General features: G+C 45.6%; 2 protein-coding genes across 2 annotated transcripts; both read left to right on the top strand.

Annotated features, from left to right (window-relative positions):
* The first annotated feature begins 3171 nt into the window (after positions 1-3171).
* On the top strand, positions 3172-23783 carry POLR1B (RNA polymerase I subunit B). The gene is made up of 15 exons (XM_028514685.2): positions 3172-3813; positions 4777-4944; positions 5176-5322; positions 6546-6678; positions 7577-7713; positions 8414-8637; positions 9385-9556; positions 10997-11168; positions 12071-12352; positions 13857-13990; positions 17333-17503; positions 18071-18227; positions 20924-21120; positions 21567-21820; positions 22415-23783. Exons 1-15 carry the CDS (start codon positions 3637-3639, stop codon positions 23295-23297), a joined length of 3408 nt encoding a protein of 1135 aa, XP_028370486.1. The 5' UTR covers positions 3172-3636; the 3' UTR covers positions 23298-23783.
* A 2431-nt stretch (positions 23784-26214) lies between these two features.
* On the top strand, positions 26215-29727 carry CHCHD5 (coiled-coil-helix-coiled-coil-helix domain containing 5). The gene is made up of 4 exons (XM_028514727.2): positions 26215-26378; positions 27207-27347; positions 27629-27794; positions 29554-29727. Coding segments are annotated over exons 1-4 (333 nt in total). The 5' UTR covers positions 26215-26376; the 3' UTR covers positions 29578-29727.
* The last annotated feature ends 33726 nt before the right edge of the window (positions 29728-63453 follow it).

The raw sequence follows: 63453 nt of genomic DNA, 5'->3' as shown, positions 1-63453 counted from the left end.
ATTTGCTTGTGGGTAGCAGGGGAAGTGACTGAAAGCCAGCCAAGAGCTGAGCAAGTGGCACTGTTCCCTCTCAGACCCCTCCCCCACATACAGCCACAAGGCAGTGATAGGGGTTGCCCCACCCAGATGAATACCTAAGGCTCTGTTCCTTGCTATGTAACATGTGTGCCAAGACAAAAAAAAAATGCCCAAATGAAAGAACAGATCAAAGCTCCAGAAAAAATGCAACTAAGCAATGAAGAGATAACCAACCTATCAGATGCACAGTTCGAAACACTGACGATCAGGATGTTCAGAGAATTGGTGGAGTATGGTCACAAAATAGAGGAAAAAGTGAAGGATATGAAAAGTGAATTAAAGGAAAATGCACAGGGAACCAACAGCAAAGGGAAGGAAACCAGGACTCAAATTAATGGTTTGGAGCAGAAGGAAGAAAGAAACATTGAACCAGAAAATAATGGAGAAACAAGAATTCACAAAAATGAGGAGAGGCTTAGAAACCTCTGGAACAACTTTAAATGATCCAACATCCAAATCATAGGGGTGCCAGAAGGAGAAGAACAACAGCAAGAAATTGAAAACTTAATTGAAAAAATAATGAAGGAGAACTTCCCCAATCTGGCACAGGAAATAAACTTCCAGGAAGTCCAGGAAGCTCAGAGAGTCCCAAAGAAGTTGGACCTAAGGAAGCACACACCAAGGCACATATAGTTACATTACCCAAGATTAATGATAAGGAGAAAATCTTAAAAGCAGTAAGAGAAAAGGAAACAGTTACCTACAAAGGAGTTCCCATTAGATTATCAGTTGATTTATCAAAAGAAACCTTACAGGAGAGAAGGGGCTGGAAAGAAGTATTCAAAGTCATGAAAGGCAAGGACCTCCAACCAAGATTGCTCTATCCAGCAAAGCTTTCATTTAGAATGGAAGGGCAGATAAAGTGCTTCCCAGATAAGGTCAAGTTAAAGGAGTTCATCAACACCAAACCCTTATTATATGAAATGTCAAAGGGACTTACCTAAGAAAAAGAAGATGATCAAAAATATGAACTGTAAAATGACAACAAACTCACAATTATCAACAACTGAACCTAAAAAAAAAAGCAAAACTAAGCAAACAACTAGAACAGGAACAGAATCACAAAAATAGAGATCAGATGGAGGATTATCAGCGAGGAAGGGAAGAGAAAAGAATAGGGGGAAAGGTATGGGGAATAAGAAGCATAAATTAGGCACAAAATAGACAGGGGGAGGTTAAGAATAATATAGGAAATGTAGAAGCCAAAGAACTTGTATGTATGACCCATGGAGATGAAGTAAGGGGTCAGATTGCTTGTGAGGCAGCAGGTGGGGTGTTCAGGGTGGAGGGGAATAAAGGGGGGGATGGGACAACTGTAATAGCATAATCAATAAAATATATTTTTAAAAAAACCTCAAATTGCCCTGGCCAGGTGGCTCAGTTAGTTGGAACATCATCCTGTACACCAAAAGTTTTTGGATACAATCCCTGGTCAGGGCACATATCTAGGTTGCGGATTCGATCCCTGATTGGGGCGCAAACAGGGGGTAAGTGATGGATATTTCTCTCTCATATTAATGTTTCTCTCTCCCTCCCTCCTTCTCATCAGGAAACATCACCTCAGGTGAGGATTTAAAAAAAATCTCAAATCAATAATCATTAGGTTTTTGTTTCCACCTTAAGAAACTAGAAAAGAGTAGGTAAATCCACCAAAGGTAGAAAAAGTAATAAATATTACAATGCAAATGAAGTAAATGGAGAATAGAAAAACAATAGAGCAAATTAATGAGATCAAAAGTTGGTGCTTTGAAAAGATCCTCAAAATAGATAAAACTTTAGCTATTTTAGACTGATGAAAAAAATATATAGAGAGAGGGAGAAGTCAAATTACTAAAATTAGGAAAGAAAGAGGGGCATTAAAACACAAATAAAGAGGATTATAGAGGAACCCTGTGACAACTGTATGCCAAAGAATTTGATAATCTATACGAAATGGGACATTTTCTAGAAAGACAAACCTAATGACACTGACTCAAGAAGATAGAAAATCTGAATAGACCTAACAAGTAGAGACACTGAATATTAAAAAATCTTCTCAAATGGAATAGCCCCAGATAGCTTTACTGGTGAAATCTATCAAGTGTTCGAAAAGGAATTAACACCAATCCTTCGCAAACTTTTACAAAATATGGAAGCGGAGGGAACACTTCCCAAGTCATTGTATATTAATAGTCTTGATATCAAAGCCAGACAAAGATACCACAAGAAAGCAAACGACAGGCCAGTACCTCAGGAAATAGATGAAATGGACTAGAGGGAGGGGTTCCAAAGGGGCAGGACACTTGGGAGTGGTGTTTTAATTCTTTATCTTAATTGTGGCAATAGTGTTACCAGTGTATATACAGGTCAGAACCTACCAACGGGTACAGTTTATGTGTGGTGTATTGTCTGTTGATTTTACCCAGTACCACCCCCCCGACACGAAATTGAGACACCTGATAAGTTCCCTGATAAGTCCCTATTCTGAGACAGTGATTACTAGGACTCAGACCTAAGCAGGGGTCCCCACCCCAGGCGACTGACCGGGTGCAGGGAGCCGCACAGCAGGAGGCGAGGGTCAGTCGATCGAGCGAAGCTTCATATGTATTTAGAGCTGCTCCCCTTCGCTAGCTTTACCGCCTGAGCGCCGCCTCCTGCCAGATCAGCAGAGCCTACAAGATTTTCAGAGGAGCCGGAATCCTACTATGAACTGCAGATGGGAGAGATCTGGGTGGCCAGCTCCTCTTGAGAATCTAATTCTGGATGACCCAAGGTGGAGCTGAGGCGGTGATTCTAGTGCTGGGAAGCTGCTGCAAATACAGATTATCCCTCGCCCCGCCCCCATGGGGCCGTCTAAAGGGAAGTTAAAGGGAAACAAGCTCAGGGCTCCCACTGATTCTGCATTATGGTGAGTTGTATAATTATTTCACTATATATTACAATGTAATAATAGTAGAAATAAAGTGCACAGTAAATGTAATGCGCTTGAATCATCCTGAAACCATCCTCCACCCCCACCCCATGTGGAAAAATTGTCTTCCATGAAACCAGTCCCTGCTGCCAGAAAGGTTGGGGACCGCTGGGAGGCCCCTCGGAGGCTGTCGTGTGCCGTCCCCCAGGACTCCGCCTACAAGATGAGGGGGGCTCAACTGGCAGCGAAGGCAGACCATTTCTTGGGCCCTCCGGTGAGGAGCCTTTGCAACTGTCGTTGGGAAGAGAGAGCAGTCAACCAACTTTTCCCTCGAAGCCAGGATGCCGTGGTCTGTACAGGGTCTCCACCAGCAACGGTCGGAAAGTGGTCTAGGGGAATAAGCGAGACCTTTGCAGACTGGTCTCCCGGGCCCTGACGGAGCGAATAAGAGCCACAGGGGAATACTGAGTTGGGAGTCACGCACTCTGTCAAGGTACAGTTTCAAACCGGCCCCATCACTCCACGGTTTCGGTTCCAAGTCGACCCTATAAAACGAACGGGCTAAGGTCCGGCGGAAGTAGCGGGGTTGCATTTTTCTAGCAGGCTGTGGGAACAGTTTCTCTTTCCGGCGCTGGGCAGGCTCGCTGGCGCCCGGCGTGCACTGATCTATGGATCCTGGCGGCCGGTGGCGAGGCTTGCCCAGTGGGCCCAGCCTCAAGCACTTGACGGATCCTTCTTACGGGGTCCCGCGGGAGCAGCAGAAGCCGGCGCTGCAGGAGCTGACGCAGGCGCACGTCGAATCCTTCAACTACGCGGTGCGCGAGGGGCTCAGCCACGCGGTACAGGTGAGTGCGGCGCCTCCAGGCTCCCCGCAGCTCGGCGCTCTCTGGAGCCTCTAGGTCGAGCAGAGGAGAGGGCCCGGAGGAGCTGGAGGCGGGCGGCGGGCGGCGGGCGGCGGGCGGCGGGCGGCGGGTGGGAGACGCGGGAAGGGGAAACCCAGGAGGCGGAGTGGGGCACAGGCGGGACAGGGTTCCAGAGAGATGAGATGGCTGAGAGGTCACGGTATAGCGTAGTCCCAAATAGCTGTGCTTATTGATGGTGCCAGGCTCAGCGCCGGCCTTGAGCTCAATTCGACCAGGAGATGTATTTGTGATTTCTGGATTTATATGGGATTGGAAACCATAGTGTTTTGTAGGACAGTGGGTACTGTGAGAGCAAGTGGCCTGTATGGGTTGAGATCCCCAACCATAAATAAGTGTTCATAGTTAATATGTAGGAGAGCTCAGTGGGACAGCAAAGCTTTCCCCAGGGGGTAGAAAAGCAGATACTGTGAAAGGGATAAACCCACCATGGTAGCGCCTTTCTCTTTGAATGGCTCCAGCGTAAGTAAGAGAGCACGCAGAATGAAATGTACAAATAGCCTAAAGAATGGCATTAAAATGTGGGGTCCTGAGTCACATGATACCTCAATATCCTTGCTCTGTTAGCAGCCGTCCCACCAGTCTTGCTATGCATGTAGAGGGTACAAGGTAAGAAGAGAGAAGGCACTTGATTCCAGAGGACAGCTTTGTTCTGTACACAGTGATGTCCCTAGCGTCTACTCAAGAATTTGACACATGGTAATCTGAGTTAATGCCTTATGGTTTTTGGTGCATAGTGAGGGTATGAGTAGACTGGATGTAGCTTTAACTGCCTTTTTAGATGTGTCACAGTAGCATTTTAGGCAACAATATGTGTAGAAAATTCACGGTATTAGTGAAAAGGTACCTTGGATATGCAAGCAATTAATAGTGCAAATTGTATTTCAGGCTATACCTCCATTTGAATTTGCTTTCAAAGATGAGCGTATCTCACTTACTATTGTGGATGCTGTCATCAGTCCCCCCACAGTCCCCAAAGGGAGCATCTGCAAAGAGCTCAACATTTATCCTGCAGAATGCCGGGGCCGGAGGAGTACCTACCGGGGAAAGTTGACGGTGAGTGCAAGTGACAGTGTGTGACTCATACACTGTACATGTCTGAGAATATTGGTGTCCCATAAGATGTAACCAGAATTCTGCTTTCTTAGTACTGTCCAAGAGATCCCAGCTTTTAAATCTGAAACATAAGGTCATCTAATATATAATCTTCCTCTTTTAAAAATATTCATTTGTTCTTGTAGATCGAGATACTTTTCTTTTTTTGTAAGTATTTTTTTTTCCATTTAGGCCGATATCAGCTGGGCAGTGAATGGAATCTCAAAAGGAACCATTAAGCAGTTTCTTGGTTATGTACCCATCATGGTGAAGTCCAAGCTTTGCAACTTATACACCCTATCTCCAAAAGCCCTCATTGAGCACCATGAGGAACCAGAGGTAATTTCAGGGGTCCAAGGCATTGAATGGCCCGGTGACAATAGAAGGGGTCTGAGCTGGGAGTGAGATGTGAAGCTTGCCAGTGGGAGTTAGTTTTCTTTCTCTGCCTCCAGTTGTGGGTAGGAAAAATGGGGCGTATATATCTTGTCTGCCTACTGTGCACAGCTCATAATGAGTTTCAAATGAGGCAATGTATGAAAAACTGGCTCTGCAGTTAGTGGATATATTGTTATGGGGGGAAGAATTGGTAGGTTTTATCCCCTAATTTTCTGAATGGTATATATTTAGAGACATATTTCTGTTTTTAAAGCCATCTTAAACCACAGAACATCCAAAATGTCTGCTTTGCAGATGGTAAGATTCTGTGAGCATATTAAATGCCTCATATGCCTTTCCTTTGCATTTCTTTTTAGTTGTGTTAGGTGGCTTTGCAGTATTGTGTTGAAGTAATCCAATATATGTGGACTGCCTACAATGAGACTGTTATCTGGTGGGAAGAAGGTTTTGGTGCCACATCTGGGGTTGACACTCAGCTGCTACACTTATCAGTTGTATGGCTTTAGGGAGTTAGTCTCCCCAAGCCTGTTTCCTCTCCTGAAAGTGGGCACACTAGCTATCTTACTCATTGTTATGAGGTTAAGCATTATGATGACATAGAGCACCTAGTGTGATCTGCCTGCTTCATAGTAGCTTTTTGTTTATTACAGAAATGTGATATATACTGGAGGTATTAAAAATATTTTTCTGTTAATTTGAATTTCTGGTTTTCAGGGCTTTCGTATGGTTATCAGTTTTTAAACTTACTTAGGAAACCATACTTGTCTGGAATGAAAATGGTTACTATTTTCATTTTTAGACATTTCTTTGGAATAATTTGTTTATTTGTTTGTTTAATGTCATTTGAAGACTGAAGTCATTTTAGGGAACAGAAAGGCAAGTTAGAGTGAACCTGTCTGGTAGAGAAAAGTTCTCTACCTTTCTCTGACTTCCCCTGACTTCCTTCCATACTTTCTCCCTGGCTCTGAGACCTTTTCGTGTACTGGAGAAGATTTAATTTGCACACCGCCAGTTCCCCAGGGGGTCCATTGCCTCTTCCCCCTGCACATGCCCCCACTTCCACACATTGCCCCGGGTCTGCTGGGGGTGGGGTTGGTGTTTGCAGTGGTCAGTTTCATATTTACAGTTATATTTGTTTACCAAATTATAATTCATCTCTTTGGTAGGAGATGGGAGGCTATTTCATAGTCAATGGCATTGAAAAGGTCATCCGAATGTTGATTATGCCTCGGAGAAATTTCCCCATTGCAATGATCAGACCAAAATGGAAAGCCAGGGGACCTGGCTATACTCAGTATGGTAAGTTGTAGTGATTTTTGGAATGTTCCTTTAGAAAACTTTTATCCCCCCCCCCCCCCCCCCTTTTTTAAAAGACATGTGCCCTGACTGGTGTGGCTCAGTGGGTTAGGGCATCATCCCACAAAGCAAAAAGTCTCTGGTTTGATTCCTAGTCAGGGCACAGGCCTGGGTTGCAGTCCAGGTCTCTGGTTGGGGGCCTATGAGAGACAACCAACTGATGTTTCTCTCAAACATTGATATTTATCCTCCTTTCTTTTCCCTTCCCTTCCCTTCTCTCTCTAAAAATAATAAAATCTTTTACAAAAATAAAAATTTAAAAAAGGAGATGTATCTAAATAGTGTTTGATATTTTTCTCTCATATACAGGGGTGGACCAAAGTAGGTTTACGGTTGTATGTATGGAAAATAATACAATAATTAATAAATAATCATATAAGAATAAACTCTATCGTGTATACTCACAACTATAAACCTACTTTTACCCACCCCTACATCTAAATTTTTGTTTTGTTAAGCATTTCTGTGTTGAGATTTCATAGTAACAAACCTATTTTCTGTTACCTTTCAAACTGAAATAATGTGTATTTATGTTCCTGCGTCTGGAGCTGAAAGCTGCCTGACTTGGCCAGAAGTGAGTGTGGGCCCCCAGAGGCCTCTGGTTCAGGCACCGTGGCACTCCCCTGGGGGTCTCTGGTCGGCAGCCTCCTGGCCTCTGAGGGAGATTTTGCACCCCAGGGGAAATTTGGCAAGGTCTAGAGATACTATTTTTGTTTGCCAGTCTTGGCTAAACTTAATGATTTGGCTCTAATTATTTCTAAGAGGGTAAAGATAACTCAGAATAAATAATTGAAGCAGTTATAGTGTTACTGATTTCTGACTTTCCTTTCCGTTCCTACAGGAGTATCAATGCACTGTGTGAGGGAAGAACATTCTGCTGTCAATATGAACCTTCACTACTTGGAAAATGGCACGGTTATGTTGAACTTTATTTACCGGAAAGAATTGTTCTTTCTTCCTTTGGGATTTGCACTTAAGGTGTGACTTGGTGAATATATATTTTTTGTCAGGAAGAGAGTTGTTGGAAGTCATGTTCTGTGCAGAGGGAACAGCTTTTCCTTATTAGAGCTCTTGCGGTACTAGTTACCTACTGTTCCGTGACACATTGCTTTGCAGTTCAGTGGTTGAAAACACATCCATGAATATTCCTCTCTCCCAGTTTCTTTGGTCAGGAATATGGCAGCTCTGACTGGGGTCTCCAGGTGGCAGTGCAGTGTCATGATGGGCTGCAGTTGTGTAGCAGGCTTGACCAGGGCTAAGAGTGTACTTCCAAGGTGGTTCCTTCCTGGCTGGAGGTCTCAGTTACTCTCTGCTGGGCCTTCCTATATAGGCTGCTTGAGGCAGCCGCCTTCCCCAGAGAGTTAGCCAGGAAAACGATGGGGAAGCCACACTGGCCTTGTTACCTGGCCTTGAGAGTCGCGTGTTGGCGTTTTCGCCATGTTCTCTTCAGTCACATAGGCAGTGATTTGGTGCAAGCTTGTGAATTCCAGGAGGTTAGGATCATTGGACAAAGATGGACACCAGGATGCCCCTCTTCCCAGCAGTGCCCTTCAGGTTAACCATAGTGAAGTACTCATTTTTCTTGGGTGTTGAAAAAAAAGGAGACACTTGTTACTGAGTGAATTGGATGGTTTAGTTATTATTAGCGATTCAAAAGAAAATCTCTTTTCTGTTCTAGGCACTTGTCAGCTTTTCCGATTACCAGATCTTCCAGGAGCTCATCAAAGGAAAAGAAGACAACTCTTTCTTTAGGAACTCAGTTTCTCAAATGTTAAGGATTGTAATGGATGAGGGCTGTTCCACACAAAAACAGGTCCTTGACTATCTGGGTGAACGCTTCAGGGTAAAACTCAGTCTTCCTGACTGGTATTCAAATGAACAAGCTGCGGAGTATTTGTTTAAGTATGTGTGCTTTTACCTAAACTGTCTTTGGTGGCAGGGGAAGGAGAGGTTACTGGTCTTTCATGTTGATGTAGTTGGGGCTGAGGAGTCATCTGGGAATCCAAGTGGACCGGCGGGTAGAATTCTGGTCCAGCGAAGCAGCGGCTAACTTTGTTTCTGTGGCTAGCTCCACCTTCTCTGGTTTTGTGGTGGTATCATTTTAGTCTAATACACTTTTTAACTTTTGTTTTGAAATAACTTCGAACTTCCAGAATTGCTGCAAAAATAGTTGGAAAAAAACACTGGACACTTATGCTGACTATTAACACTTACTACATTTGCTTTACCTCTCTACACATAAATGTTTTTCTTTCTGACCATTTAAAAGTTGTAGGCATCATGTCCCTTTATTATCCAAGGCAAGGACTCTGTCTTTGGTGACCTGCTCTGGATCCACACAGTCCAGCCCACAGCCACGGGCCGTGTCAAGCACTTGAATGGCCAGTGCAACTGAGAGGCTGATTTCTTAATTTAATTCATTGAGACTTGAATTGCCTGTGTGGCTTATCAGTACCATGTTGGCCCACACAGCTCTAGACCTTGTTTGTGACTGTGTCCTGTTTTGCTCATATTGCCTAAAAGATAAAAAGGGATTTTCTGAATATGAGTAAGAACTTTTAAGTAAACATGAATTGGGGGCCTTGGGTAGTAGAATGCGAGTAGTAGTAGCCTCTGAATCACTTCAGTGTTTTCTTTCTATTTTGACAGCCAGTGTATTTGTATCCACTTGAAATCTAATACTGAAAAGTTTTATGTACTTTGTCTCATGACCCGGAAGCTGTTTGCTTTGGCCAAAGGAGAGTGCATGGAGGACAATCCTGACAGTTTAGTGAATCAGGAGGTGCTCACACCCGGGCAGCTCTTCCTCATGTTTCTGAAGGTGGGTGCATGCCGCTTCCAGCCGGGCCCCGTGTGCCTCTGTGGATGGGGGACAGCACCCGGGGATGTTGTTTCCTGCGTGTCTGTGATTTCTCGTTTGGGCCACATATATCATCTCTTTTTTACATTTTTTTGTTTATCTACCAGTAAGGTACTTAGTCACACATCCTAGCTCATACCAGGTTCAGAAATGTCTGACATTTTTATCTGAGCCAAGTAAAGACAGCATCAAATCTTGGTCATGACATTGATAAAATGTAAGAGGCCTGTGCACATGTAGTACGCAGTCCCCTTTGTTTGCAGAGTCCCTGTTTTCAACTCCCCTGCTCACGGAGATTTACTCGTAACCCAGCATCAGTGCTTGCAGCTTTTCCGGTCCTCTGCAGACTTGCGTGGAGGGGTAAAATTGGGGTGTCTCAATGCCCAGACTCCTGCTGAGGCCCAGGAGGTGATGCTGGGCCATATCGCTTCAGCTTTCATACTGAACAGGAGTCTGTTTGGGATATTTTTCTGTTTTTTGTTGGTGATTTTGTTTAAAATGGCCTGTAGGCATAGTGCCGAAGTGCTGTGTGGGATCCCTAAACACAGGAAGGCTGGGATGTGCCTTACGAGAATATTCGAGCATTAGATGAACTTCGTTCAGTCATGAGTGCCGCTGGCTGTGAGTTCGATGGCCGTGAGTCAGCAACATAAAGCAGAGTGTCTCTCATCAGAAACACAGAAAACAAGCTTATGTGTTGGTCAGTTGACGAGAATGTTGTGACTTGAGGATTTCAGGAACCTAATCCTGTGTGCACTCAGGAGTAATGGCTTCGTGCAGGGGTGCCAAACTCATTTTCACCGGGGGTCACATCAGCCTTGAGATTGCCTTCGAAGGGCCGAAATAATTTTAGGACTGTGTAAATGTAACTACTCCTTAACAGTTAAGGAGTTGAAATTACATTTGGCCCTTTGAAGGCAACCGCGAGGCTGATGTGGCCCCCCATGAAAATGAATTTGGCACCCCTGGCCTAGCGCTTGCTAATTCAGTGTTCACAGTTACTGTCAGTAATGAGAGCCGTGTGTGTGTGTGTGTGTGTGTGTGTGTGTGGAAAGTGTTGGCATGCACAGACAATTTCTCAAGTTGATTTGGTGGTATTTTATATTTTGAATATTAGCCCTAAAATGATTTAATCCAAGAGATAACATAGTGGGATGAAAGATGGAGAAGACTAAATTAAAAATCTCCCAGCTCCCCATCTAGTCACAAGTTCTTATTTAAATTCTTACCGAGAGGTGAAAACTTTTGTTTCTGTCTGTGCTAGACATAAAATTAGATTGAAAATTTTCAGCAGCCTACAATTTCCCTGAAAAAAATTGATACCAGGCAGAGGTTTTCTGTTATTGGTAATTTTAGTATAGCCTTTCAAGTAAACTTTAATTTAATTTTTTTTTATTTCAGGAAAAAATGGAAGCGTGGTTAGTATCTATTAAAATAGGTTTAGACAAGAAGGCTCAGAAGACCAACATGTCTATAAACCCTGAAAATTTGATGAAGATTTTAAATCTGGGAACAGACCTTACAAAACCATTTGAATATCTTCTTGCTACTGGGAATCTGCGTTCTAAAACAGGTGAAACTAAATAGATAGGCTGCAGCAAATTACTGTTCATTTTAGTTTTGTTTTTCAAATTATTTGCTTAGTGTAGATTTTTATCATTGTGAGAGGTTCTATTTAAATAAGTGGACTTTTAAAGACAGGTTTCATGTTACAAGTTTTGACAAGTGTGTGACAGTCTGAAGGGCTTTCAACAGGAGCCTGAGTGGCTTGAATCCAGCTGTGATGATCTGAGGACACGTCACCTGCACAGGTGGCCTGAGGGGGTTCTCACACTTGCCCTTCCCTGAACCGCTTCCATCAGAATGGCCCGGAAATCTTTTTTTTTTTTTTTTAAAGATTTTATTTGTTTATTTTTAGAGGGGAAGGGAGGGAGATAGAGAGAGAGAGAAACATCAATGTGCGGTTGCTGGGGGTTATGGCCTGCAACCCAGGCCTGTACCCTAGCTGGGAATCGAACCTGGGACACTTTGGTTCCCAGTCCGCGCTCAATCCACTGAGCTACGCCAGCCAGGGCTGCCTGGAAATCTTAAAAGTGACAATTGAGGGCCCAGAAATCTGCATTTTTAAGCAGATGAAACTAACACAGTTTCTTTTAGAACTAATGACTGCTAGTATATTATCCAGCCCTGTCTGATGAATCCCATTTAATTTCTTACTATTTTGTTATCTGTTTACAGTTTCCCCACAGTGGAGGTTCTGGAGGAGATAGGGAACCAGTCAGGGCTGATGCAGTTTGTGAAATCTGGAGATTTTTACTACTTTTTCCTAAAGTATTTCTGTTCATCTAAATTAGTAAACTTTGTAATAATCCACTCTGTGATTTATGGTGTGCTCTGAGGTTTTTCATCAGAGCCTCTAAGAAAAATTTTTTTGTTAAATTTAGCATGTTTTTGAATGACTTTTGTTTTATTAAGGCCTTGGCTTCCTGCAAGATTCTGGACTTTGTGTTGTGGCTGATAAGCTGAACTTCGTCCGCTATCTCTCCCATTTCCGCTGTGTGCACAGAGGGGCTGACTTTGCCAAGATGAGGACCACCACGGTGCGCAGGCTGCTGCCAGAATCCTGGGGTTTCCTTTGCCCTGTGCACACCCCCGATGGGGAGCCCTGTGGTTTGATGAACCACTTAACTGCCACATGTGAGGTCGTCACGCAATTTGTGTACACGGCTTCTATTCCAGCTTTACTCTGCAACCTGGGTACGTGACAGGGTAACAGTCTTGGTGGGTGTGTGCATTTTCACAGGGTAAGGCTGTGAAGTTACACTGCCATGGGGCGCTGAGCAGAGAATTCCTGCAGGAGTTGTTTTTACTGTTCTGTGCAGGAATTGGGCCCACAACCCAGGCATGTGCCCTGACTGGGAATCAAGCCAGCAACCCTTTGGTTCACAGGCCGGTACTCAGTCACTGAGCCACACCCTCCAGGGCAGGTGGCAGACATTTTTTAGCAACCAGAAAGTCGTTGGATCAAGAATCAAGAAATTTCTGCTTAAAAGTATTACTACCAGTTAGACCATGGCCTTTCAGAAGGGATCCCCAGGGAAAGTAATTGACAATTGCTTGAGATCGAGAGGTCATAATCAGTGTAATCTGCAGGTTCTGTCTATAAGGAAAAGAATCATTTTGTTTGCTACCAGTGATTAAACTGTCAGAGTTCAGGAAAGGGTAGGAAGGAGGAAAAAGTGTGGAGAGGTGGACAGAATATCCCATGCAGAAGAAATGGGAAAGGCTCTGGTATGGGGAAAGAAGACAACGGAAAATGCCTAGCACCAAGTGGGTAACCTGTGGTACTTTGTACACTTGCAGTGTTCAGTAGGTATTTATGGATTGTGGGAGAGTATTCTGTTTTTACTTTATTAGAGTTGCTTCCTGATAAAGTCACAACTAACCGGGGATGTAGGGAAGAGCCACTGCTCCCAGGGGAAGTAAAGGTTCAGCTCCATGAGCCTCTAGTTACATTTTTGTTACGAATTGATATACTGCCTCGTTTTCTGTGTCTCTGTTCATTGTGCTTCACTAACCTCGATCGAAGTCTCAGCCAGTAGCACCGTGTGCTGCTCTAACAGGTGCTTTCCTCATGGGGCACACGCAGCCTGTGCTCAGCTACTCTGGGTGGCTCTGCGCCTCAGGGGCTGTTTAAACAGTGAAACCCTCCAGCAGAAGCACCGGAACGCCGTGCACGTGGCACTGAGAAGACCGCCAAGAGGGTGCTTGTTTACAGTCAGTCAGCTGAGAGAGGAAGACATTCTGGGCTGCAGTTGGGGGCATGTGTGGTGGTGCAGTGTGGTCACTGAATGACCCCGAAAGCACCATTAGTTGTTGGTACTGGGGTTACAAATAAATTTTAGCGAGTGGGCCAATTTGCCAATACAGACTGTGTGAATAACAGTGGCCAAGTGTAGTTCAATTACTGGGCAAAGTTAATTATGTTTTCATGGCTCAGCAATGAAATATAAAAGGTGTACATGGAAAGCCTCCTGGACACCTGTCCCTGCTGGTCTCCCCACAGGCCAGAGTCACTTGTTCTCGTGTGTCCTTGCTGAAATGACTTGGAAACTTACTTAAGAAATAGAAAAACATTCTGGTTTGGAGACAAGATAACTAGATATCTAAAATGATGGTAGAGCTGTGGACCGATCTGGAAGGAGTTTCTAAGGTTGGAAACGGCATCTTGGTGTTATGACCTTGTCTGTTCCTTCCCCAGGGGTTACTCCAGTTGATGGAGCACCACACCGCCCTCATGCTGAGTGCTACCCTGTCCTGCTGGATGGTGTCATGGTTGGCTGGGTGGATAAGGAGCTTGCTCCTAGCGTGGCGGCTTCTCTCCGGCATTTCAAGGTAACCTTGAGTCCTTGTGAATTGTTCTCTCCCTTCATCTTTGGTTTCAGTCCACGTCCAGTTGTTGAGGTTGCCCCAGGGCATTCTAGAGTGCTCACAAGTGGGTGGGGGGGCGGTCAGAAGCTGATTCTGAATAGTGCCTCCCATCTGCTGGTACTGACCTCATAGGTTGGGTCAGTGACAGACACTTGACCTGTTCACTTTTGTTTGTTATTTTGGTAGTTTCACTGAGGCCCTAGTCTGCTAACCTAACAAATTTTAACTTCTTTGTAAATTCTAGTGGCATGTAGGGGACCTCAAACATGAAGTTTGTATTTCAAGTAATGCCAAAAATATGTGAAATATAAGTCATACCCTGTTGCCTTCTTGGTCTTGAAAATGTATTAAAAAGTCAAGGAGAAGGACATTCTTGGGGATTTCCTTCTAACTAGAGTCTTGGCCATTACAAGACTTGTATTTTGGCAGTTGGATGAACTGTAGTTCAGGCTCTATTTTATTTCATTTAAGTTTCGGGTTTTTTTGTTTTGTTTTGTTTTTGTTTTATCCCATATTTTGTAATGTATAATGCACCTTTTTGCCCAAATTATTGAGGGGGAAGTAAGGATGCACATTGTACATAGGTAAAATATTCCTGTGTATAATGCACACACATTGTGGGCACGCATTATATATGGCAAAATATGGTAGTTTTAGTTTTTAAAATGGTCTTACTTTGATATAATTTTACACTTAAAAGGTGTTTGGACAGCACAGAGAACTCCCACATGCCCACTGCTCAGATGCACCAATTGTTATCATTTTTTTGCTCTTTATAAACATGTACGTTTTTTTCTTCTGAACCATTTGATGATAGTGTGCAGACATGCCCCCTTTTCCACAAAGACTGCAGGGTGTTTTACGACAAGAACTTCTCTTCAGTAACAGAAGACGCAGCACTCTTATCAAGCTCAGGGAGAGTCGGGTTGGTAGAATCTACAGCTGATGCTCAGATTACACCAGTTTCTCAGTAATGGCCTTCAGAGTGTCTTTCCCCTCTGGTCTGGGACCACCGCAGAACCCTGTGTTAGTGTCCTTGTCATGTCTCTTCACTCCCCTTCGATCTGGAGCAGTTCCTTAGCCTTTCATGTCTTGACCTTTTTTAAGAGTACAGGCAGCTGTTGTGTAGGCTGTCTCCTAGTTCTTGGTGACGAGTCACTTCCTCCTGATGCCGTGTCAGGGGGCTGTGATGTCGGCTTGCTCCGTGACCAGTGATGTCAGTGTTTGATCACTCTGTGGCTGTGCTTTTTCAGGTTAATCTACTGTTATTATTACAGGTTTTCTCTTACCAGTAATTTGTGGAGAGATATTTGGAAGCCCTTTGCTTTTCCTCATCAAATTTCTATCCAGTAGTGGAGGTGATGTGTCCTCTGCACAATTGTTACTGTGCCATTGATGATTCTTTGCTGAGTTGATGATTGCTGTTACAGTTGCCAGATGGTTGTTTTCTAACCCCATCATTTGTTCTGTTTGTTGCCATTCTGTAAGGGAGAGCTTTGTTTATTTGTTCATTTGTATACATTTGCAGAGATTCTATAGATGCGATGCTTCTTTTATGGTGTGAGTATTCTGTTACTAATGTTTATTTTGATTCTCTAATTATATCAGATTTGACTCTCTACCCTGGTCTCTGTAGGGTTGGTTGTGTTTTGTTTTTGTAACTACACATAAAATTTACCATTTTAACCATTTTCAGGTATATGTAGTTCCGTGACATTAAGTACATTCATGTTGTGCATCCATCACCCTGTCCATCCTCTGGACTTTCATGTGGTCCAGAACTGGAATTTTGTGCCGTCCCACAGTAACTCCCCGCTGCCCTTCCCACCTCCTAGTAACCACGTAGGCCGCACTGTGCGTGTCTGTCCATCTGCTGCTGACGGACACTTCGGTCACCCTTACCCTTTGGCTGTTGTGAGTCATGCTGCTGTGCACATGGGTGTCCAAATTTCTGTTTGAGTCTGCTTTCTATTTTTTTGAGTGTGTATCTAGAAGTGGAATTGTATCATCTGAGATTCTGTGTTTAATTTTTTGGCATCTTTGTGGAAAAATTTAAGATTTTTCCCTTAGACATATTAGGTGTATTGTATTAATTCATTCCCTAATAATAGTGGTGAATGATGAGTCTTAAATTCCTGGAATAAATTGTTGTGTTGTGTTCTTTATTTAAGAAATATTGATAGTTTCTTATACTAATAATTTATGAAGATGTTTTAAATCTCCACTTTATCAAAAGAACAAAGGGATTTTCCCAAAGTTTTCAGTGCTCTGGAGCAGTTTGGGGAACATTGGGCCACCTAGGCGCAGGTCTGCCAGAGTCCCTGTGAGACCGTCTGATGCTTTCTTTGGCTCCTTTATTTCTGATGTGGAAACGGTCTTCTTTAAGCTCTCTGCCTCTGTTGAGGTTTGTTCTGGTGACTCCATTTTCTCCATTACATCTTAGTTTCCTAGAGGTATGCAAAGTGGACCCATAATTTCAGGTTTTATCTTCATTATAGTTTCTTTACCTACACTTTTTTTTAACTTTTAAGAATTTAATTCACTTACGTTCATTTTTAAAATTTTTATTGTAGTGTGTTTGTTCTGATATATAGGTTTTCTTATCTTTTTTCAGAGTTCTGTAATTTTGGTTTGTATTTTTTCTTTTGCCCAGGAGTAAACTAATAGAAGGTTCTTTTGCTTTTTAATTCCCAAGTGGAAGGGCCTTTCATTAAACACCGTATTTTTCGGACCATAAGATATGCCTAGGTTTTAGAGGAGGAAAATAGGGGGAGAAATTTCAGAGCAAAAAATGCGGTAAAATATTAAATAACATAAATAACATAATATTTCACCAATATAAACAGAACTCAACAGCAGCATTAACAACCATTATTCCTCCCAAATTTGGGGGTCAGAGGGTGTGTCTTATGGTCCGGAAAATACAGTGCATTTAAAAATAAAACCAGAATCTGTGTTTTATTCATCAGAGAATAGAGTTTCCGCTAGTACGTCTGCGTGCACGTTCTTGGTTTACCTTTTCCCGCAGTCTCAGTCTTTAAGCTGGCACCGCTTTGCCTGATAGTGGGGCTGAGCCCCAAGAAAGCAGAGCTTTGGCTGGTGGGTATGGGGTGGGTGGCATTCTCTGAGGGGATGGGGCTGGTAGGCACTGTGTTTGTTACCTGTGTAACTAATGTAAGTTCTTAAGATACTTCTTTTCGTATTTCACCTCCTTCCCCATTCTGCCTGCTATCCCTATTCTTGGCAAGGGATAGATGTAAGATGTATCTCTTGTTCTGGTTTGTACTCTCTTTTTGTTGAAAACAGGTGTTGAGAGAAAAAAGAATTCCTCCCTGGATGGAGGTGGCCCTTGTGCCCATAACAGGAAAACCGAGTCTGTACCCAGGCCTGTTCCTTTTCACCACTCCCTGTCGGCTGGTGCGGCCCGTGCAGAACTTGGAATTAGGCAAAGAAGAGCTGATTGGAACTATGGAGCAGGTGTGTGCGCTCTGTGTTTGGTGGGTGTATGTGATCATGTCATACACAACTTCCATAGGCTTCAGCTGTTGCTTTTTAAAAGTGTTTTCGTTTAGTAACACTTCAACGTTTGAAAGAAAGCGAAAACTTCCTTCTGTCTCCCTCATGACCAACTGGAAGCAGTTTTCATGTGCTCCCCCGCCACTCACACATTGAGCCTGAAAGGTGTCCTGTTGCCTGCCCTTTCCATCCTGCCCCACTCCCTGAGCTCCTTGCCCCCGGCTGTGCCTTGGCTGCTGGGCTGAACTGTTCATTCCCTTAGATTCACTCACAGTCTTTGCCTATGTCTTTGTCGTTGCAAGACTGCACTTTGTCCTACTTAAAAACTTTTTTCCTCCAGTCCCCCTCCACAGTGGGTCCAGGGTAGATTTATAATGCAGTGTGTAAGGCATGTGGTAGTGCTGACTGGGGGCTTCCTGAGGCTCCCTGCTGTGTTCAGTGTGCTGGGTGGGGAAGTTTCCTCTCCACACTTGGAGCGCTGACCTCAGAGAAAGAGCTAACATGTGAGCATTCGGCCTTCCTCTCCAGCTCTTCATGAATATCGCTGTCTTTGAGGAAGAGGTCTCTGCTGGCGTGACCACCCACCAAGAGCTCTTCCCTCACAGCCTGCTGAGTGTCATTGCCAACTTCATCCCTTTCTCCGACCACAACCAGAGTCCGAGGAACATGTACCAGTGCCAGATGGGTAAGGTGGCTTGGGCACGCTGGCAGGCATGCTTACAGAAGAGAAGTGCGTGTGACTTATTTTGCTTTGAAATAATTTCAAGCTCAGAGAAAAGTTGTGAGACTGGTACAAAGAACTCCGTAAACACTTAATGACATCATGTTAACATTTGCCCCATTCGTACTGTTTCTATTTGAAGGTAAGTTGCAGGCCTGGTGCCTCTTTACCCTAAATATTTCAGTGTGTATTTCTTAACAAGGATGTTCACTCGTATAACCGTGGACAATTATTAAAGCCAGGAATCTTCACGCTGCCATCATCATACCACCTTACAGTCCTCATTCAGACATTTACCAGTTGTACCAAAATAGGGTTTATGGCAGTTATTTTCTGTGTAGCATCTAGTCCAAGGTTACACCTCATAGTTAATTGTGTTGTCTCTTTAATTTCCTTTAAGTTAGAACAGAACTTTAGCCTTTCTTTGTCTTTCTTGTTATTAACATTTTTGAAAAAAAGGTAGTTTTTGTAAACTGTTTGACAGCTTGAATTTGTTGAGATGTTGTGGTTCCCTTTTTGACGGCTGCAAGCCGCCCACATCACTGTCTCTCTCGCGCCGTTCGTTCCTGCTGACATCACCACACTATTTCCTAGTCCGTGTTCAGTCTTCGCCTGACTGTGTCCAAGGTGTGGTTTCGTTTTCCTGGAGTGTCATTTCCCTTTGGCCTGAAAACTTCCTTCAACATTTGTTACAGTTGCAGGTTGCTAGCTACAAATTCTCTTAGTTTTTATTTCTTTGAAATACTCATCTTTATTTCCTCTTCCCTTGGAGGAACTGGGCATGCAGTTCTGATTTGACAGGACTTTTCCCCCCATATAAAATACTAGACTAGCTGTCTACTGTGGGTCTCTCATTTCTAATTAGCAGGCAGTAGTTATTGGTTGTTTCCCTGTAGGTAATATGTTATTTCTCCTCTGTCCTTCAGATTTTCTCTTTGTTTTTGGTTTATAGCAGAATGACTATAGTGTGCCCACGTAAGACGTTCTTCGAGTTTGTCTTGCTTGGGGTTTGCTGGCCTTCTTAAATCTGTTTTTTTAAAAACTTTATAAATTTGTAAAGCTTTCTGCCATTATTTCTAAAAATAATGCTTCTGCCCCATTCTCTCTGTCCTGAGATTTCAGTTATGTATCCGTATGTTAAACTTTTGATGTCCCATGAGTCACTGGGTTTCTGTTATTTTTTCCATCTTTTTCTTTTTTTTCAGGTTGTATCATTTTTTATTGATCTGTCATCATGTTCAGACTTTTTGTTCCATTTCAGATATTTCATTTTCCAGAATTTCCATTTATTTCTTTTTTAGGGTTTTAATTTTCTCTGAGATTCTTATCTTCATTGTGAACATATTTTCCTTTATATCTTTGAGCACTTATGCAATGGGTGTTTTAAAGTCATTGTCTGCTAATTCCAGTGTCTGGGTCATCTCGGAATGTCATCAGTCATTGACTTTTTTTTTTTTTTCCTTTAATATGGTCAGTACTCAAAGTGGTTTCCTGTGTCTTTTATGTCTAGTGTTAATAATACTGGATCATATCGTGGACATTGTAAATGAATGATATGTTTTAAAGACCATGGATTCTGTTATGTTCCTTTGAAGAGTGTGGGATTTTAGATTTAATGGTAGATAACTTAGCTGAACACAGCAGCTAAAGTTGCTCTTGGGGGCTGCTTGGAAAGGTCCTGTGCATGTACCGTGCAGGGCTCCACCGACGATCTGGGATCAGTTCCTATAAAGAATTTAAGGCTTTTCCTGTGTGGTTCTCTCCTTTCTGGAATTTACCCCCTTTTCAGTTGCTACAGTGCCCTGAACTCTGTCTCTTGGTTCTCAAAGTGAGTCAGACTGGGATTTTCTATCTAAGTTGTAGCCACTACACTGACTGGGCCAGTAGGCCAAATAATAACAATAACATCAACAACTGACCTGGAAATCTACCCAGTGCAGTTCCTTTTGCCCAAATGTAAATTCCTCTCTAGTTTCTGGCTGCTTTTGGTTACTGTCCACTACTTTCAGGTGGCATGTATGTATATATAGTTGGTTCTGTTTTGTTTTTTTCTCGGTCTTATAATTACATGTTGAAAGTGGTTGTGTAGAAGGAATCCCCCACTGTTGGCAGTCTCCTTTTCTGTATTTCAAAGAATTCCACTATGTATGCATATTTATTTTAGTTTTTAAAATCATTTGTGTTGAATTGATACAATAAAGTGGTACAAAGACTATTAATACCCCCTGTATGGCGGTACCCAGAATTAACAAATACTCACATTTTGCTCTGTATATGTGTATAAGAAAGTAATTAAATAATAGTAGCTGTCCCCTTTTACGCCTTCTCTCCCCCAGTAACACCCTACAGTGTTTACGTCCCTTTTACGTCCCCATCCCTTTCTGTTCTCCTACACGTGCCCATAAACTGGGAGTGGCGTTGCTTGGGGTATGTTACAAATGGTATCACATTAAACACATTTCTGTGCTTTTTCCTTCTCAGCACTGTTTTCCTGGTCTGGTTGTGGCGCTTGCACGTTGCGATACTGTAACATTGTGAGCCTAACCGCCATGACTGATTTGTTCATTCCCCTCCTGTGAATGTTTACTTGTTCCCAATTTTATGTATCACTTTATAATCAAGGGGAGAAATGAAATGCTAAGGTGTTTGTCCCTTTGTAGGTAAGCAAACTATGGGTTTCCCACTTCTCACTTACCAAGACCGATCGGATAATAAGCTCTATCGTCTTCAGACCCCACAAAGCCCCTTGGTGAGGCCATGCATGTACGACCACTATGACATGGACAGCTACCCCATCGGGACCAACGCCGTCGTTGCTGTCATCTCCTACACTGGCTATGACATGGAAGACGCCATGGTAAGTTTTGCTGAGAATGTTTCTGTTCTTTGAGCATTTTACTATTTTCTTTACTGTGAGGTCACTGAAGGACTATTTCTGTGTCCCCGGGTGCCTACTATTTGGCGCGTGAGTGTTCTGTTAAGTGGTCAATTCCTGGTCTGAGTGAAAAGTGGCAGCCCGGAGGGTCATGCACTGAATACTCAGATACGCATGTTTCATGCGCAGTGTGGGGGTGAGTAGAGGGGAAGCAGTCTCGGGTAGTCTGCCTTTTGCGTTTATGCGTGCCTAGGTTGTAGGCCATTTATAAGCAAGTGTCTGGACTTCAGTAGTTAGGGTAGGTGACCGGGAAACTGTGCATAGTTTTTAAACCGAATGCCAATTAACCTAAACCGAGTATAATTCTGCTCAGTTTTATTTTGAAAATCCTCATTTTTCTTCACTCCCTTGATTCTTTGACCTCAAAGATTGTGAATAAGGCTTCTTGGGAACGAGGCTTTGCCCATGGAAGTGTCTACAAGTCTGAGTTCATAGATCTCTCTGAAAAAATTAAACAAGGAGATGACAGTTTGGTGTTTGGAGTCCGACCTGGTGACCCGCGGACTGTGCAGAAGTTAGATGATGACGGCTTGCCGTTTATCGGAGCACAGCTGCAGTATGGGGACCCGTACTACAGCTACATAAACCTCAACACGGGCGAGAGCTCTGTGATGTTCTACAAGTAAGTTGTGGTGCCTGGGGCTAATGTTAGAGGCCGTTTCTCAGTGAAATTGCTGGAGGTTGTTGAAAGTAATCTTTTAACAGGAGCCTCTTTGGAGAAATAGGAGTGGTAGCTCAGTTACTGGTGCAGTAATAAGTCAATTGGCATTTATATAACGAGACAAAGTTGCTGTCTGCTGCGCTGCCTCTGCTTGGCTGCTCGTCAACTGTAATTGATGAGAGTTCTGGTTTAGTTTATAAGTATATTATTCAGACTTGACCATCCCTCTCATGCATATTAGGAATGTTTCCTAGCTAAAATGTTGAGTTTATAAGTAATTTTTAGCTTATTTTATATATCTAAAAAGGGTTTTAACAGTAGGTCTTCATACCAGTTTTATAATAGTTGTTCTAAGGAACAGTTCTGTAGTGAACATAACCAGCAGCCCTATTCATAGAAACTCTTAGGGATCCCAACTGTGTTCATATTAGAGATGAAAGTTAAGAAAAAGTTTTGCAAATGCCCTTTATGAAGCACTAATTATATATAAAACTTATATACCTGTGTAAGTTTAGAGAAATGGTTTGACCTTTTGTATGGTTTAATTTTTCCTAGGAGTAAAGAAAATTGTATTGTGGATAACATCAAAGTGTGTAGTAATGACACCGGCAGTGGGAAATTCAAGTGTGTTTGCATCACAGTGAGAGTCCCTCGGAATCCAACCATAGGAGACAAGTTTGCCAGCCGTCACGGTCAGAAGGGCATCCTGAGCAGACTGTGGCCACCCGAGGACATGCCCTTTACTGAAAGCGGGATGGTCCCAGACATTTTGTTCAACCCTCATGGGTTCCCCTCCCGAATGACTATTGGTATGTTAATTGAGAGCATGGCAGGCAAGTCTGCAGCTCTGCATGGTCTCTGTCACGATGCCACACCATTCATCTTTTCAGAGGAGAACTCGGCCTTGGAATACTTCGGTGAGATGTTGAAGGCTGCTGGCTATAACTACTATGGCACCGAGAGACTGTACAGTGGCATCAGTGGGCTGGAACTGGAGGCAGACATTTTCATAGGCGTAGTTTATTACCAACGGTTACGCCACATGGTCTCAGACAAATTCCAGGTCAGAACCACAGGAGCCAGGGACAGAGTCACTAACCAGCCCATTGGGGGGAGGAATGTGCAGGGTGGGATTCGCTTTGGGGAAATGGAGCGGGATGCTCTTTTAGCTCATGGAACTTCTTTTCTTCTTCACGACCGCCTCTTCAACTGTTCTGACCGGTCAGTAGCCCACGTGTGTGTGAAGTGTGGCAGTTTGCTCTCTCCGCTGTTGGAGAAGCCACCCCCGTCGTGGTCGGCCATGCGCAACCGAAAATACAACTGTACTGTGTGTAATCGCAGTGATACTATTGACACCGTTTCTGTGCCTTATGTTTTCCGGTATTTTGTAGCTGAACTGGCAGCTATGAACATCAAAGTCAAACTGGATGTCATTTAATTTGATGTGGCCTTTTGGGTTAGGGGTTCTGTCAGATTAAAACAAAACTTCAGTGAAGGTGTTGCTGTGTTACTCTGAATTTTTGTTGGGGTTGTTAGAACTCTCAACGAAGACCTGGCAATCAAGAATTCAAGGTTCTGAGTTTCTCTGGTAATAACCACTGAAGTTGATTTCCATTGTATTTGTTCAGAGTTTTCACACTGATAAATGGGATGTACAGGGGGACATTTCTAACCCCAGGTTCTTACTATGGTGCTTTCACAGGCAGTGATTGTCAAACACTCACTGTCCATCAAAGAGATTGAGAGTGCAAACATGGTGTAAGCCGTGTGTGGTTTTTTGTTTTCCATTGTCCACATTAGAGTAAAGACGAAAGGGTGAAGTATTTTTTAACAGTTTTATTGGAGTGTGATTGTACCAAACGCTGCACATCTTTAGTGGATTCAGTTCACTGGTTGGGGTAATAAACGTCACCTCAGAAAACTTCCTGTGCCCCTTTGAATTTTTTTTTTATATTATTTATGTGTTTTCTAGCTTTTATTATTTGTGAGCACTAAACTTGACACCTGCCCTCTTAAGGAATCCTTAGGCGAACCAGTATAGGATCATTACACAGGGCTGCAGGTAGGTCTGTAGACACTCACCTTGTATCAGTGCTTCCCACCCACTGAACAGCAATTCCCCATTTCTGTCTCCGGCCAGCCCCTTGTAACCATCTTTCCACTGTTTATGTGAGTTTGACTATTTTAGATGCCTTGCAGAGGTGAGTTCATGCAGTCTTCATCCTTCTGTTGACTGGCTTGTTTCACTCAGCATAGTGTCCTCTGTAAGTTCATCAAAGTTATGCAGATGGCACTATTACCTTTTTAAGGCTGAATTATGCATTGTGTGTATATAGTACATTTTTTAATCCATTTATCTCTTGATGGATATTTAGGTTGTTTCCATAACAAATAACATTAATACTGTATTGTATTAAATGTAATATAGCCAGAATGTCATTTCAGCATGTAGTAAATATTAAAAATGTGTTGAGATATTTCACATTATTTTTTCATGCGGTATCTCCAAAACCCAGTGGCTGTGTTTTTTTCTTCTCTGTGTGCATCACTTTGTATTTCATTGTTCTGTACTCTGTTGGTGGGTGTTTATTTGGATTATTCCATTTGTAGCTATTATAAACAGTGTTGGCAGTAGATAGCTTTGTATACACTTGGGCCAAGCATAAGATGTTATATAAGTTAAAAAACTTTCCTAAGATGATTATTTTCTCAGTCTGACTTTAGGTGTCTTGTCACTAATTATGGGGCAGATAGGACTAGACTAAGAAATAATCCATTCAAGGTATATCCTGGTTTTGCTTCATGAAACTTGAAAAAAATTAGGAAAAAGACCTTAATGTTTTAGCTGACATCTCCCTCTGTTAGTAGAATCCCAGCTAGATGTTCCCACCCCATTCCAGTCTGCCTCACAATCCCTCAGCTGACATCTGTTGTTCAATTTTCTTCAGATTTTTTTAGCAGCGTCAAAAATGGTAAAAACATAAAAAAGGTTTTCTAGCTTTTATTTTAAATTATAGAGTCACAACTGCAAGACTGACATTGAGACAATTTACAGAGCTTGGCCCCTTTTCACCAGTTCCACATGCGCTCATTTGTGCATGTGTGTATAGTTTTGTTCACTTTTGTGCAGATGGATGTGGCCACTGTGGTCAAGGCATAGGTGCTCCATTTCCACAGGCCCTGCCGTGTGTCTCTTCCCTTCCAGCTGTCCCCACCGCAAATCCATCTTTAATCCCTGGCAACCAACAATCTGTCTCTCATGTCTAATTTTACTTCGAGAATATTATATAAATATGCCCTGACTGGTGTAGCTTAGTGGACTGAGTGCCAGCTTGTGAACCAGGGGGTCACCCGTTTGATTCCCAGTCAGGGCACATGCCTGTGTTTCAGGCCATGTTTCCAGTTGAGGGTGTATGAGATGCAACCACACATTGGTGTTTCTCTCCCTCTCTCCTTCCTTTCTCCTCTCTAAAAATAAGTATTTTTTAAAAAGAATATTATATAAATAGAATCATAGCTGTGACCTTTTGAGATTGGCCTTCCACTCCATGTGATTGTCTTGAGATGCATTGCAGCCCGTTGTATAGTACATCAGTCATTCATTCCTTTTTGCTGCTGTGTGGTCCTCCTTGGGGATGTTCCACCAATTACCCCGTAGGAACACATTTTGGTTGTTTCCAGTTTTTGGTGGTTACGAATAAAGCTGCTCTGAAAACTCATGTATGGTTTTTGTGTGAATGTACATTTTTGTTTCTCTGGGACAAATGTCTAAGAATGAAATTGCCAGGTCATGTGATAGTGGTGTGTTGTTTTGGAATAAACTGCCAAACTGTTTTCCAAAGTGGCTGAACCATTTTACATTCCCACCAGCAATGAATGATCGTTTCTTGTACATCCTAACCAGCACTTGAGGGTGCTCCAGTGCTTTATTTTAGCTGTTCTGATAGGTGTGTGGTGATGTCTCATTGTGGTTTTGTTTTTAAGACTTTATTTGTTTTTAGAAGGGAAGGGAGAAAGAGAAACATTAATGTGTGGTTGCCTCTCTCACGCCAAGTCAGGAGCACAAGTTGTTGGGTGGGCCGCTAGGCTCCAGTCGGGTGTCTGGGACCGTGTGTTGCTGTGATCCAGTCCCACAGCGACTCCCGCGGCTGAGCCGGCTGAGCCGTGCGTTTCCTAGGTGCGGGGGAAAATGCCCTGCCGCAATGCCCTGCCGCGCAGTATTTACTTCCGGTGGAGTTCGGGGTGCAACCAGGGCAAAGCCGGAAAGGAAATGGCTGGGGCCCCTGGGCCAGCAGCACTATCATTGCTGGACCGGAAGTGATTAGCAAGGAGCTGCCATTCCAGGTCTTGGCGGAAGTGGAGTCAGAGAGCCGCCATGACGGGTTGGCTGTGAAAGCAGTAGGGCAGCCCGGCTGCTGTGCTACCGGAAAAAAAGGCCAGAGGGCCCGCTATGACAACCTGACGCCGGAAAAGGCTGGGCGCTCCTTCCAGACTGATTCCCCCACACCCTTCTCGACATGTGAGTAGCGGGAGCATCTGCTTTGCGCTTGCTGCGCACACCTTCTCCTTTTCAGTAACTGGGACCTGGGAGGAGGGTTGGCCTCTTGTTATTAGGAGCTCCGACCTCCAGACTCAACTTTTTTTTAACCCCATACCCACGTGTCCAGGCCCCGCCCCCCTCGTTGGAACCCAGGACTTTGAGGTCCACTCTCACACCCACGCCGCCTACAGGACCCCTAGCCCGGCCATGTAGCGTCACGTTCCATCCCCCCGCCCCAGGTCACCCCAACTTTTCTCTTGAGTCTTTCTCATCTGCCCCCAGATGAGACTCCAGAACTCTGCAACAGGCCCACAGATTTGTTCCAGACCCTGGCCCTGTGCTGCTCTCCAGACCTGTCCCAAGAGCTCACCTGTATATAGTGATCCTGCACACAAACCCGGGCCCCAGCCTCATCCAGCGCTTCTAGATAGTGCCTCCAGGACCCTGTGACCCATCAGGGCCTCCAGTACCCCTCCAGTGCCCCTTTCCAAGAGCTTTACCTGGACTCCAGACCCCGACACCCACCTGTGGCTCCCAGGCCCTCCCAGAGCTCTGGGTCCTACTTCTAAGGCCCCGCGAGGAAATGACTGGGCTACAGGACCCTCTGCTAGGACCCCAAGCCCGCCTTAGAGTAACCAGACCTGATTAAGGGCCCCCACCACCTACCCCGAAGCCCCCAGCCCGCTCCACAGACCGGCACCCGCGGGCCCTGTTCTGGGACCCACCAGACCAGGGGACCCACCCCAGAGCCCCCCTCCACCGCTACCCAGACCCAGATCAGAACCCCCTTACCCGCATATCCCACAGGCAGGCAGCCCTGGAGGTCACTGCCCGCTACTGCGGCCGGGAGCTGGACCAATACGGCCAATGTGTGGCCGCCAAGCCTGAGTCCTGGCAGCGGGATTGTCATCACCTCAAGATGAACATCGCTCGATGCACCTCCAACCAGTGAGTGTGGGACAGTGCGGGAATGGGGACAGTGCAGGGGTAGGCAGCTCGGACAGTGGAGAGGTGTCTATCGCGAGGTTGGCAGTTTGGCGATAGTGTGGGGGAGGGGTTATTGGGAGGGCAGTGGGAGCATGGGGATGGGCAGTGCCAGGGACATTTCAAGGGTGTTGGAGGTGGGCAGATCTGGGACAGGCCGTGCAGGTGGGGGAGGGAAGGGTGGACAGTGGGGTGGGGCAGGCAGTACAGCGAAAACCTAGACACCTGAGGTACCCTCCCTGCAGCCCAGTCATCCGTCAGATCCGCCAGGCCTGCGCGGAGCCCTTTGAGGCCTTCGAGCAGTGTCTACGGCAGAATGAGGCAGCTGTGGGCAACTGTGCGGAGCACATGCGCAGCTTCTTGCAGTGCGCTGAGCAGGTGCAGCCTCCGAGCCCATCCGCAACTGTGCAGGTAAAGACCTGGTGTCACCCTCAGCCCTACCCTCCCAACATGAACCTTGATGTGCATCAGAATTCACAACACTGTCACTTCTTGCCCCATTCACAGCCCCTGCTTTAGGCCAGCAACATGCCTCCCAGAAGGTCTATCCCGCTGTCCCCCTGGCCTCCCTGAATCCTTAGGGAGCAGGAGAGCACTTAAGAACTAACAACTAGCCTTGGTTGGGTGGCTCAGTTGGTTGGAGCATCCTCCCATACACGGAAAGGTTGTGGGTTCGATTGCTGTCAGGGCATATACCTGGGTTGAGGTTTGGTCCTGGCAGGGCATTAGGATGGGTTAAAAGATCTCTGTATACTGTATATGGTATATAAACAGATATAGTATATTTATGGTATTAGAATTTCAAGGATGGGTGCAGTTTGAAATAAATATCTAAGAGTACTTCTTGGGGGGCGGGCAATATTGAAAAAAAGTTGAAGAAACCCTGGTTTAGTTGTTTACAGGACTGTGAGTTCCAAAGGCAAAGGTCACCTCCTCACCAGCCCCTCTGACACTCTCTCCTCTGCTCACCTCTGTCTCTGTGGCCCTGTCTTCCCTTCTTGCTCCCAGGAGAGAGGCGTTCTCTTGGGTCTCCATGCTCGTCTTACTCCTTCCAACCCATGCATTCACTGTGATGGTCCCCGAATGTTCTGAGGAAGTCTGACTGTTAGGCTGTACTTAAAAACCTTCCCACAGCAGGCCTCAACTCAGTGATGCCTCTGGGCCCTCATCCCCCATCTCAAGCCCCGTGTTCCAGCCCCAGGAAATGGGCACTTACTGGAGCCCAGGTCTGTCTTGCTGTCAGGCTTTTATCCAGTGGTTTTCTTCTGCTTGGATGCCCCCTAGTCCTGCTGGCTAATCCCTACTCCAGCTTAGATGTCACCTCTCAGAAAACCTCCTCCAATGGCCCATCCCTGCGGTGGACTCCCACAGTCCTTGAGCTCCCTCAAGGGCTTACATGGCACTGCTTTGTAACCACAGCCCTCCTATCACCTGTTTCAGAGGAGTTCTTGCTAAGGGCGGGACAGAAGCCCTGTCCCCAGGACCTGTAGCCTTGTGTTTTTATGAGGGATAAAGGGAAAGGTTGACTTAGCAGGGATAAGTGAAAGATTGAAGCCCCAGTAGCTATTAGCAGGAAGGACTTTTAATTCTTCTCAGGTAACATTAAATAACGATCACATACTGTTCAGGCTAGTTTCTTAGTCATATGTTAGTGATGTTTCTTTCAAGTTTTTTGAGCATCTGGATAGTAAAGACCTTGCCTTTTCATCTTAGGACCAGTTGTTTCTTCCTTCCTGGGACAAGCAACCAACATGTCCCCATCTCATAAAACATGCTGTTCGAACACCTCATGTTCATGTGGCCAATGATTTAAAGTATCACAGATATCCACCCCACACTCACCTTTCTGCCCTGACTTTGTTTTCTTTGTAGATATTATCAGTTGAAATGTTTTTGTTCATTTGTTGTCAGCTCCTCCCTAGAGTCAGGGATTTGTGCCTGTTGCATCCCATGCTCGGTCCCCAGTACCTGTAGCAATGCCAGGCACATGGCAGGTGTTCAGTACCTACAGCAAGGCTGCCTTCCCTGCTCCCAGGGACAGTTCACTATGATCTGTGTTCATGGTCTCTGCAAGGGCAGCCTCTGCTGAGTCAGCACAGCCTCCCCATGGTGGCCCCAGGGCCGGGCAGGAAAAGAGACTGGTACGTGATGATGTGGTTTTCTCCCACAGGCACAGCCACTTTCTGCCTCCTGAGGACTCAACCATAAGAAAACTGGACAGGAGTGACTGGCCACTTAATGCCCCCAGCCCTGAAGAGTGACCAATTACTGTCCTGAGGGCCTTGAACGTGGACCTAGTCTCTAGACATTAGGACTCACATAAATAAAGACTGTGTATACTAGGCTTCGCTTCCTGCCTTCAACACATGCGGGCCCTGGAGAGCTGGTTGGGCAGAAACACCAGTCCTTTGTGCCTCAGCGTCACCAACTGTGACAAGGAAGGGCCTGTCTCTTGGGCCAAGGTCACCCCTTCTTCCCTTGCTAACTGCCACAGCCATTCTTGCCTCCTGCTGCATGGACATGGGGACAGGCCTTTTCTTCCCTGACATGCCAGCACTTGCCACATGTTTACTTAAGTCTTAGAGGGCATAAATAACACATCTCTTTTCTTCCTGAGTTCAGAGCCAGGGAGCAATAGATTGGGCACCTGCGGCTCAGTCCCACTGGGGGCTTCTGGGAGATTGCAGGACAGGGATCCCAGAGTGCTGAGCTCAGTGTGCCCAGAGTCACCACTTAGATGAGTTGCCCCCACCGGAAGTGACTCCGGACCTCCAGAAATTGGAAGTGACTGGCCAGTGCTGACCAGACTGGCCATTTGGGAGCTGAGGTTGTGCCCTGGCTTGGAAGAAATGAGCTGGAGTCTGCCCTGGGGGTTTGATCTTTAAAACAAAGGCAGCCAGCAGTTGGTGTAGGAGCTAAGGTAGGAGTCCCACTGGTGGTCCCTGAAGGGCTGCAGGGACCTGGTGGCTTCTGTGCCCAGCTCCAGCTTCCTGGGGCTGTGGACCGAGCCCTCCAGTCTCTGTGTGTTTCAGCCAACCTCAGTTTTCCTGAGTGTGCTCTGCTCCATGTAACTGAGAAGCGTGATGACAAACGAGATTGAGACTATACTTCAGAATCACCCCCAGTAGGCTAGATCCGCTCCCTCTGCAGTGACCTTAGGGGCGCAAAATGGAAGCCTTAAAACTACTACACGCTGTTAAAGCAAGTCCTGAGACCACCCCAGATGAGGGGGTGGGGGTGGAGGGGCTGGCACCTCTTGGCGGCATTTAGCTGCAAAGGATTTTTGTCCGTGTTTTTTAAGCTACTATAAAAACTTAGTAGTTCCTATTCCTATGTATTGGTAAACTATTTCTCAGAGTTTTTCACATGATCTGAATTTTCAAATTGCCATAAATTTCTTGAGTATCATAATTATTTTTTAAAGGTCTATAGGATCTAGTGAAAGCCCCTTTTTCCTTTTCAGTTCTGTTTAGTGATTTTAGAGAGAGGGAAATGTTGATTTGTTGTTTCAGAGAACGAGGAAGAGAGAAACATCAATTTGTTGTTCCATTTATTCATACATTTGTTGGTTGATCCTTGTATATGCCCTGACCAGGGATCAGACCCACAACACTAATGCATCAGGATGATGCTCTAACCAGCTGAACCACCCAGCCAGGGCCTCGCTGCTGCTTGTATGTGCCATGACCAGAGATTGAATCTGCCGCCTTGGCATATCGGGATGGCGCCCCTTGTTCCTTTCTGAGGTTGGTTATCTGCACACTCTTCCTTTTTTTTTCATCAATCTTGACAGGGCTTTGTCAATTTCATTAACCTTTTCACAGAGCCTGTTTTTGGCTTTGTTAATGTTTCCTTTGTATATTTGTTTTTAACTTTATTCTTTTTTATTATTACCTTTATTTTGGATTTAATTTTCTGAGGGTTTTTTTTAATATTTAGTTCACTGGTTTTCCATCTTTTTCTTTTCTGACCCCTGCACTTACCTGTAGAGTGTGGCTTTCTGTTTTGCTTTTTTCCACTTACCTCAGATTTAGTTTAAAATTGTATTTCTTAACTTCTAAACATGGGAATTTTTCTGGTCATCTTGCTTTTGCATTTGGGGTGGGAGCATGTTTTATGATCTCAGTTTTTTTAAACATGTTGAGTCTTTATGGCTGGGCACATGGTTGGTTTTGTGACTGCTACCTGCGTTTGAATCATAATCCTTGGTTCATGGTGTACTGTCTTCACCTGTGTTCTCCCAGAAACAGAATCGGGGCCATGGTTTTGAGAGATGCACCCACTCTGCATTAGAGGGCAGTGGCCAGTGACACAGGGCAAGAGAAACAGCACCCCAGGGGCATGTTGTCAAGCAGTTACCCCTGTAGGTAGCAGCATTATTCTCTGGGGATAGTTGAGAACACATTCTTCCCACTCACGGGATGGGCTATTTATACACTAACAACCACCCAAAGTTGTTGAAGCTACTTTGTAGCTGGAGTTGTTTTTTCTCTGTGTCCTCACTCAGGCACCTGCTTATTGATTTTAGAGAGAGGGGAAGGGAGGGAGAGAGACATCAATTAGAGAAACGTTGATCAGTTGCCTTGTAAGCACTCTGACCAGAGCCCAAACCTGCAACCTAGGCATGTGCCCTGAGTAGAAATCGAACCCAGGATGCTTTGGTTTACAGGGTAACATTCCAACCAACTGAGCTACACCAGCCAGGCCTGGAACCTGGAGTTTTAATTCTCTGCCGCTTCCTGGGTCATGTCAGTGGATGCCATGTTGTGGTCAGTCACTTCAGTGGCCACTCCCTGTTGCCACAGCTACCATTGCCTCAGCTTGCTTATGGTTGCCTCAGCAGCAGCGGCTGCCATCCATCATCTGGACCTCCTTTGCTGCCATCACTGCCGTCACCTATCACTGTCTGTCATAGCCGCTATTGGTGGAAGTGTTGCTATAACAAGAATGCCTTCAAAATGCTTAGCTCAGTTATCAAAGTGGTCACATTCATCCAAGGAGGCACCTAGAAGTGGGCAAGTGGGGAGAACTGGGTGGGCAATGGGGATAGGTGGCTGTGTTGGGGGTTGTGTGCGGATGCTGAGTGGACTATGTGGTCAAGGGAGTGAGGTTCTGTTTCCAAGAATCCCCATTTCACCTTTGGTGATGGAACTGACTTGGTCGACAAAGATAGTCACTCTAATGATGAAAAGTATTCCAGTCAGCACTTAGACTTGCAGTGAATGAACACCTCGTTTATGGTGCTAACACTGTCGGGCATAATGCATGTAAACAGAAGCCAGATAATCTAAGGAAATTACTCAAAGGAACTTGGCTTCTACCATAAGGTGTGCTGCTTTTCAAGAGCCCTGTGCCATACCCCAGACCAATTAAATCAGAGTCTCTTGGGGGTGAGACCCAGACAAAGGCGTTTACTTATTTTAGAATTTATTGGGTGGGCCCAAAAGTCCATATGAGTTTTTTCTGTAAAATAAAAAAAACATATATTTTTTTTTCATTTTTATCAATAACTTTATTGATTTGGATATTTTGAGTATGTCAGCTATCTCCCTCTATTGGCTTCTAGTGGGTAGAGGCCAGGGGTACTGCTAAACATCTTCCAATGCATAAGACAGCCCCACAGCAAAGAATTATTTGACCAAAATGTCAATAGTACCAAGAAACTTGCAAACCACTTTTGACATGTTTGATCAGTCATAGCACCTTCTCCATACATGGCACACATCTTTTCTTGTGTTTCAGTTGGGTTTTTACTTTTCTTGAAATAGTAAAACATAATACATCAAAACAAGTTACATATTTTGTTCCATCTTCAACATTAAAGTGGCTGCACAAAAATTCAATTTTGATAAGTTTCTTTTAAATGCATGCTGGTATAACAGATGTCACAATACAATCTAATAAAATTGTTTTGAGTGAAGTTAAAGACAACTAAGCACTACTGGAACCACTGTATGGCAAAAACTAAAAAGCTTTTTGGCCAACCCAATATACTTCGGCCGCCTCCTCCCAGCCTGTTTCCCTCCCACCCCTGAGTACAGTAGCACTCTCTGTACAGTAGCCAGAGGGACCCTTTTCTGCATGTGGTAAATGACATTTGAGCGGAGATTTGTTGCCACGTCATGGGTATGGGATCAAATCTCAGGTAAGAGGCAGCGCTGGGAGATGGCAGAAGTTAATTTCTCTGCTCAACCCAGTGATGCTCTAGGGCTCAGAGTCCTCCAGCTGACCTTGTGCTCCTGTCAAGCACGTGAAGGGAGAGAGCTCAAGGATTCCAGAAGACTTTAGGTGCCAGTTCTAGAGTGCTGGTGTCTGTCACCACTGCCATCAACCAGTACTTAGACCTTCCTCACTGCAGGGCATGCTGGGAAGTGCAGCCTACCGTGAGCTCCGGATGTCAGGCAGTGGGCACTCAGCATCGCCTCTGCCACACTGAAACCTGGCACAGTTCTGGGACAGTACTCAGCATTGTAGCATTCCCAAAGTCACAGGCACACACTAGTGTGAATGGAAGAGCCTTTCAGTTCATAGAGAGGCTATCTTGTAACCTGTGTTCATGGAGGAGAATGACCTTGAAACAGGCTTGTTCAGCTGTTCAGAGTTTTCCCTCCACTGATGTTTTTACACAAAGGGGTCAGATTCCTGGAATAAGTCTTCCCATTGTTTCTAAACCACGTTAAACTCATTGTCTTGGCAATGTCTCCAGCCCTGAAGAGAGACTGGAAGTCCATCTTGACCTGATCAAATAGTGCCTTGGTCTCATGGACTTCATTTGAAGGAGCTGCTCTCTTGTCTTTCATTTTAATCTTGGTTACCTAGCAGACTTGATAAGGAAAAGAAAAGGGGGCTGATCTCCTAGATCACAAAACAGAAACAGGCAGCTCCTAGCTTGCCCCCAACATTTGCAGCCAGGGCTAGAGTGCAGTGGAGGCCCTTAAATCAACATGTCCAACATTTAAAATTAATAAGTCAATCCCTGGATGGTGTGGATTGAGCACTGGCCTGCGAACTGAAAGGTCACCGCTTCAATTTCCATTAAGGGCACATGCCTGGGTTGTAGGCCAGGTCCCTTTCTTTCTTGCTCCCTTCCCTTCTCTCTGAAAATAAATAAATACAATCTTTTAAAAAGTAATAAGTCAAGCTAAGAAGATGTTAAACGAAATATGTCCTGTTCTGCTGTGATAAATATTAAAAAATTAAAAACATGTAAAGCTATGGCTCATATAATAAATGTTGTCAACACATCAAAGGTGACCAAATTTAATATTTATTGCTCATGTCTGGGTGATTGGTGGTGGTTGGACGAGTAACAAAGTAGCAGAATTATTAATTATTTTATTAAATTATTTTTTGCCATCATTTCAGCAAAGTCATGAGCTTGTTAAAAGTTAAGATTTTTACTTCTTTTGAGAAGCAAGAAAGTGGGTGCAAGGTGCTACTATGCAAGAATCTAGAGGCCCTGGCCAGGTGGCTCAGTTGGTTAGAGTGTCGTCCCCATACACCAGGGCTGCAGGTTTGATCCCTGGTCAGGACACATACAAGAAGCAACCAATGAATGCATAAGTAAGTGGAACAACAAATCAATGTTTCTCTCCACATCTCATCAATTTTTAAAAAAAATTTTAAAAAGAATCTACAGAATTTATGATACACATTTCTGATAGGAATGTAAAATGCAGCTACTTTGGAAAACAGTCTGGCGGTTTCTCAGAAAGTTGAACAAGGAGTTGCTATAACCCAGCAATTCCATTCCTAGGTGTATTCCATCCAGGAGAGTTGAAAACAGATGAGGTCTGCCCAAAAGATATCCAGTCATGTAATGTGAAAAATAGAGACATTTATTGAAAAAGACACAAGATGCAAGAAACAGTGTACATAGTACAATGACACCACAGTCCCCTTCAAAGTAGGCACCTTGGTACCTCACACAGTTCTCCCAATCACCATCAGCTGCTCCATTGTATTTTCCTGAATCTCCTCAACTGTCTGAAATCTCTCCCCTTTCAAATAGGTCTTAGTTTTGGGGAAAGCCAGAAGTCCCAGGGTGCCAAATATAGACTGTAGGAGGGCTGAATCACCTGGATGATTCAATGTTTTGCAAAAAAAAAACTGCACGAATGTGGACTTCTGGCCAAGATGGGGCATAGGTAGACACATTGTGCCTCCTTACACAACCAAAAGAAGGACAACAACAATTTAAAAACAAAAACAACTAGAACTGACAGAAAACTGAACTGTATGGAAGTTCGACAACCAAGGAATTAAATAAGACACATTCATCTAGACCAATAGGAGGGGTGGAGACAGGCAGCTGGGCAGAGAGGACTTGTGGCAAGATGAGGTGGTGGCTGGCGGGCCCGATGAGGTGGTGGATTGCGGACTGGACGGTCCCAAATTCACACACAAATAAACTGGGAGAAACAACTGGGGAGCAGGATGGACTGTGCAACCCAGGGCCCCAGCATGGGGAAATAAAGCCTCAAACCACAGATTGAAAACACCTGTGGGTGTTGAGGCAGTGGAAGAAACTCTCAGCCTCATGGGAGAGTTTGTTGGAGAGACCCACAGGGTCCTGGAACATACACAAACCCACCCACACGGGAATCAGCACCAGAAGGACCCAATTTGCTTGTGGGAAGCGGGGGAAGTGACTGAAAACCGGCAGAGAGCGGAATAAGCAACAATGTTCCCTCTCGGATCCCTCCCCCACAGACAGTCACAACCCAGCAACATGGGTTACCCCGCCCTGGTGAACACCTAAGGCTCCACCCCTCACCACATTCGTAACAGGCCCATTAAGACAAAAAAAAAAAATGGCCTAAACAAAAGAACAGATCAAAGCACCAGAAAAAATACAACTAAGAGATGAAGAGATAGCCAACCAATCAGATGCACAGTTCAAAATACTGGTAATTGGGATGCTCACAGAACTGGTTGAATTTGGTTTCAAATTAGATGAAAAAAATGAAGGCTACACTAAGTGAAATGAAGGAAAATGCACAGGGAAACAATAGTGATGGGAAGGAAACTGGGACTCAAATCAATGGAAGGGACCAGGAGGAAGAAGAAACATCCAACCAGAAAAGAATGAAGAAACAAGAATTCAGAACAATGAGGAGAGACTTAGGACATCTTTAAATTTCCAACATCCGAATTATAGGGGTACCAGAAGGAGAAGAGGAAGAGCAACAAGTGGAAAAGTTATTTGAACAAATAATAAAGGAGAACTTCTCCAATCTGGCAAAGGAAATAGACTTCCAGGAAGTCCAGGAAGCTCAGAGAGTCCCAAAGAAGTTGGACCCAAGGAGGAACACACCAAGGCACATCATAATTACATTAGCCAAGATTAAAATGAAGGAGAGAATCCTAGAAGCAGGAAGAGAAAAGAAGACAGTTACCTACAAAGGAGTTCCCATCAGACCGTCAGCTGATTTCTCAAAAGAGACCTTACAGGCAAGAAGGGGCTGGAAAGAAGTATTCCAAGTCATGAAAGGCAAAGACCTACATCCAAGATTGCTCTATCCAGCAAAGCTTTCATTTAGAATGGAAGGGCAGATAAAGTGTTTCTCAGATAAGGTCAAGCTAAAGGAATTCATCATCATCAAGCCCTTATTATATGAAATGTTAAAGAGATTTATCTAAGAAAAAGAAGATAAGAAATATGAACAGTAAAATGACAGCAAACTCACAGTTATTAACAACCACACCTAAAACAAAAACAAAAGCAAGCTAAGCAAACAAGTAAAACAGGAACAGAACCACAGAAATGGAGGTCACATGGAGGGTTATCAACAGGGGAGTGGGAGGGGAGAGGGGGAAAAAGGTACAGAGAAAAAGTAGCATAGATGGTAGGTAGAAAATAGACAGGGGGAGGGTAAGAATAGTATAGAAAATGTAGAAGCCAAAGAACTTATATGTATGACCCATGGACTAAAGGGGAGAAATGTGGGTGGGAGAGGGTGTGCAGGGTGGAGGGGAGTGAAGGTGGGAAAATAGGACAACTGTAATAGCATAATCAAAATTTAAAAAAATATAAAAAACTGCACAAATGTGACACATGAATGGGTGCATTGTTATGATGAAGCTGCCAGTCACCAGTTGCCCTTAGCTGCAACCATCTGAATCATCTGAATAGTTTCCGCAGAGGAATGTTGAAACTTAACACAAAATTTGATGCAGATTCCTTGCTGTACTTAATCAGTCATTTTGAATGTAATGGCCACACAGTACACATGCTCACTCAGTGGTGTTTACCACCCCACTGACTAGTACAGTGAAGTTGTCATTGTTCCCTTATGTGCATTCCAGCCCACTCTCCTTGGCTGCCAGGTTACATCAATGTCACTCAAACCATTCTTTTTATATTTACAATGGCTGAACTTTTTCCAGACAGACCTCATATTTGTCCAAGAATATTCATAGCAACATTATTCATAATAGCCAAAAAGTGTAAACAACTCAACTGTTCATCAACTGATGAACAGATAAACAAAATGTGATCTATCCACACAGGGGAATATTATTAAGCCATAAGAAAGGATGAAGTACCGATACCCACTACAACATGGATGAACCTTGACAACATGATGCTAAAAGAGAAAAGGCAGACACCAAGGTCCATGTACTGTACAATTCCATTCAAATTCTACAGGTTTTCTCTCTTCCTTTCCCTCCCTCCCTCCCTCCCTCCCTCCCTTCCTTCCTTCCTCTCTTTCTCCCTTTCTCTTTCTCTCTTTCTTTCTCTTTTATTTATTTAGAGAGAGGGGAAGGGAGGGAGAGAAACATTGCACACCCCCAACTGGGGCCTGGCCCACAACTCAGGCATGTGCCCTGACCAGGAATCAAACCCACACAACCTTTTGGTTCACAGGCCAGAGCTCGACCCACTGAATAGCTCTGGAAGACCCACTGCAGTAAGGGCCGGTAACACAATGGATTCCTCAACCTCATCTCTTGACATTCTAGCCTGGATAATTCCTTGTGGTTGGAGGTTGCTATCCTGAGCATTGTATTGTGTTGAGCAACATCCCTGGCATCTACCCACTAGATACCAGTAGCACCCCAACCCACAGTTCTGATACTCAAAAATGTCTTCAGATGTTGTCAAATGTTGCCTGGGAAACAGAAATCACTCTTGGTTAAGAACCATTGCCTTATGCTACTCTAAGAACCAGTCATGCATTTTTACTGACTCTTGGACTATCCCCAGTGGATGAGCCATCTGCTCTGTTCCTTGGAAAACTACAGACTGGCAAATTAAAGACACTGTTTTTTGGACTGCAAACTGTGAAAGAAGTAACTGTGGTTGATGATTCAACATACTGGGCCCAGGCTATGGGCCCTTTTTCTGCCATGACTGAGAGAGGCAAGCTGCTGGTCAAGTCTGTGCTGTCCAGTTTGCCCCGGATCTGCCGCTGTTCCGAACACGGCACTGCACCACAGTCACGCACTGAACCCGAAGGAAACGGCTCTGTTCCTGACGGACAAGACTCTACTGTGTGCCAGACTTGTGAGTTTTGCCAAAAGTTGCCCCCTTTATCTCTCGGTGAAGGAAGCCACATGCAGGATGCTTTGGCCCCATCCACTGCTGGAAGATTGACAACATTGGACCTTCTATTCTTGGCTTTCCAAGGGTGCTGTTTTAGTGTGGTTGGCAGACTCTGGGCAAACCATTGTGACCTTTGAAACTGAAGTGTCATGTGTTTTGCTCCCTGGATTATATACAGTGTGGCGATGTGCACCTTTTGTAGCGAAGCCTGCAAAGCCACCCAACCTTGGACTGAGAGTCAAGGTATCCAGTGACTCTACTCACCCTCTGTCATCCCCACTGGTACATGAACCCACTGGGCACTGGCATCACCATCTGATTATGTTTGTGAAAAGCTACCATCTGGATTTGGTTCAGGCCAAATGTGTGAGTTAAACAACTAGTGGTGTGGTGGGAATCACTAGCTCCCCCTCTTCTGAGCGCTGGGTGGCAGCCCCGTCGGCGGGGCCTCCCCCAGGGGCTGGAGGCACTTCTTGGTTTGGGATCTCAGTGGTGAGGCAGGCAGGGAGCAGTTTCGGGAGCTTCTGCTTGGCCTATCCGTTTGGGAAAGACTTTCTTCTTTGGGTCAGGGGAGAAACGTGAAGATTCTGTCGGTCATGAAGTATGTCTGAGGTGACTGGGGAATAAGATTAGTCCAGGGTCTCACTGGACCCTCTGTGAACTGAATTCCAGCCAGAAGTCAGCCTGTCTGCTGACCACGGGGCACTTTGGATCCACAGAGATTAGGGTCAGACACAAGCCAGCACCCACTGTGTGCCTTCCGATGGAATGACACAGGCTTTGAAAGAGACCAGGATCTGATTCCTTTGCTCGCTTTTTTCCAGATTTTTTGGGGGGAGGGAGAGGCAAGATCTCTAAGCTCCCAGAGCCTGTTTGCTCTTCTGTAAGACAGAGATAACAATCCTTACTTGGTTGTTGGGAGGGTCCGGTCAGACGTATCAGGTGTGTCTGCTGTTGCCTGGAGGTGCCTGACTGACAGCAGCACCACCTGCTGCTTTGGAAAGAAAATGCCAGCCTCAGTCATTCCCATCCCTTCACCAAATGTCAGTACTTACATTCTGTAGTGTTTTCTTATTTTCCTAATTTACATTCAAATGTTTTGCATCATTTAATTATATCTTGGAAGTAGGTTGAGCTGATACAAATTTTCACTTGAGAGTACAGATGACTTGCCCCTTATTTCCAACTGATGAACTGTACAATTTAACTTATGATTGTACCCCTACAGTAGTATTTAATTTAGTCAATTACTCTTTTCAAATGTCAGTGAGGGTGCAGGGGTGTGTCTGGAATCCTGCGCCGTCATGGATGGCTGGGCTTGTCGATCAGGGACCTAGAAGGAGCAAGATAGGAAGAATGGAGCCAAGGGGGCCCGAGGAAGACACTGCTGGAGGAGTCTATGCATGTGGGTATGAGATGTGGGCACAAAGATTGTGTTTCCTGTCCCGCCCCCCCCCCCAAGGGTGTCCACCTTAGATTACGGACTGAAGAGCCAGAGAGATGGGATGACTTACCTGGGGGCATCACCCGGCCACCCTCTGTTACAACTCCAGTGCTTATTTGGTTGGTACTCGGAGCACCAGCATGGGCTCTCTCTCCCCAGGGCTGACCTAGCTCAACCTTTATCTGTCACCAACTGAGACCAGCACTGTGCAACACAGAGCCACCTCTGGGGAGCATACCTCTGGTGGCAGCTTGGTTACATCAGACCTCTTCTGAAGGGGATGGTGATTTGTTGTGACTGACACCTGCCCACATGTGGCTGTGCTCTGCCAGCACTACTTTGTAAAGGCTCGCTGAATGCCTGGTTTTCTAGTGTGGGCTTCTGGGTAGCGTCACCTCAGAACATGGGATGTGTGAGTGGGAATGAGACACAACAGGACCAAAAAATGGGATTCACTAGTTCTTCCATATACTGGTCCATCCAAAAGCATCCAGCGAGGTAAGAGTTAGGAATGGCCCTTTAGATATTCAGCCCTGGCACTGTCTTGGGAAAAACCTTCAGGGTGAGAACATTTTCCTCCCCCCAGGGCTGCTGTCTATGCACTGGACTGGAGTATACTGGTCCTGGAGTTGGGGCAGAGGTGAGCGTGCCTTTTCTCCCCATCAGTCACAGGGAGCCAGGAGCATCCTTGCAGCTCGAGGCTGTACTGGGCCCAAGGGCTTTGTTCACAGAAAATGAACACTGTGCTAGGGGAAGAAGTAAGGTTTCAACTTCTGTGGGTTTATTTTGTCCTTTTTACAACTTCTTAAGTAGGATACTTGCATTGGTCTTTAATTTTTAGCCTTTATTTTTTCTCTACCATAAGCCTTTAAGGCTATTAATCCCTCAGTGATATTGTCATTATTTTGCATTTCTGCACACTAAGTGATTTCTTCCATGGTTTCTTCTTTGGCACATGAATTATTTAAAAGTTAGTTCATGAATCTCCAAATACAGTGTTTTTCTAATTTTCCTTTGGTTAATAGTTTCTCATTTAATTGTACTGTAGTCAGAGAGTGATCAGTTCTTCAAGATTTGGTGAGATATGCCCTGTGGAATATTTTTCCATGACAGCTCTCTGAGATTCAAAACAATCTGTACTTCACAGCTGTTCTATTTCTGCCCCCAAGTTAAGCTTGTTGGCTGCAGGGTTTACTCAGGGTGGTGACATCATGATCTAAACGTTGTAGAAAGTGATGTGGAGAACGTGGCAGGAAAGGCAGCACTGCACGTTTGTCCTGTAGTTCTGTCCATTCTTTATTATGGACAGTGTTTTGATGCCATTTAGTTAGGTTCACTCATATTTGTATTTGTTTTGTGTTCCTGGCAAATTCAGTTTTTAACATCGTATGGTGACCCTCTTTATTGTTAGTGATGACTTTAGCATTAACTTCTATTTTGTCTGATAATAATAGCATGGCTACCGTATTTTTCAGACCATAAAACACACCTAGGTTTTAGAGGAGGAAAATAGGAAAAAAATTTTGGAGCAAAAAATGTGGTAAAATATTTAATAACATAAATAACATAATATTTCACCAATGTAAATGTAAACAGAACTCAACAGCAGCATTAACAACCATTATTCCTCCCAAATTTGGGGCGTGGGTTGCATTTTATAGTCTGAAAAATATGATATATATACTTTCCTTTTGTTAGTTTGTCTAAATGTATCCTTTTGCATTCTTTTACTTTAAACCTTTCAGGAAGTCAAATATTTAGATGTTTCTTGTCAACTATATTAAAGCTGCATTTTCTATAACCCATTCTGAACATCTTTGTCTTTTTTAAGTGAAAAACTTCAGTTATCTGTATTATATCTGTTTTATTACAATCGGTGTGGCCCTTCAAACTGTACGTGGACGTCTGCACATGTCAGCCTCTCGTCCTCCCCCACATGTTGTCTGTCTCTTCGTTCGCCGCCCCACAGACGTGCCTGACTCCGTCGCTGCTCTTCACCCCTTCCTGCTGCGCCTGCCACCTTTTTTCTGGGTCACTTTCCTGCCGTCCAGAGTACATCCTTTAGAATTCACTAATTCCACTGTGGAAGCAAACACAGCATTTTGTTACCTTGGAGATGCCCGCACACAGCAGGCCCGAGACCGTGGTCCTTGGAAAGGCCTGCTTGCAAGGTGAGGCCGTCGGTGGCATCTGGGCCCCGGATTTTGGAAGGGTTCCCACTATTCTCTGGTTGAGGAGTGGCTCACGGTGCCTACCCTGTTTGTACAATAAAGTTTATCGTGGCCATCCGCTTTCCTGCTGGGAGTCTGGAGTTTGGGTCCATGCTAGACAGAGGGTACATGCTGCGTGACCAGTTCCCAATAAAAACCTTACATGTGGAGCCTCTAATGAGCTTCCCTGGTGGACATTTCACGTGAGTACCTCATCTCGCTGCTGGAGGAATTGAGTCCTGTGCGACTTTCCTGGGAGAGTGTGGTTTCCTCCTGATGATGGACCTTTTCCCTTCGTTGATTTCGCAATGAACCTTTTTACTGTGGTAAACTGTAGTAGAGATCATCTAGTGAACTGCTGGGCCGGGGGTGGTCCGGCACCGCTGGCACTGGGTGTGTTCCGTTCGCCATCTTCTGGCACACAGTTGGCTGTAGGTCCAGAGGTGTTGCCCTTACATTCTCGCACTGGCACCGTGATTGGCATATGGTAGGAACGCAACCCCCTCTCCAAAGGATGGAGAGAGGAACTATGTAGAAGAAGAGACCTGAGGTTGCTAAATAACCAGAGATTTTTCCAGTCGCCATAACTTGGCCCGGGGCGAGAAGATTACTCAAGCCTGAAACTAAGCAGGAAACCATCTCCAGGTAGAAGGTTAGAATATTCTTTAGGGGAAAGACGGACAGCTCTGGGGCATTTGCCTGCGTCTGCTGGACTCATGTTAAACAGCCTGCACAGGCGGGGAGCCTTAGAGGCTGAGGGTCAAGCATTGCTCGCATGCCAGCGATGGGGGGAGGGGCGCTCAGGGGTCAGCAGTGGAAAGGCAGGAAGAGGCTGGAAGTCCCCACTTAAGTTTAGGTGGGAAGGAGTGCAGGCTTCCCATTTGCAATGGCTGGGATCTGCAGAGCAGAAAATCGGATCTCGGCTGAAAGGCTGACAGAAGTAACCCTTCCTTTGTTTCCAGGTCTCTGGCCCAGTCCATCCTGGCGAGGGGAGTTGTGGGAGTGATAGTACCAGGAGTGATACAAACACCCAGACCTCGTGTCCCTAAAGGGACCCCAGGTGCCCTGAATACAGTTCCAGTGAGCACTTCAGTTGGTGTACTCCTGCTGGTGACACTGCAAGATATTTTTGACCTGACCTAGATTTGCTCTCAGGGCCCCTAATTCTACCCCACCCCCTCCTTGATTATAACCAGAGTGTGGGAAAGTTACACGTAAATTCATGGTAGGGATGAAGAAGAGCCCTTTGCCAGACCGCAGACTGCTGCTGCGTACCTGGTATCCCTATGTCTGTCCTGAGGAAGCCGACTGGATGCGTCCTCAGGCTGAAGTAACGTGCGGGGCTGCTCCGGTCGCAGTTGCAGTCAGCCGCTGTCTTCCGCTAGCACGCAGCGGCCCCCTCGTCTGTGGAGGGCATGTTCCAGGACCCCCAGTGAATACCCGAAACCCCGGACAGTGTCAAACCCCATACATACCCACCTATGATGAAGGTTAATTATAAATTAGGAACTGTGAGAGGTTAATGCAACAGCTAGATAAAGCAGAACAACTGTCACACTATGCTGTAATAGTGTAAAAGTTATGTGAATGTGGTCTTTCTCTTTAAAGACATCTTACTGCGCTGTAAGGACAGTGTGGAGATGCTGGACAGAGGGATGACTCACGTCCCGGGCAGGATGGAGCAGGACACCGAGGGATGGGGGAGGTTTCATCACGTTACTCAGACCGTTGCGCATTGTAAAACTTATGAACAGTTTACTCCTGGAATTTTTTATTTAATGCTCCTGGACCACAGTTGACTGCGGGTAACTGAAACTGCGGAAAGTGAAACCCAGATGAGGCAGGCCGACTGCACAACGGGTTTGTGCACGAACCAGATGTGATTTCAGCAGGAGTGGCAGGCGCCGCCCCCTCTGCACTGTCTCACCTCTGGGGGCACTAGTCAGTGCCACTCCCCAGCGGCTGTGGTGTCATCTTTGGTATATTGTCTTGGTCTGCAAAGCAGTTTCGGAGGCTTCCACTCGACCTTCCCACTGTGACAGTTTTTTGCTACAGGCTGAGGACCATGTGGGGGTTATTCCAATGGTCAAGCATGTCCTCTCTGTTTATAGCTCTGTAGATGGGAAAGTGAGCATCAGGAGGACCCACGGCTGAAATGGACCCACTGGGTCTTGGCCTGGCCCAGGACTCCATTTAGTCCCTGACCCCTGTAATGATGCTTCAAGTGTCTGGTTTTCAGAGTTAATTCACATCCAATAGTCCTTAAAATGTCTGGTTGCACCCCTGTCTTCATGCCTAGTTACCTGTCACGTGGCGCCCGTCCCTTTGGAGAAGGACAGAGGGGCCATAACCACTGCATGTGCTACGATGATGTGGGATCCTTCCACGTGCAGCCTGGCTTCCCTTTCAGCCAAGGGTCTGGAAACTAGGCGAGGGATGATAACCCCTTAGGATGGCAGCCTTGGGTCTTTATCACCCACCCAGATCCCCTTTGGTCATGCAGATGAAGCTCTGTCTTGCCCCCAGGAGCGCTGTGTATGCCACCATCTCACAATCCGAGCTCCAGAGACAGACTGCTCCGGCTGGCTCGATGGCTTCTGGCCCTGAATTAGTCATCCCACGCACCTCTCTGGCAGCAGCTGTTGTCACCTGGCTTCTGTTATTCCAGGATCCTGTGACCCCCCACCAGGGTCAGGAGCACAGTTCTGTACCAGCATCTCCCACTGCCAGCCCTGGTCCAGAGAGGAGCCACCACCGAGCTCCCCTTTCACCAGCACACTCCTCAGCCTTGGGGTTGATGGGATGTCCTCTAGGCCCCCCTGGGGACCACAGCCGCCTGGTAGCCGAGCTGTCCTCAGAGTCTATTTATTGCAGCACGCCTGCTTCTCTGAGCCTGCTGACCCCTCCTTCAGCCACTACATGTCATGGCAGCACTGGCAGGTCCGTGGAAGGTTGCCTTTTCTAAGCTTGCCCCAGCCAACCGTGCACAGCAGCAGCACCATGTCCAGCTCCCTGCCAGGTGTTACGTCCTATAGCACAGGAGAGCGCTTCTAAATCAACAAACTTTCTTCCCAACTTTCTGTGTTTCACTCCATGCAGCATGAGGAGATCCAGTCCTATGTCTGTCCCCCTCTCCTGCTGGACATGGCTACAGTTCCTTGATGTCCATTTCTTGCCTCCTTGACTGGCCCAGGACTGTCCTGTCAAGGGGACGAGCAGGCCCTGAGCAACAGTGCAGTGGCTACAGCCGCGAAGGGTCAAGCCCAAAGCAGGGTATGGTGGACGTGTTTGGCCAGTAAAGAACCAATCAGCCTTTTCCTAGATTAAACAGCGTACTGCTTATATGGAGACAGACTGTATGAGTAGTCAGAGGCACCAGATCCCTATTGTCCTTGTGCAGGGTGACACCAAACAGAAGGGGCTAATGACAGCAGCGTGGGTGGTGGTGGCACCTGTACTGGGCTGTAGCCCTGCTCTAAGAGGGAGGGGATGGGAGGCAGAATTCTAGGTGGCCCCTGAGACTGCATCCCTGCCACACACGCCCCGTCCAGTTCCCTCCACTTGAGTGTGGATACCACCCCTAAACTTCAGAGTGCTGTGGGTGGGGTCGCAGATCCACATCCAGAATGTGTGTGTGTTAACTTATCCATGTGCCTTTTAAAAAACTTATTACCTGAGAATATTTTTTATTGATTTTAGACAGAAGGGAAGGGAGAAAGAGAGGGAGAGAAACATCGATTGGTTGCCTCTCATATGTGCCCCAAGTGGGGATCGAACCTGAAACCTTTCAGTGCATAGGCCTATGCTCCAACCAACCGAGCTACACGGTGCAGGGTCCATGTAGCTGATGAAGCTACACTGATGAAGCCAGTGATGTCAGTGCAGAGGCTGTGCAAGTCACTAGCCCTGCATCTTTCAAATTTTTTATGGAAATAATGCCTGCAATGTCACCAGGGTCGCAGAATTGCTTTTAGGTTATTATCGTGGCTGTAGGAGGCCCTTTCAAGGACTTCAGTCGGCCACTCTGACCACAGTGGACCTCATTTCTCTGGTCAGGAAAGTGAGACTGCAAAACAGGCATATGGTGTGTCTGGGACCTTACCTGGCCCTCTGTGAGATGGACTCTGGCCAAGACTTGTCTCCCTCCTGAGTCCCTGCGCCTCTCTCTCCAGTGAATCATAGTGCTCCAGGGATTAGGCTCAGATAAGCACCCACGTCTCCAAATGTGACCTTCAGCAAAATAGCACAGACTGCTCCTCTCGTTTGCTAGGCGTTTACCAGGCAAGATGCTTAAGGCCCTGAGCATGTTTGCTCATCTGTAAATTAAAGCCAAAAGCATTCTTCTGATTGTTGTTTGCACTGAAGTGGTAAGATTATATACCAAGTGATCCACCCACTGCCTAGGATATAGCCTCATCAATACCATTCACGTCTGGAAAGTACAAAGAGGAATAGAAATGTGTATTACTATTTATCAGTACATTCATAACTCCATTTATTCATTTTGAATTAGGCCTCATGTGGAAGGGAGAGGAGAGAGGGAGAGAAACAGACATGAGATAGAAACATTGATCGGTTGCCTCTGGTACGCTCCCTGTGGGACTGAACTGGGAACCCAGGCATGAGCCCTGACTGGGAATCAAACCAGTGACCTTTTGCTTTGTGGGGTGATGCCCAACCAGCCGAGCCACACTGGTCAGGGCCAAATTTGTCATTTTTTAAAAACAAAGAATTTAAGGCCAGGAATTTAGGAACAGGTTAATCATCAGGTTGAATGGATCTTCTTACACAACAGATTCAATAGTCTAAGGCTTGATCCTTATTTTTAAATAATTGAGCTATAAGATTTATCATTTCCTTCTGAACATATAATCTATATCCCTATCAAGGATTTAATTTGGAAGAAATTTTCAAAATTTTGTAAGACTAGAACGTGTGTGTTGTGACCATAGCTGATGAAGCGGAGCCAGCGCTGAGGTTTGCTGAACTGCAGACTCTGGCCCCCGACCCGGAGTTTCTCCTCACATGGACCTGGGGCAGGGTCTGGCCCTGATGCTGCCGACCCACAGAACACACTGAGAACTCAGCATAAATGAAGATGAGCAGCCCCCACCCCAATCCCTGCTTGGGAAGCTCCCCAGGGCCAGTCACCACACCCACCCGGTCACACAGGGCCTGCCCCCAGCACCCAGGAGTGCGGTGTTCATAAGGATCTGCAAGAAAAAGGCAGCAGACTTTCTGGGGGCAAGGAAAATGGGGGAAGGAGTGCGAGTGGGCACAAGTTTTTACTGACTAGGTTCAGCCCTTTCAATTTTTCTTAGCAATTGTTTAAAACAAGACAACAGCCCTGGCTGGTATGGCTCAGTGGACTGAGTGCCGGCCCATGAACCAAAGGGTTGCTGGTTCAATTCCCAGTCAGGGCTCATGCCTGGGTTGTGGGCCAGGTCCCCAGCTGGGGACGTGCAAGAGGCAACCACACATTGATGTTTCCCTCTCCCCTTCCCCTCTTTCTAAAACTAAATAAATAAAATCGTTTTTTTAAAAAAGAAGGTAATTTTACTTTTAAAAAAAGACAACAGACCCAAAATGGATGCGATGCTAAACCCCATGTCACCAAGCTGAGACTTAACCAGTATCATAATTAGTTTCAGCTCTCCCAGAAATGGAATCTCAAACCAGTCAACCAGCAATCTCCGCATCAAGACTACCTAAGCAACCTGCTTGAGAGACCCCTGACATCCCCTCCACCCCCAGAGCAAAATGACCTGCAGTAACCAATCCACTTTTCTGCCTTTATGACTTCCTTGTTTCCCACTCCCTTCTGGCTATAAAAGTCCTTCATTTTGTCCAGCTCCTCCGAGCCTCTTTCTGTGTGCTGGATAGGAGGCTGCTGATTTGAATGGACTTTTGCTCACACTCTTAAAATTTTTAATGTGTTTCAGTTTATTTTTTAATACTATGTATTTTACATAATGAACCCACCCCCCCAAGGTTTAGATCCCTATTTTTGATTAAGAAAAACAAGTTATAAGGAAAACACAGGGCCTGCCCCCTGTTTAAGGAAAACAGGCATAAAATGAAAAAACAGAGGGAGCGCCCCCACAAGTGGGCGCACATGACTAGTGTCTCACTGTCCAGTGAGATCACTGGACAGGGCCCTGTGAGGGCCTGAGAGTTCGGAAGGAAAGCTCCTGTTCACTGAGCATCCTGCTGAGTGGCCCTGGGCCTAGACCTGAGGCCCCACCCCAGCCCCAATCTGAAGCAGGCCCTGCCCCAGGCTAACCCTAGGTCTCCCTCCTGGAAACCAGAAGTTTCTTCTGGCCCATCTTATTTACAAGTGTCAGGCAACAAGAGTTACTACTTATGGGGATGAGGAGAATGTGGAGGGCAGGTAGACAGGCCTATGGCTTCTTCCAGAAGGAGAGAATATCTTTAAGTCCGATGAAGTAAAGGCCAGATGAGAATCTGGGTGTCCGAAAGGGAGACAGAGGACATTTAGACAGAGAGAGAGAGGGAGAGAGAGAGAGAGAGAGGAGGGAGAAGCAGCTGTTGACTAGTTCTGACATGATTTGTAAGCATCTCTGTGGACTGGGTGGAGGAATTAGAGGAATTAGCAGGGATGTCTCAGACAGCGTTGGACACCAGGTGAGGCAGTTTTGAGCTGAGAGAGCCAGGCAGAAGGACCTATCTGTTAGAGGGCTTTCAGGGAGAGGGATGATAAGCTGCCATTGGTCTCCCGAACAAAGCCGGGAGCAATTTCTGTGGCAGGCAACTGCTGACCCACTTACTCACCCAACAAAAATGTACTCGGCACATTGTTGTGTCAGCCCTTAAATCAGAAAAACCATTTTGGTTAAATACAGAAGACTTAAGTGACCCAAAAATATCTTCCTAGAGACCTTTTAGAAGATACCAATACCACAAGGAGAAGCCAACCAAGTCTTCCTGGGATGGTGACAGGAAAGCAGCAGGCTGCACCTTCCCCTCCCCCTTCCCAACCACAGATGCCGAGTTACTGGGAGAGGAGCGCCTCTTCCCCACTGGATTTTCCTGTTCCCTCCGACCCGCAGCAGCTGCTGTGCTCACCCCAGCAGAGGGCAGCCGGGGCCTGACACCACTTTTCTAGGCACCTACTTCGGAAACAGGACAGATGGGTACCTAGCCCCTCGCTGCCTGCTCACCGAAGATTGGGCACAAAGCCAACCTGCTGGTGGCTGCTGCCCTAGAGAGATAGGACGCACTGGGAGGCTGTGAAAAAAATAAAGCTGTTTTGAATTGTCCCTGAGCTGCATGGATCCCACCTGGAAGATGCTGGGCTGGCACCCTTCCCTGCTCACCTTTGAGAGGATTCTGGGATGAAGGTGTCACAGGTGGGCATAGGTAACCAGGTTCTTGGTAATCACAGACAAAGAATTGAACTGAACACACAGAGAATTTATAGCAAAGACAGAGAGCAGCTTTATTAGGCAATAGTACATTCCACAGATTATGGGAGTGGGCCAACTCCAAGCAGAGATTGACTCCTAGTCAATCTAGGGATTCTGTTCTTATAGGACAGGTATTTCCTGGTTAGTTTTGGGGGGGCTTTTATTGCACGTGTGAATAGTCATATTACTTCTAAGCTACTGTGCATGAGATCTCCCATGGTTTTCCTTGACTGCCCACTTTGGGGGGAGGGGCACAATGCTAATGTATTGTGATGCTATTATAATAGAGCAGGGGTCATGCAGCATGTTCTGTGCAGGTGCAGTCAGGAGTCACCATGATTCAGCACCTTTCCAGGAAGCAGGACAACTGATCTGAGAATGGGGTCTCTGTTCTGTGTTGGTGTCCTTTGTCCTAGTCCTGGAGCACCTCTGGAGTTTCCTCATTCCTGACTGTCTCCTGCCTCAACTTTCTCCTCAGAGACAAGATTCTCAAAGATCTCTTTGGGGTTGTTGAAGGGTGATGATCATTCTTCTGTAACTCCTTCCAGCTTAGACGGACTGTTGTTCCTGCCTATTGAGAACCACGAGCTCTCTCCCTACTCTATCTAGACATTTAAGAGGAGCTCCTGAGACTGTCAGAGATGCTGTCTGTTGTTCAGCTTCAACATCATCCTTAGGGATTGGTTGGAAATCCTAGTGCATCATTATCTTGATATGGAGCTACTTAAGTCTAGAAGATACAAATTTAACAAGTAGATTAAACAAACAAGGTCCTAAAAGTAATAAGAACAGTGATGTTATTAAGGGACCTCAGAGGAGTAGTAGCCATATTAAACTAGGGAGACAGGAGGTGAGGGTATCCCTAATTCCCTGGCTCTGTTTATTGCATTTATGTAGCCACTCTATCTGTTCATAAATTTTTCTTATGTTAATTTCAATCATTCCAGGATTATTTACTTAAAAATACAGTAGGTCTTATTGATGATAGCACATACCCCACCCTGTTTTGCCAAAAGATAGTCAAGGGTGAGGCAATTATCTGTAACCACATTTGCCAATGAGTCTACTGACCTTGATAGTCCAGCTAGAGAATCGGCAGTATCTTTGGAGACTTCCTCTGTAATCTTAGTGGGTTTCTGTAGGGTAGCCTCATGGTAGGCAAAGCCTCCCCAGGGGCTGCAGGGGCTGCAGTGGCAGCAGCTCCAGCTACTGCTAACCAAAAGCTTGCTTTTTTTTTTTTTTTCTGATTAGAGGCTGCCTTCCAGGAAGGACCCTGATTTATGTTTATAACAGTAAGGTTTTGAGGTGCCAAGGTTCCTAAGGTACAGTCACCCCCATGTTTAGAGTTGTTGAGATATGTACAAGCAATAGCTTCTTGAGGTTCTGAGTGATCTGTTAGCCAGTTATTGGGAGTCCCACAGGGCCAGACAAGGCCGGGGCTGCTGCAATGACGGTGGCGTTGGTGGGGTTGTATTTGTTAAGGAGGGTGTACGGCAGGGGAAAGGCAATCCTTTAGGGGGCTAAGCTATTTCCCTGATCTCCCCTTTTCACATGAGGTGGTAGGAAGTTTGTTAGTATCCCTCGAAGGGGTTGGCCCAATTTCCAACCAACATGCCCCGTAGTATCATTGGTATCTGCATTATTAGTTTTGTCGAAGTAACAATGGGTATTATTAGGAATGCAGTTAGAATCGTAATTTGGGTAGCATACTACATGTAACCAATTCAAAGGTTTAAAAATTTCTCCCTCAGAGAGATTCTCTAGAGAGCTGGGACTTGAAAGAGAGGCCTGGGCTTCAAATGAGTTAATGGCCCCTGTAGGAGTGTTATTATAACATGGCACTGTCGCATTTAAGAGCGGTACTGGAGTAATTAAATGACTTTCATTCTAGCGGGGTCATACAGAAGCACAAAGGAGGGTTCCACTGCCATCTGACTCTTAAAGAAAAAGGAACATATGTAATTGGCAGAATAATTTAAAGCATTGATTAAGGGTTCATTAGCTATTGGGTAGGCTTTTACATGAATCTTGTATCTAGAAGGAGTTTCTGGGTTAGGAGGACATATCTTACTTTGGGCCAGACTTTCTTCTGCTGCTAAGGTTTGAGAGGCGGCACTAAGAATTTTCATCCCATTCCCCTATGCAGGGTGTAGGTGAGTAGAGAATGATCAATAGAAACAACAAAGAGATTTTCACTTTGGACACTCCTGGATATGATTCCATCTAGAAGGATGTGAACAAGCATCCGTACAAAAAACTAATAGAAAAATGCCAACATCATTAATCATTCTTTCTCTATTACTGCTTCTTCCTTTTAGACAGGAACCTGAGGTCCTCCAGTGGCTCGCAGGTGTAGTCTGGGCTTTGAGTCTCTAGCCGGTCCTGAGTCAGATCGGGATTTGTGGAAGCTGGCTTTGCTCTGGAAATGTGAACCGAACTATTGATCCCTTAAAGTTTTACAGCCACAGCAGTACTCAGGACTCCCAGGCATGGTCCTTTCCATTCAAGGTTGAGTTGGTCTGCTGGTGATCCCTTCTTCCAAGTTTTAAGGATTGCCCAGTCCCCTGGAGATGTAATAGTTTGAAGTTTCCCTTTTGGGGCTGGTAAAACTTTGTTTCCATATTCCTGTAAAGTTTCTTGTACTTGCTCTAAATTTATTAAAGACCTAACTGCTTCATGAGTCTCTGTAACACATTAGATCTAGACTTAAAAGGGTTGGTCATGCAGCATTTCGAATGGGCTGAGCCTAGTACTGGCCTCAGGGGAGCCCCTCATTCTCATGAGGGCTACAGGTAGCAACTTAGCCCAGTTCTCAAAAGTCTCCTGACAAAGTTTTGCTAAGGTCCTTTTCAAGGTCTGGTTCGCCCACTCTACCTTCCCAGAGGACTGCGGTCTCCACACGGACTGGAGATAATATTTTATGCCTAGAGCCTCAGAGACTGCTTGAGTGACCCTCGTGAAGTGAAGGATGGCCCAGTATCACTTTGTAGGGATTGTGGGAGACTGAATCTGGGTATTATTTCCTTTAGAAGAGCTTTTGCTACTTCTATGGGCCTTCTCCGTCCGCGTTGGAAAGACTCAATCCATTCAGTAAAGGTATCTATCTGTCAGGACCAGCAAGAATTTGTATCCTCCACAAGGAGGCATTTTGGTAAAATCCACCTGCCAGTCCTTTCTCAGATCGGCCCCTGTTCACTGAATAGGTTCTATCTGTGGGGGCAGGGACGGCTTTTGCCCAGGGTTGTTGTAGGCACAAAGAGTTCAAACCTGGCAAATATTCTTTATGGTAGTTGCTGTTCCCCTGCCTATGAACAATTTATTAACCATTGTTGGTGTAGCATCCCTTCCTATGTGGAAGGAGTCAGGTATAGCCTTTAAGAATTTCCACTGAGAGGCCTGGGGAAGGAAGAGTTTCTGGCTGATATATATCTGAGGTCCTTCATGGACACCACCTTGCTTGGAAGTGCGAGATATTTCCTCAGGTGTATAGTTGGGATTGATATCTGAGCTGTTCATGGAGGGGAATAAGGCCACTTGTTTGGCAGTCCCTAGTGCTGCCGTCTTTGCCTCTCAGTCTGCCCTTGTATTTCCTTGGGGGACAGGGGGCATGTCCTTCTGGTGACCTTAGCAGTGCATGATTGCCACTTGCTCCAGGAGTTTAACTGCTTCCAATGGATTTAGGACTTCAGTCCATGTTTAATAGGGGAATTCTTAGCAGTGAGGAGCCCTCCTTCTTTCCATGTGGCAGCGTGAGCATGTAGAACAAGGAAAGTATACTTGGAATCTATATAGATATTAATCCTTCTTCCTTGTCCTAGAATAAGAGCTCAGGAAAGAGTAATAATTTCAGCCTTTTGGGCCAAGGTAGAGGGTCGAAGGGGTTGTACCTCAATGGTGCCATATAAGCTAACTACTGCGTATCCTGTCTTTCGCTGCCCATTCTGTACAAAGCTGCTTTCATCAGTGAATCACTGTTCATCAGGGTTTTCTAAGGGTTGGTCTAGTAAGTCAGTCCTTTTGCAGTGAGTAAGATTAAAATTTCTGAGCAGGAGTGGGTTAAATCTGAGGATGATTCTATAGGCATTAAGGCAGCTAGATTTTTATAATTAACTCAGGATTGTCCAGATGAAGTTCCTGATATTTGACCAATCTATTTCCTGTTAGCCAGAGATGCCCTTTTATTTCTAATATTCCTTGTACCTGATGTGGAGTTAAAACCTCCCACTTCTGCCTGAAATTTAACTTGGCAGCTTCCTCAGTTAGCATGGCTGTGGCTGCAACCACTCTTAGGCACGGAGGCCACCTGGTTGCTACATTGTCTAGCTTTTTAGAGAAATATGCAACTAGTCGAGATTTATTCCCTAGTTGTTGGACAAAGACCTCTAAGGCTATTCCTTGCTTCTCTGCTATGTATAGAGAGAAAGGCTTAAGTTAGGGATGCCTAAGGCTGGGGCTTTGACTAGGGCCTGCTTGATTTTATTAAAAGCTGGATCATATTCCTTTTCTCATATAACAGGGTCAGTGTCTGGTCCATTAGTATATTTGTGCAAAGGTTTAGTAAATTGTCCAATATTGGGGATCCAAATCCTGCCATTCCTAAAAAGGTGCGGAGCTGCTGTTTAGTACCAGGTGGAGTTAACTGAATAATGGCTTTGATTCTCTCCTGTGATAATTGCCTAGACCCAGGAGTCAACCTATACCCTAAATAATCTGCTTTTGGTTTGGTAACGTGCTGTGGTCTGGCCACAGCTGGGTCCAGGGGTTCCTGAAAGGTGGGTAAGGTATCGGGCGATGGGAGACAGACGACAACATGCCTCAGAGGACGGTGATGCTCTGTTCCGTTTATTGCAAATACAAGCAGGTTTTCATACTTTCATTTTTAGCAGTGATTAACACTTGCAGTTAGGTGAAGCAGGAAAAAATTAATACAAAGGTAACCAGGAAAAGTATGAAGGTTTCCGTAGATTCAGTTATATTAAACAGAGATTGTTTTGACCAGGAGAGCCATAAATCAGACAATTAGAAATAACTGTACGTACAGAGTTTGAATGTCTTATTGTTTATTAAAGTTCTCAGAATTTGTCATGGGGCAAAAGGATACGCTAGATTGAATAGAGGTTATAGGAAATTTATTATAAGGCCTTTGTGATGTCTAACTTAGCTATTTATCTTTTCTGTCTAAAATGTTTCTCTATGCACCATGGTCTCTGACCTGCTGGTAACTGTTTCTACGTGCTTACTTTGTAATAGCTAGCTAGCTTTTCTTATTTCTTTGCCTGTTTAATTTTACTTGATATATATTCCTATTTAAGGTAAAGGCGGGGCTGTTACTTGAACAACTTTTAGACATTCAGGGGCTATTTTGTTAGAGGGGATTTTGTTTTCTGGTCAAGAAATTATTTTAGCCCTGGCTGGTGTAGCTCAGTGGATTGAGCGCGGGCTGGGAACCAAAGTGTCCCAGGTTCGATTCCCAGCCAGGGTACATTCCTGGGTTGCAGGCCATAACCCCCAGCAACCACACATTGATGTTTCTCTCTCTCTCTCTCCCTCCCTCCCTCCCTTCCCTCTCTAAAAATAAATAAATAAAATCTTAAAAAAAAAAAAAAGAAATTATTTTATACAACTTCATTGGAATTATGCTAATCAATAAACCTGAAATACAGATGTCTAACAATCCCACCACCTTTTGATCACCAAAACAAACATGTAAGGAGAGATAAACAGGAAATCCAGCTACAGTAAACCTTTTTTGTTCCTTAGTTAATAAACACCAGGGATGTCTGCTTCAAGCTAGCCTTTCCATGAAATTTAGACTATTATAAGGCACTTGGACCCCATCCTTATTGACAATTTTAATGCCATCCTCATTACATGCTTCTGTATAAGGCAATGGGGAATCTGGAGCCCTCTGGAGACTATTAGTTCCTCTTGGGGAATACCATAGTTTGCCATTAATACAATATGCTACCCAGGGGTATCCCTGGGCTGTGGGTAGGGGTCTATATAAATTTTTCTTGTTTTCTTGAAAGACTCTTTGTATCTATGGGTAAGGAACGGGTGTGGGAAAGTCTGCCAATAATTCAGCCTGTTGTAACTGATTCATGAATTTTTTTTATGGGAACAATCGGGGATAGTTTCTTACTCAGGTTTATAAACACCTTGTTTAAAACAATTTGGGCATGATTCAATAGTCTAGGGAGAACTAGTTGTCCCTTCAGAATTTCCCTCAAAATCAATCATTGACCCTCTTCGAGCCTCTTTCTTCTCTTATGGCCTGTTCTTATGGAAATCAGGGTACAAATTAAGACCATGATCAATATTAGCAAGGAAATTATTAAAAGCAATCCCCAGGAAAATTACCGCTCCCCCTTTGTATGCCACACTCTCTTCCAGGAACATGGATTCCTTGAATTCCCTCTTTCCACGTTCGGACCTTGTCAGAAAATAAGGTTGGAAGAGGGTGTGGCAGTTACCTGAGCCGCCTTCTTTGATAAGGGATATCCTCTTTCAGCTAGGATTCAGAGTTTGCACTGTATTTCAATCAGAAGCCTCCTTGGAGAGGCTGCAGAGGAGTATGTCATCTGCATATTGTAAAATGGCTCCTCCCTGTAACTGTAGCTCTTTAAGATCCTTTACTAATAATACCCCAGCAGAGAGGTGGGGACTGTCCTTGAACGCTTGTGGCTTTACAGTCCAAGTGTATTGCTGGTGTATCATTGTCATCTTTGGATCAGTCCACTCAAAAGCTAACACATACTGAGAGTCAGGATGCAAAGTGATGGGGAAAAAAAAAAGAGAAAAAGGCATCTTTTAAATCTAGTACCACCAGCTACCGTCAGGTATTTGTGAAAGCAAAGTGTAAGGATGAGCTACTATAGGATGTAAAGGAACTCCTGCCTCATTGACTAACCTTAGATCCTGGACCAGCCTGTACTCTCTGCTGGGTTTTACCACAGGGTGCAAGCTTTCCAAAGCCTCTCTCTCCCTTAATAGGATACAGTGCTGCCTCCTGCGAGGAAAGCCTCATCCCAGCTTTAATTGGATTTTAACCAGTAATGAAGTCTCTACTCTTCCTGGAATCCCTGACTCCCAAACTAGCGGTTTTACTGTGTCCAGAACTGAACCTGGGATCTCCTCCTGGTTTTGGCTCTTACTGATGATCACAACCTTGCTTAACTCAAGTGGCTCTTCAGGGAACAACAGGATGGTTCCTGTGCAGGCTAAGACACCCTGGCCTAACAGAGTGATAGGGCACCAAGGAACAATCAAAAAGGAGTGTTTGAATATTTGACTCTCAGATTGACAAGCATTACGGAGCATATAGAAATAGGCCTTAAGGTTTCTTTTGACCCCCATTATCTTAGCTGATTTGGGGAAAAGAGGTCCAGAGTAAGAGTTAAGGACAGAGTAAGTGGCCCCAGTATCAGCAAGAAAGTTGATTGCTCACCTGCCACATCTAGAGTTACCCAGGGCTCCTCGGTAGAGATGGGAATATGAGTGTTCCCTGGGACCAATCTGGCCCTGGGCAGCCTCAGTCCGTGAGTGCAGACATGACCTTAGGTGATGACCCTTCTCCACTCTGGGAATGAGGGCAGTTGACCTTCCAGAGCAGCAGTTAAAACCGACATTCTCACATAGAGGACAGGGTCCTGGAGGTGGTTGAGTTCATGTCTTTGCCCAATGTCTGAGGTGCTTGCACTTATAACGGGTGTGATCCTTTTGCCCCTGAGTCTTTTGAGGCCTCCCTGTGCTCCCCTATGTGGGGCTGGTTTCCGTCAATAGTGCTACTAAAAGATAGTGCAAGGAGCTCAACTTGCTTCTCTCTTTCCTTCTTTCTCTGCTTTCTTTACTCCAAATTCCTATTGTTAAAGAAAAGGCCATATCCATGATTTGGTCTGGGGTACAGGTGGTGTCTGTGGGCCCACTTGTAATTTCTGAAACTTCCTATGAATTTCTGGGGTAGACTGGCTTATACAATGCTATCCCATCAAGATTTGACCCTCCAGGGAGGATGGATCCAAGTTTGTATATTTTTGGGAGGCTTGTGCTAATCTATGTCTGAAAAGAGCTGGGTTCTCTTCCTGGCCCTGGGGGATCTCTCTGACCTTTTCATCATTCATAGGTTCACGGATACAGTTTGGCTTTCCCACTAACAGGCAATCTATTATTGCATTCGTACACAGGCTTTGCAGCCGGAACCCTGGTCTGGGACGGCCTGGGTGGCAGGCTGGTTAGCATTGGGATTTTGGGCATGCAATTGGTCTGCATGTTTGAGTCTCTCCATGATGTATCAAAGGCCAAAGTAAGAGCTTAGGCGTTACCAGTGAAGCATGTAGGGTCCTCCAAGAAACCTCCTAGCTTGTCCTTGCACTGTCGTAGATCTGTTACAGAGAAAGGCACTTGCACTCTTGTTGGGCCTTTGGCAACTGCTACCCGCCTCAAGGGTAGGAGTGTAGGAGTGGTAGGGAGATGTGAAGCCCCACTCCTAGTGTGTCCTGCTGGGCTGGGGTTTTCCTCAGCTGATGGCTTTGGGTGGACCCGGAGAGCGAAGTGGCGAAGAGGTCGGTCTCTCTGAAGTAGGAGCAGAAGCTCCTGGACCCTGGGGTCCACTTGATCCCCCCTGAGAGGCAGGTGGGGAACTGAGGAGGGTATCTTCTAACCGATCAACACCCGAGGCCATAGGTTCTGTCTGAGTGGGTTTGGAGCAAAACGAGGGATCTCAGTACAGGACCACAAAGGCCTGCATGAGTGGAATTTTGGACTATTTGCCTCCCCCCTGGCAGACTTAGAGTATGGTATTATAATTCTTGCTCCCATTCTCAGGCCATACCTCTCTGTCCTCTAATTTATATTGGGGCCATGCAGTTAGTTTACAAAAGAAAACTAACCTCTTCTTTTAAAAAATTTTAGGGTCAAATTTATCCCCGTTTCTAAGAATGCAGTCCAAGGGCGATTTGATAGGGATGGAAGATGTGGTTCCCATTTCAACCATGGCGATCCTAAAGAGAAAACAGGAAGATGCTCCCTTGCAATCTAGAGGCATCCCTCTTTGCTTGCCTCGGAGCCTTTCCTGGTGGGCTGAGGGACGTCCCCCAGGGTCCCACTGTCCTACCAGACGTCTCTGGCTAAAGAGGCCCTAGTGAGTGTTGGCCGACAGAACTCTGAAAGAGTTGAGAGCTGGATTGCCATGGACTGGCTCTATTTCTTTTCCTATGCTCGATTCAGAAACTCCGAATTCCCTGGACTTTATCTGTATAATTCTTGGTCCTAGTGAGTGTCCGGGCTTCGAACTGTAGGGTGGGAACTAGTCCAGCATCCCTGAGCAATTGCCTATACTTCTGAAGACCCCAGACCCACACTGCTCAACCCAGGTGGCCTGAATACATTTCCATTCCTGTATTCTCCATTTGTGGAGACCCTCATCTTTCTGTAAGCCTTCAAGTCTGGGGCACAGGAAGTGCCTTACTAGCGAAATAGTTTCTGGCCCTGTAAGCCACCAAGAGGGACACCAAGATGAAGTTATTATAAAATGATCCTTTTCCAGATCACAAAGAGGACACTTGGGTATTCTAACTGATCTTTCCAGAGCATTGAGAAATTGTAGTTGAATCTGAAATTTCCCCAGAAGGGACAGCAAGAGGTGTCTAAAAGAGGTCCCTTCTTCACATTGGAGGTGGGTCTCAGAGGGATGACTGCCGGAGGGGGGAAGTTAAAACACCCCTATAGAGGTGAGTGTACCACTTTAGAATTTTAAATTCAACAAATTGGGTAAGAGTGTCCCCATGTGGCCATTTCCAGTAACAAATAACAGCAGGTGCCCATTAAGCAGCTCTGACCGACCTTGCTGCGGGCCATGATAGTGTATACATTCGAATAGGGGAGTGACTCATTCCTGCAGCTATACTTAGTGTTAGGACCATGGAAAGAGATATTCTGGGTACAAATACAGCAGGAACCCCTCCTACACAACAGGCAAGTGGGGCACAGATGCAGGCACAAAGGCCAGAAGTCAGTTGGGGAGGACTAGTGTAAAAGACTGACTGTGGGCCTGATGAGACTGCAAAAGGAAGTCACAGCACGGGTGAGGCAGTAACTGGTGTCTCGCACGGAAGGTCACACTGCACCTAGGAGGATGCAGCCGCAGGGTGTGGTGGTGTCTTCTGGCTTTTCACAGTGCACCTGACCGGCATGCGGAGGCATTCTTGCACCTGGCAGGGATGAAGTGCTCACTCTGCTCTGCACCCAGGTTATCCTCTCACAGGTGTCTTCAAGTGGTGGGCATCCTTGTGGCTTTTAACTGCCTGCACTGTGCCCACAGTTTAGCAGCCCATCTTCCATCAGGGAATATCAGACTCACCAAAACAGAATAGGAACATACAATCAAGCAGATGGCAATGGAAAGGGATATCACCAAGCTCCGGGGCAGCAAAGGGTGCTTAGCGCTCCAGTGTCTTCTCCTTGGCTGGTTCACCAAAATCTCTCACAGCTGGGCACAGGGAACCAGGTTCTTGGTGATCATGGCCAAAGAATTGAACCAAACACACAAAGAATTTATAGCAGAAAGAGAGAGAGAGCAGATTTATTGATAGTATGTGGGAGCAGACCAACTCTGAGACTGGCCCCAGAGACCACAGGGATTGTATTCTTATAGGACAGATATTTCCTGGTTAGTTTTGGGGGACTTTTATTGCACATGTAGTCATATGACTTTTAAGCTACTGTGCATGCGATCTCCCATGATTTTCCTTGATTGCCCACTGTGGGGGGGATGCAACTCTAATTTGTTACAATGCAATTACAGTGGAGCAGGGGTCATGCAGCATCTTCTGCACAGGTGTGGTCATGTTCACCGTGGTTCAGCGCTTTTGCAGGAAGCAGGTCTTAGAACAGGGTCTCTGTTCTGTATCGGTGTCCTTTGTTTTAGTCCTGTGGTACCTCTGGAGTTTCTTCTTCCTGTCTCCTGCCTCAAAGGGTCATTTGCTTCTCATCCCAGTGTGAGCCCCTGGCCCTGTTTCTACAAACTGTTCAGAATCTGTTTCTAGGAGGCACAGACGCCTAGAGCCCCAGAGCAGGAAGCGACCTGGGAGCTGCTGGTTCAGGACTCACCACCTCAAATACCTTCCAAGGCAGCAGAGGCCCTAAATCGTGAAGCCCACTTCGGGTGGGGTGGTGGGGACGATGGTGGCTGCGGTGAACTGGAGAGACAAGCATTGTGCAAAAGCTCCTAAACCCAAGTGTCTCGTGGGAGTAAGATGACGCATGGCCGTGGACAGAGTTGGGACCCTGGTTCCGGGTCTCCTCTTCTTCATACAGGGAGAAAACCAAGGCCCAGAGAGGGGGACCTGCTTGCGCAAGAGAGGCCCCAACCCCCTTCCTCACCAGAATCCCGGCTCCTTAGCGTGTGTGCCCAGGGGCATGGGGCAAACGTCAAGCTGCAATCTGCGGGGGTGACTTGGACTTCGGGACCTGCCAGCCCTTGGCTGCGGAGGAGACTTGGATTGCTTCATTTCCTTCCTTGGCCCCTGGTCCTGTTTGGGGAGAGCGGTCTCCCTGAGAACACAGGGCGCTCCTGTTCTTTGCAGTGAGTCAGCTTCCAAGCTGACTTGGGGCAGCTTGACTCGAGACAGAATCCTTCCGTCCACTGCTTTTTCCAGTGAGTGTCTGCAGCCGCTGCGCTCCACTTCCTCTGCCCACCTCCCTGTGGCCGGGAACATTTATTTACTCGGGTTTTTTTCCTCCTCAGAATGAGGTCCAACTGAAAAGTATCCAGGAGCCTTTTAACCTCGGTTTGTCAGATCTCACCAAGAAATAACGATTAGAAGCATGAAGTGCTGTTTTCTCATCACACGTGACCTGCAGGACGCAGCATTTGTTTTTAATTCCCTTTACACTCAGGTAACCTGGCACTGTCCTCTCGGCAGGAGGAGCAGACAGCCACAGGCAGGGGGGTGCCACAAGCTTTAGTCTCAGCCTCCCGAGTAGCAGGAACTGGGCTGTGGCCCCATTACCGGTCATGGGAACACCTCTGGGACCTGGAGCAAGTGTTTCTGATGGAGCCAGCCACGTGGAACATAGGCGCACTCTCACCGCGCCTAACCCCGGCATCATGGAGCCCCTGCTCGCAACACCTCCCTGGGCAGCATGCTCCAAGGGTTCTGAAAACCTGGTCTCAAGACCATCATTTGAGAGGAAGAAATAAGGACGTTTACCTCTTTATTCAGGGAAAAAGAAACAGTGTGGATGAAAAGGGGCCACACACTAACCCTGACAAGCTCGGGAGGCCTGCATGCTTGGCCTTACACACTCAGAGACAAACTCAGGAACCGCATAGGATGGTCTGAAATCCTAGGCAGGTATTTTTTCTAACAAAGGTCGATCTTTACCGTAACTGAGCCTGTCTATTGTCTGTTTTTTTGCACCTATGATAACAACATAACTTTGGAATATCAAAGTAATTTCCTTTTTTCTGGACCCCTCAAAGCACAAATACCTCCTCAGTGCAGAGACCACAAATCCCCTCACTGTTAGTGTTATCATCGTGTTATGGGTGACTGTTAACTATCTGGTTCCACCCACGTTAAAGAAGTCTTTGTCCATCATTTTACCTTTTGTCCACCCCCGGAAACTCAGCCCTCCCTTTGGTTTTCGCCGCCTCCCTGGTCTAGCCCCAGTGGATTCACAGAACCTCCTTTGCCTCCTCTTTTGATCATAATGTATTCAATACAAAATAAGGTGCAAAACTGCCATTCTCTGGAGCATTTTCTCAAATCTGTTGAGATTTTGCTCCCCGGCAGTTATCGTCAGTTTGGCTCAGATAAAGTCATAAGAATTCTTACAGGTTTGGACATTTCTTACTTTGACAAGAGAAAGAAGAACAAAGAGAAACAAAGAAAGAGATGAATGAGATCAGTCGCCTGCAGGGTGTGCTGGGAACAGGATGGGGAGAGGGACCCAGGAGACGTCTCCTCAAATATCGTCTTGTCCTGACTTGAGTTTTAGGACCATTTTAATGTTTATGTGTCAAAATAAATAAAACTCATAAAGATAGGAAAAACCCTAAAAGTGAATATACACAGAAATAAGTGAACAGGAAAGAAAGCACTTCGACATCCACCGTACTAATTGACAGTGAAAATAGTAGCCCCTTACTACGGGTTAGACGTTTGCTCATGGTTTCACGTGGCTTCTGTGACATCTGAGTGTAGGTGGCGTTTCCTGCCCAGTTTACGAGAGGATGGCGGGCCTCGGCGGGACTAAGGAAGGCGCAAGGACTTGAACTCAAACTTCATACCCAACTTGTATTGGATCTCAGTACTGAGCTCCTGTCATTTCTTTAGCTCTGTGTCAGGCACAGAAGTGTGACTTACTCTCCCTGGGTTCCAGGAATCTATGGTCTGGGTGATAAACAAAGGCTACCGGGAAGCTGAAATAAAGGAAAAGA

This window comes from Phyllostomus discolor, chromosome 6 (assembly GCF_004126475.2).
Source record: "Phyllostomus discolor isolate MPI-MPIP mPhyDis1 chromosome 6, mPhyDis1.pri.v3, whole genome shotgun sequence".
Classification (NCBI taxonomy): domain Eukaryota; kingdom Metazoa; phylum Chordata; class Mammalia; order Chiroptera; family Phyllostomidae; genus Phyllostomus; species Phyllostomus discolor.
This window is presented reverse-complemented; position numbering and strand designations above follow the sequence as displayed.

What these genes read in the sequence shown, in the direction of transcription:
- POLR1B (XM_028514685.2), top strand. Translation starts at nt 3,637, where the DNA reads ATGGATCCTGGCGGCCGGTGGCGAGGCTTGCCCAGTGGGCCCAGCCTC. An exon ending in CTTTGGGATTTGCACTTAAG is followed by an intron (nt 7,714 to 8,413) that starts GTGTGACTTGGT and finishes TTTCTGTTCTAG; the next exon opens with GCACTTGTCAGCTTTTCCGA. An exon ending in ATGACATGGAAGACGCCATG is followed by an intron (nt 21,121 to 21,566) that starts GTAAGTTTTGCT and finishes TTGACCTCAAAG; the next exon opens with ATTGTGAATAAGGCTTCTTG.
- CHCHD5 (XM_028514727.2), top strand. An exon ending in GCTCGATGCACCTCCAACCA is followed by an intron (nt 27,348 to 27,628) that starts GTGAGTGTGGGA and finishes CCCTCCCTGCAG; the next exon opens with CCCAGTCATCCGTCAGATCC. An exon ending in GCCCATCCGCAACTGTGCAG is followed by an intron (nt 27,795 to 29,553) that starts GTAAAGACCTGG and finishes TTTCTCCCACAG; the next exon opens with GCACAGCCACTTTCTGCCTC.